General features: G+C 45.3%; 1 protein-coding gene across 1 annotated transcript; it reads left to right on the forward strand.

The window, feature by feature from the left end:
• The first annotated feature begins 29,960 nt into the window (after window positions 1-29,960).
• On the forward strand, window positions 29,961-60,552 carry SHISA8 (shisa family member 8). Its single transcript, XM_053407568.1, has 4 exons — window positions 29,961-31,768; window positions 53,082-53,209; window positions 57,236-57,385; window positions 59,695-60,552. The coding sequence occupies exons 1-4, from the start codon at window positions 31,206-31,208 to the stop codon at window positions 60,066-60,068; spliced, it is 1,215 nt and encodes a 404-aa protein (XP_053263543.1). The 5' UTR covers window positions 29,961-31,205; the 3' UTR covers window positions 60,069-60,552.
• Window positions 60,553-62,129: the final 1,577 nt, after the last annotated feature.

The following is a 62,129-nucleotide window of genomic DNA, read 5'->3' on the forward strand; positions in this document are numbered from 1 at the left end:
CTCTTAATTATACCCACAAGTAGGACATTAAAGAATCATGCTCCTTTGTTGATGTTTGCATCCTGCAGATATTTGTAGACTGTGATATTCCCCTTTAGTTGGCATTACTTATTATCTGTGTAGTTCAGTGTTTTAATCTTGGTTACATAAGCCACTCTCTCGAGCTTCTCTAGGGCAGCAGCAGCAGCTGGAAAGGGACTGAGCGGGGGGGGGGGGAGATGGACAGAGCTCCACAGGCTGCCAGCACCACATGGCAAGACTGAAGAGGGTGTACAAAAATATGTGTGTGCACAAGGGCCTATCATATTCTGCACATATACAAAAGTTTCCTATGCACATGGACTAAATAATAAGCCATACCTAATTGCTACAAGAGCAGCTAACTTTTTAAAAATGCTGCCATTGACATTTATTTTCAGTAGTTCACTGTCTTGAACATCCATCTTCTCTGATGCAGTGATTTTGACAGCTGCATATACTGGCCACATGTTTGCTCATGGTGTGCTAAATTATTTACATTTGAGATCCAGTGAGCAGAGTGTTGGACTATAACCAGTGGAAGGGGAGAGATTAAATCCCAATTTAGGGTGCTGAGCTCCCTGTTCCACCCACCAAAGGTGCAGATTGGCAGAAGTGCTGCCAGTGGCCTTCCTAGCAGCAGTAACTCATCAAAGCCTAGATTGGGGGCCTTCTGGGGGTGGCAAGGGGCTGAGATAGCCTGGGATTTGCTGAATCACTTGACTACATAGGGTATGATCTGAGCTTAGATGCTATGCTTGCCACACACACCACTCACACCTTCAGCGCTGGGTGGTGGAAGCAACAGGACTGGGTGACCTTGGACCCTTGACTATCGTTCCGCCTAGCCTGCCTCATAAGGAGAAAGTGTGGGAAATTGCAGTCAACTATAACTAGCAAGCTTGGGGCTAGTTAATGCATGAAGGGGTTAAGACCACAACATTGTATTCCTAGACTAGACTCAGGTCATGTCGCCTCACCTCCAGCAAAAAAGGGAATAAAGCTTCTTTGTTCACTCTTCCACAATGTGAAGTCAGCCAGGCAACATGTCTGGACTGCTTCAAGCCCAGATTATGTGCTCAGAAGTATTTGTCTGTATTTTGTACCCCCAAGAATTTTCTTCCTGTGTCCTTCTTGCTGCTGCATGGAATAACACATGAATCTGAAGTTCGTAACTTTGAAGTTTGTAAGTAATGCATGTAAACTTACTAAATGGTGTGGTCTGTTCTTTGCAAGAGGCGTAGAAACAGGGAAGCACTGTAAGCAGACCAAATGAGATATTAAAGAGGTCTAACAACCTATATTCCTAGTTCTTCACTGTGCTGCATTATTCTGCTATTTTAATACTATGCTGAGGGCTTTCTCTTGCTGGACTGTGTGTTTAGCCTTGCACTTTGGATCTAGGGATCCAGCCAATTCTTTTCTTAATTACCCCACACATATGATCTGTCTTATTTATTTTTCTCCCCACAGAAAGGGTGTGGAAAAGAACCACAAACACTTCCTTGAGCTCTTTGGAGGAAAGCTGGGATATACATGTAATAAATAAATTACTTCTCTGTTGCAATATTGTTTTAGTATATGTATACAGTACATTCTTACTCCTATATTACCTTGAGCATTTGCAACTTTGATTCTTCAGTCTTTCTTCCAAGTTATCACTTGAATGCAACTGAAATATAGAACTGTGATTCCTGTATTGGGGGAGGTTGGACCCTACAATTCTATAATTCTTTGATACATATACTTGATTAGCTGCATGACCTAGAATTGTACATAGAGTGGGTTATTCTGGCCGAAAGCCCAGCCAAATTTAAGACAATATGCTTATTTTTTGGCATTGACCACACCTGGCAGTGTCCATTGCTGGGAAAGTCTCTTTGAGCCACTCCAGGCTTTACTGCTGATATCATAGTGTCTGACTAATAATGTGCTACCTACTGGAAGGCTGTTAAGACCACATATGCACAGGGTGTCCATGGACTGTAGCTATAGCTACAACAGACCAGTGATTGAGATGTGAATGTCTTCTTCATGGATGCCTGTTCCAGTGTCCTCCTTGCGAAGACCAGGCTACAGCCAAGGACCATACAATCTGGGCTTTAACCATATTCCATCGAACTTGTAAAAAGCATACCCATTTCAGTTCCCCAATATGCCACACTGCATACACCTGGGAGGAAGTCCCATTGAACTCTATAGGACTATTGAATGGACTTTTAGTGAATCACACTTTTAGTGGATTGAGACTGGACTGTTTATCAGCTGGACACACTGACTACAACAATTTAAATGTATGACTGGGGGGGAAGTCTTACAAAATTTTTGAATACGTATAACAGCAACTAAAACAACAGAATTAAAGAGAAAGAATTCTAACTAAAAATAGATCAAAATGTTAATGTTTCTTGGGGCAGAGGAGGAATAGCTATACCACTCCACTGGGATAGAGGCCATTGCTATCAGGAAGAAAAGAAGGCTCTAAATAATTAAACGGTGTCCCTGGGCCTGTGTAGAATGACTGAATATCCGTTCTTCTGTTTTCAATCAGATAAGTAGGAAGATCAAGAAGTATACAGGACAAGAAAAAGAAAAGGAAGCAAGAGACAGGAAGAAGGGGAAGGGTGTGAGCGTGTACACATGGCTGTGTGTTAGCCTGGTGAAACATTAGTGGGTAGTTCCAAGGGAGGGCAGGGAATGCAATAAATGTGGGAAATTATATATATGATTGTAAAAAGTCCTGGGCGGTGCTGGAGATAGATTTCATATTAGGGATGTGGCCTATATTCCCGGGCAGCTTATATTTAGACCAATACAGTACATAGTGCACCTCATGTCATCTGTGTCCTTCATTTACCCAACAGAAGAAATCGAGTTCTGTTTTGCTCAATGTGCACTCTTGATGTATACTTTTGTAGCAATAAGTACTATTAAGTGACATATTGTGTCGATAGCTATTTTTGTTTGCTTTAGGTTTGAACTTGAATCCTTTTGATCAGTTTTAGAGCTTTTTCTGCCTAAAATTATTTTTGATCTCCCAGATTCTAAATTCTATAAAGACATAGGTCCAGGCATATCCTGAACTCAATTTAAGAAACATGCATATGCTCTCCTCCCTCACCCCTCCTTCTACTGTGTACCAACTTCTGCATTTGAATCACATTTTGTTTATATCACAGTTTTCTGTTACACGTGAGCCACAAAACTGTGGTTTAATTAACCATGGCTTACAAATGATGATAGGAAACTAGCCAAGTACATTATGCCTGAGCTGGCTTTATGAGTCTGATGGACTTTAGTCCAGTAGAGAACATGTTCAGAATAGTAATCCTAACCTCACACAGACACTTACTGGTTAATATACTGCGAGCAAAGAATGCACAATAGCAGCTTGAGATGCTGGAACAGAAGAAGACTGCTGCCTCCAATTAGAACTGCAGGGAGACTTTAAAAGGCCTTAATAGATTCCCCCCAAATTGGAATTTGGCTGGAACACTGGTGCTAATGATGTTCTACTTGCAAATAGTGCCATTGGGCTTTTGAGACACCAAACAACTGGGTTCTTGCTTAGAACTGTATTTCACATGTAATGCAATCAGGCTGCATACAGATTACCAGCTTAAAATGAAGCCAGGCCATTCGTTTCCCCAGTTTGGATCAAAACTGGTTTGAGGGGAAATGCGTCAATTCAAGTTGCTGAGTGGCTGGGACAACCCAGTCAGATGGGCGGGATATTATTATTATTATTATTATTATTATTATTATTATTATTATTATCGACATCCCTATCTTCACTAGAAAAATGTTGGAGGGTATGGCTCCTGATTTGAGAATGGATGGGTAGAACTTATGAGTCAACGCCTCCCCTACCTTTCATTTCATTCCATCAATGAAGCCAAGATTGGCCAACCTATGAGGGAAGGTGAGGCGACCACATCAGGTAGCTTGCTTTAGGTGCCAAAATGTATTGGGCTGGCCCTGAACAAAGCGACAAGTAAATTCCTCCTCTTATCTTGCTTGTTGTACATCTCTGCATGCAAAAATAATGAAGGGAGCTAGAGAACCACCTTGCTCCATGGCCTTTTCACTGCTATGCAAGTCCATGGAACTGTGACCATATGAACACGCCAGTCACAAATGTGTTTGGCACAGCCTCTTTTCCTGAAGAGAGGCTGTTCTAGCTGCTGCCGGCCTGCCATAGGGAAGGCAGGCTACCTACTGTTCCAAACCATATGTCCCTCTCCGAACAACCCTATTCAGCAAAACAAGAGGTTGCATAGACATTTCTAATAAGCACACACATTAAGCTTTGCCAATCCCAAAGCCTGAGAATATGTGTGGCCTAGACATTTCCAGGTTAGTAGTAATAAACAAACCCACCACAAATACACCCCTATTGTTAACAAGTGATCCTTATTCACAAGAACAGAGAATCATCCACAGATTTGGGATAAAAGCAGAGTGAGGTGCTCTCAGAGTAATTCATTTTCATTTGAAGTATAAGGCCTCTCTCGCTTTCTCTTACTACCCCAGGGCAGGAGAGAACCTTATTATTTTTAATTACTAATACTGAAAGGGTTAATCTCAATACTATCTGCACCTAAGCTAACTTCTGCTTTTGTGGTTAAGCAGCTAGCAAAAACCGCAATTGCAAGCTGTGAGCTACTTCCTCTTTGCTATTACTTGCGCTCTGCAAACCAGGAGCTGCGCTCTGCACATGCTCTTTGCTGCAGTAACGCAAGAGAGGAACACACAAACAAGGGAAGGAGGGGGGCTTAGCTAGCCAGATAGTTATATACCATATAAGGAAATAAGCTTAACCTTGCTAGCTGATTGGAGAATTTGAAGAGGTGGGAAGAGATGGGCAGACTCTCAGGTATAAAGATGCTTGTTTATTTGTATCTATGGGCCAGTCTTTTGGGAACGATCCCACTGGCCACCTCTGTGCACAGATTTCAATAAAACTTTTTTCTCCAAAGAAGAATCTTTCCTGGTGCTTTTTGCTCTCTCTCTTCGGCCCTGGGGACACAGGCAAACGATTCCCTGGCAAGGATAAGGCTTCAGCCTTCATTTTGGTGCGTTGGCCGGGAATCGCCCCACCCCAGGGGGCCGGGGAGGGCCAGGCCCGACCTCGGTGAACAGCCCCGGACCGGCGTTCGCGGCTCCAAGTGCGCACCCCTGCCTGTTCGTGGGGGGAGCCGGCCACACCGCTCCGGAGTGAGACACCTGGTCGAGGGAGAAAAGAGGACGGCCGAAGGAGGGGTCCGCAGCGGAACAGGTAAGCCCTAAGGGAAAGGGCGTGGTAGGAAGCCTGGACAGCTTCACCTGGCTGTGAGCAGTAGAGTGCCGCCAGAAAAGGGATAAAGGGTCTGGCTGTGAGCAGTAGAGTGCCGCCAGAAAAGGAACAAGGGAACTGGCCGTGGCAATAAGGTGCCGCCCCGCCAGACAGGGACGGGAAAAGGGAAAAGGGGAAACAGAGGTGGCAGTAGAGTGCCGCCAGTAAGGTTGGGGAAAGGGGAAACAGAGGGAAAATTATTTTGGTGTGTTTTGTGTGTTGCATGTTGGAATTATATTGAGGTGTGTTTTGTATGTTGCATGTCAGATACTCCAGTGGCTGAATTGTCAAGTGTGGGCCGGGGCTTAGCGTCCCCTTGGCCGAGCGATTGCAGGGCTGTGCATTTCTTAGCAACGCGAGTTCGCCAAGTCACAGTCTGTAGTGGTTGGTGTGTGAAAGGATCTTAAGCCCGGTTAGGAGCGGAGTATCTGAAAAAAAAAATGGGGTCTGGGGCAAGCTAACGTAGTCCTCTGAAATGCTTTTTAACCAACTGGAAAGCAGCTACGAAGCATGATGATTGGGTTCAAATTGAGAAGAGAGAGGATGAGGACATTATGTGAGGTTGATTGGCCCACCCAAGGAACTAATTGGCCCTCGGAGGGCAGTTTTAATTTGCAACTAATCAACCCACTATATCAAAATATATTGAACGTCCACCCAGACCAGATCCCTTATATTTCTACCTGGAAAATCAATGTAGAAAATAATCCACCGTGGCTGAAAGCCTGCCGAGGCGACGCCCCACAAAATACAATTTGTGCAGTCCAACCGGCAGGGAAGTCAGAAAAGCCCCCGGTGATATCAGAGCCGGAAGGAGAAGAAGGAGAAAAGGGGGAAGTCATTAAACCGCCGCCACCCTATGCTCCACCAGCTGCCCCTCTAGCGAATCCCCCAGGCCCAGGGCCCCAGGACCAGGGAGGAGCCGGCCCTCAGCCTGAACCCTCCAAGGTTGATGAATTAGAGAGCGAAGAGGAAGAGAATGATGAGGAGTTTATGAAGGGACTAATTGAGTTAGCAAAGAAAGGAAAAATGTGGACACAGTATCAGACAATTGAGATTGCAACAGTATGTACAACCCTATGTGAAAGAAGTGGATGTTAGTTCCCATTTGTTAGCAGCAACCAGGGCGTCCCTCCATAAGTCCCATAAGGCACAGAAAAAGGGTGGGACTGCAATGATGCCTCTACGCAGAGTGTATGACCCACCAGCCCCCCCCAGGACAGGGTGGGGAAGCACCACCTTGCACTTATACAGTCCAACATGTGCCTTTTTCAAGTGCTGATGTGTGCAATTGGAGAAATTAGAACCCTACCTTTGAGGAGAACCCAGATGATATTGCCATAAAGGCTGCCTTTGTAGCTCAGGCAGCGTCCGATATTCGCCAAAAGAAAAAATCCAGAAGCCTGAGGGGTTCATCGGCCATGGGCTGGAATAGATGTTGGAAATAGCTCAAACCACTTACAATTAGAGAGATGAGGAGGCCCAGAGAAAAAAAGGAGAAGTATCAAACAAGGAAGTTGATGGCATTACAGGCAGCCACCCCCACCCCTCAGGAAAGAGGAAGTGCCCGGGGAGGAGGGCGAAGCCGTCTGGGGAGGAATCAGTGCGCCATCTGCCGACAGGAAGGGCACTGGAAGAGAGAATGCCCTATTCTATTATTAGGAAGAGATTTGTTGGTAAAGTTGCAAGCCCAAATTACTTTTAAGCCATCGGGAGAAGCCACATTGTCCACTATGTCACTTGGGGAACTGGTTATGGAGGCACCCCTGAGGGAGCACTGGCGCCTCATGATGGTAAAAGAAGAGGAGGGACCCATCCCCACCAGTATTCTGGAACAAGTGAACCCCCCAGGAATGGCAAAGAATATCCCACCAATAATTGTGAAGCCCAAGCCATTTGTCAATCCTGTTGCAGTAAATAAGTATCCCATCCCACGAAGGGCGGCTGAAGGAGTGTGGGTGCATCTAGAGCGACTGCTCCAACATAGGATCTTGAGGCAATGCCAATCATAGTGGAACACCCCTTTGTTACCAGTGAAGAAAGGAAGCAGGCTATTATCCTGATACCAGAGCCAAAGAACTGCAGAGAACTCCGTGGCTTTCTGGGGTCTGCAGGATTTTGTAGGATATGGATATTTAATTACAGCATCATTGCCAAGCCTCTACATGAGTCAACCAGAGGAACTGAGAGAGACCCCTTTGTTTGGGGCACAGAACAACAGCAGGCCTTTAAGAACCTAAAAAGGGCACTACAGCAAGCCCCAGCGCTTGGCATCCCAAACCCTGAGAAACCCTTTACTCTATTCGTGGATGAGGACCAAGGGACGGCGAAAGGGGTTTTGTGCCAAAATTGGGAAGCTGGCAACAGCCAGTGGCATACCTATCTGAGCGCCTGACGCCTACAGAACAAGGCTTACCGCCGTGCATGAGAGCAGTTGTGGCAGTAGCCACCCTACTGAACAAAGCAGACAAATTTACTTTTGGCCAAGACACAGTTTGTGTGACCCCGCATGCAGTCCCAGCTCTGCTTGACATGAAGGGTACCTATTTCCTCTCCCAAGCAAAGATGATGAAGAATATTTTAGCAGGCCTGACCTCAAAGATGAAGCAAACCCCCACTGGCCTTCATGGTTTGTGGATGGAAGCAGCTTTGTTAAGGCTGGACAGCGGAAGGCAGGCTATGCAGTGGTAGCCTTGGAAGACCAAGTGATCGAAGTGCAGCCACTCCCGCCTGGAACGTCGGCCCGGCTGGCATAAATAACAGCGCTCACCAGAGCCCTGACCCTAGCAAAGGGACAGAAGATAAACATTTATACTCTAAGTATGCCTTTCTGACTTTACATGCCCATGGAGCCTTATGGAAGGAAAGAGGTTTGCTTACCTCCAGAGGAAACCAGGTGGCCCACCCACAAGCCTTATTGAACCTTCTGGATGCTGTATGGGAGCCCAAGGCAGTGGCAGTTATCCATTGTTATGGACACAAAACTGGACTAGGAGAAGTGGCCAGAGGAAACCGACTAGCAGACAGGGTGGCCAAGGAAGCAGCCCGGGAACCAGCTCCCGCGTCAGTTATTGGAGCACTGGTCCCTGGAAGGATCTTGAACACCGCTGATAAGCCAATATACACCAAAAGGAGAGGGACACTGCAGATGCTCAGGAGCTGACATTGTCCGAAGAAGGATGGTACCTTACTCATGATGACAGAATATGGATTCCAGAGTCCCTTTCTCGGCAGATTGCTCAGAGATACCATGAGTCCACCCACATGGGACCAGATGCCACAACCAGACAGCTGAAGCAGTGCTTCTACATAGCCCACCTTTATCAACTGGCAGCCCAGATTTCCAGGAAGTGCCCACTATGTCAAAAGAATAATCCCAGAACCGGACCCTTGGCTCCCCCGGGGATTCAGCATAGTGGAACTGCACCCATGGAAGACCTTGTTGTGGACTTCACTGAATTGCCCCGCTATGGACTACCTAGGTCAATAGAATCTGACAATGGACCAGCCTTTGTCCACTCAGTTTTGCAATAACCCCCCATGCTAGTCAAAATGTGCAGTTTGATAATTATGTGCAGTAATTCTCCCGAGATTTTCTCTTTTCTAACAGGTGGACCCAGGCCCACTGCTGTTAAAATTGCTGACCTCACCCCTTGGGTCCACCACACTTAAGTGAAGAAGGCTATTTTAGATTGGACAGTTACACCAAATCCTGATGATCCTCTGAAGCTAACCATCTCCAGAAGAGCGCCAGACGGTTGGACAAGTGGATGGGAGGGACGCCCGCGGGCAGCGTCCCCAACATAGAGACTTTTTTCCCCAGCAAATTTTAAGGCACCGCCAGGACTTTTGATATTGGGGCCAGAACTCTTTGATATAGTCACTCTGTGTGTCAGGCCTCTGCAAGGGTGGATATATATTCCTGTGGGTATATGTTAATATATGTAGAGGGAGAAGCCCCTTTCGGATACAGTGTGTTGGGAAGAAATCATGAGAGTATTAAGCATCCACAAGGACAGGTGGGAAAATTGGTTAAGATAATAGGCTCCTCCTCAGAGAGGTGGGACACAACCTCCCAAGAAGCAAGGCAGCTGATAGAGCACGAGTATCAGTGGGCCCTTCAGCAATAAAATAGATATGTCCTAGATAATATTTCAGCCACCATTGATCACATGGAAACAATGATAGCCAGGAACCCGCTAAAAACTACAGGAGGTGATCTATGGGGTTGGTTATATTTCTGGCTGCCTCATGGCAGTTGGCTCAGGCATATTGTGGTATTATTAGCAGGGCCGCTATTAATCCTTTTGCTTCTTTGCCTCTGTATACCCTGCTTGGTGCAATGCTTACAAGGTGTGATGCAAAAAAAAAAATATATATCATGGCCCTTATTGTTCTCCCCCAGGATTATAAACCCAAGAGACCAGGACGAACCTAGGAGATAGGTTGTCCAAAAGAAGAGGAGGGAATTGAAAGGGTTAATCTCAATACTATCTGCACCTAAGCTAACTTCTGCTTTTGTGGTTAAGCAGCTAGCAAAAACCGCAATTGCAAGCTGTGAGCTACTTCCTCTTTGCTATTACTTGCGCTCTGCAAACCAGGAGCTGCGCTCTGCACATGCTCTTTGCTGCAGTAACGCAAGAGAGGAACACACAAACAAGGGAAGGAGGGGGGCTTAGCTAGCCAGATAGCTATATACCATATAAGGAAATAAGCTTAACCTTGCTAGCTGATTGGAGAATTTGAAGAGGTGGGAAGAGATGGGCAGACTCTCAGGTATAAAGATGCTTGTTTATTTGTATCTATGGGCCAGTCTTTTGGGAACGATCCCACTGGCCACCTCTGTGCACAGATTTCAATAAAACTTTTTTCTCCAAAGAAGAATCTTTCCTGGTGCTTTTTGCTCTCTCTCTTCGGCCCTGGGGACGCAGGCAAACGATTCCCTGGCAAGGATAAGGCTTCAGCCTTCAATACTACCCACTGATTAAAGATTGATTAACTAGCTGCTTTTTAACTAATTAAAAGGTTGATTGGTTTAATCATATTTTCATAATACCAAAAACCTCAATACATTTTACTGATAAGAAAGTAGGCATGAGATAACTTACAGCAAAGTAAACAAAATGTGTTTCTCATTGTTAGAAGGAAAACTCAGTTCTAGTGTTTGGCTTTCGTTCCATTTTATGGTAGCACACCAGAACCAGAACTGAGCAAAATAATAATAAAGTGTGCCTTTAACTTCCAGCCCCTGTTTTTTAAATTTGCCCTGAGTGATTAAAATAGTCCTTCACCAATTAATCCCCCGAGCTGATTAAGCAACCCAGTTAAGCCAATTAAAGCTGACAGCCCTCTTAATTATTGTTTGGACAACTGGATGTTCATTTCATAGGAGCTGCCAATATTTTGCCTTTAATTTCTGTTCCAAAATGGAGCAAATATTAAAATGTCAGACACTCAAATGTCTGGGTAAATGATGCCCAAATGTTCCTTATTTGGGAATGGCAAAATATTCTGACTTAACTGCTAAGAGTTTTGAGGTGTGGGGGTGATGAAGCATGCTATTTTCACTTGTTTAATAGAAAGATTTAACAAACAACACTCTGCAAAAAAGCAAAAATGTGAATGTTAAAATGTCTCTAGAAGGGAAACATTTTTTAAAAAACAACTAATGTTAGAATTAGCAGTCGTGTGATCCTACCAAAATCCTATTGTTGGGCTAAATATCTGATGATGATGAAGAAGATAACAGGTTCACATAGTCATTTTTACCCAAATAAATTGAAGCTTGACAAGTCAGCCTTAAGGGAACTAGAAGAGGAAAACGCACAGATTCCCTTTGCCAATATGCTATGTAAGTAACTCTGGGGCCTGCGGAGCGAAGAAGAGGAACATGCAGAGGAAACTTCAGTCTGCCCAATTTATCTAGCTAACTCCCAAGTTTTTGAGAACAAGATTTGAAAAATGAAGACAATATCACTAAACTGAGAAATCTGAGCTGATCTTGGCATAACATATAGATTAGTAGGAATATTCATCAACCAATATTCTGCATTGCACCATCAGTGCTACACTGCAGCTTTCCTAAGAAGTGTAAGTGAAGAATGACATCTTGAAACTGGCTGGGGAATGTTAGGTCAGCAGAATGTAATGAAACAAGAGCTATTAATCCCCATGCTTCAGGGTATATAGACTGAGTACCAGCTGGAATCAGAGAGAAATGTGCCCCTGTAGTGTAGTATTGTACAGTGAAATGTAGGATGAGAAGCCTTCCATTGAGCCTTCAGGAACAAGCTATGGATAGAGGCAGAATAACAAAACCAATGGGCCATTGATCCACAGAACCACGGCCGGCCTTATATTTTAATGGTCCCACTGGAATCTGGCAAGGGCATGGGGAAGGGCATGTATATCCTTGTGGGGTGGGAGAACATGTAATGAGCTACCAATCACATTTGAAAGATGGTTGCCCAGCATGTTCTTGGCCTAGTAAGAGCATATTTTTAAAAGTGGGCTTTGGAAGTGAATGATCTGCTTGCTTTGTTTGTGGGGAAGGGTGCAAGAACTGCTTTCACACTAGGTTGATTTGAGACTGCCAATCTTTCAATTTCTGTTCCTATGGCATTGTTATGAAATGAATTGCAGTGGGTGATTCTTAGCCTGCGTAAGCAACACTGTTTACTCCAACGCAGTCTCACCGCTGGTACTTGAAGCTGAGGACACATGACGTTACCTGCAATCCATCTGTATCCTGTAGTTTCTTGAGAAATGCTGCTGATTGATTTGTTTTCCCTCAAAACAGTTTCCACCTGATTTGAAAATGTAAGCCATGGTTAAGCTGAGGGGGTGTACATCCGAGACGGTTTTTGCACATGTGCAGGTGACTGTTTAACTGCGTATCAGTTCTTCCTGCTACCTCGTCATCATCCTTGGATTGGTTATTGTAATAGTGTAGTTGTATCCTTATTTCTTCAGCTGTGAGGAGCTTTAGATAGATTTGTGTGGGAAAGCGACACACACACATGCATGACGGTGATAATGATGATGGTGGTGGTATGAAGAAGAAGAAGGAAGAAATTGTTTTATTGGTTTGCCCAGAAAAAGCGACAGGCAGCAAGAAAGCTCTACATGACTTCACTGAGAAGTCAAAATAATGGTGCAAATATATTGGCTGCCTCTTGAAGGGAAAATAAATGCAATAAATGTTTTAACTGAAAGCAAGCAGAATTGTAGAAAACAGCTGAGTAAGACTGATTTCATGCCTGCCACTTACAGCTCTCTTGAGTATTTCTTCTGCTTTTGGTGTACATATGTGAAAAACAGAAATGCAATTTTAAATGTGCTAGTATCAGGTCTTAAAATGATTGATTAGAGCAGTGGTTTTCAACCAGTGTGCCGTGGCACCCTGGGGTGCCTTGAATGATGGTCAGGGGTGCTGCAGGCAAGCCTGGTCTCCATCCCTCTTTCCTTCCCTCCCTCTTCTGATGCCCTCTTGCATCTCTGCCTCCCAAAGGCTTGCACAGCTGTTTGTTACAGCAGCTCTGGCTACAAGCTCTCCATGTGAATGGTGCCTTTGGGACTGGCCAAGGCGTGCTTCCCAGGCCCCTGTGGGGCAGTGTCAAGAGACACCTCTCTTTGGAGGGGGCAACTCAGAGACCAGGGGTGGCAGCAGCAGCTGCCCAGAGGACTCCCAAGGAGAGGGGAGAGGACAGGAGGCTGAGGGAACACTCCACAAGGGAAGGTGTTCAAAAAAGCATGAGAGGCTGCCAGCTCTGCAGGCAAGGGGTGCCATAACTGGGCTCCTGAGCTCCACAGGGGTGGCACAGAAAGAATGTAGTTGGTCAAGGGAACCGTGGGCTCAAAAAGGTTGAAAACACAATTTAACCTCCCAAATGCTCCTTACAGAAATGGCAGGGAAACCTTGTTTTGTTGAAGCTACTGGTTGAAGGAAATTCCTATCAGTTCCATTGGTGTGGAGAAAATGACATTCCTTCACTTTGAGGGGCTTCCAGGAGGAGCTTAATATCATAAACAAACCAGTCACTGAGATATTGTGAATTGGCCAGTGGTGGTTGTGGGTTTGTATGGTTTTTTAAATATTATTGGATTCCTCTGCCCCAGCCCCCCCGCCAAAGGTAAATCTGGATTAATTTGGGAGGTGCACAGAGAGACATTTTGATGAACATTGTGTTGACGGCACACACACACACAAAAATCCTACATGAAGAGCACAACACTCGTTTGGAAGCTCCCACTGTTCTCTGCCTCAGTTGCTGATTCTGATCCAAAGAGGGGAGGAGGGATTTTTACTTTTGTTTCCCTTCAAAAAGATGTATGGTGTGCATTGTCACTGGCAACACTGGTGAAACTGACATTTGTTCCTTCCCTGACTTTATCCTTCTCACCAGAGAGCAAGGTGCGGGAGTGAAGGCAGGTAAGAAATATGCCTGTGAGATACAGTACATCCAAACTGAGTTGCAGGGTAGTATCATCTGAAATATGTACATGGGGGTGAGTGATGTCTTCTCCACCACCTCTTGCAGGTAGTGTAGTGACATCTGAAAATGGAAAAAGCATACTTAGCTTGTGAACAGTAGTACTGCACATTATCTGTAGCAAGGGGAGATTTCCCAGTGGAAGTTAAAAGCCATATGTTCTTCTAGCCTTGGGGTGGGTTCACTAGCCTCTGGTTTGCACCTCTCTACTGAGCCAAACGGGTGGCACCGTGGTCTAAACCACAGAGCCTAGGGCTTGCCAATCAGAAGGTTGGTGGTTCGAATGCCCGTGATGGGGTGAGCTCCTGTTGTCTAGTCCCAGCTCCTGCCCACCTAGCAGTTCAAAAGCACGTCAAAGTGCAAGTAGATAAATAGGTACCGCTCCGGTGGGAAGGTAAACGGCGTTTCCATGCGCTGCTCTGGTTCGACAGATGCGGCTTAGTCATTCTGGCCACATGACCCGGAAGCTGTCTGCGGACAAACGCCGGCTCCCTCGGCCAGTAAAGCGAGAAGCGAGATGAGCGCCGCAACCCCAGAGTCATCCGCGACTGGACCTAACAGTCAGGGGTACCTTTACCTTTACCTTTACCTTTACCTTTTACTGAGCCAAATGCAGAATTCCTCAAACTCTGAATAGGGCCATCATACAGGCTCACAGAAGAGAAGGCATCTTGGGGAGGCCCAGCCAGTGTCCAGCATCAACAGAATGCTGCAGTGAATACCATTCCTCTTCCTCTTCCTCCCCTACTTCTTCCCCTCTCCTGGGACTTGAGGTGAAGCAGTGCATTTCTTCTCTAAACTCTCGTGTTGAATCCTCTTGCTCTACATTATTCAGTGTTTCTTAGCTGCAGTAACCGCTGAGATTCACAGAAGCCTTTTAGCACTTTCTGCAGAAATAGGTGCTTCTGGGGGGAGGGAAGCACTTCCTCTCTACTCTCGCAGGTAGGAAGTGTGTTCAGGTAAGTAAACACTGCCTTAAAACACGGCCATCAGGTGACCAGATGGCTCCTCATGGGGTTCCATGTGCCCCATGGTAAGTTTATTAGCAGCCACCACATGATAGTAAGATCATGTGTATTATGCCTAGAGTCAGACGAAAATCAAGAATTAAAGCCAAAGCATATTGGTATTTTTGCTCTAAGGTCTACTCCCAGGCAGACAGCCTTTAGCAACATAGACTCATCATATAGCTAGATGAGGGAGCTTGGTGCAATCTTTGCCTGGCTGAAGTCTGTTAAATTAATCTGCTGTACTCCACAAAATAAACCCAGTTATACTATAACCATCCTGTGTCTAACATGAATATAAACACATGCAAGTATACGTGTACAGAATACAGAATCACAAAATATCCAGGCTATGACCATTGTATATAAAACAGTAAGTTCTCCAAATAATGTAGATAACAATTGACAAGATCACCATGATTGTATCTTGTTTCATACTTCTTCAGAAACAAATTGGGTCATTATTCATGGATAGCAGACATTAATCCCCTTATTGTCTTTCCCCTCAAATGTCTTTCAAAACTTTTTCTTCCTTTCAGGAACATGTTAATCCTGTAAATTGTGGCTCCACAGCATGCGCCTAGGCATTTGGGTTCTTCAGCCTAAAAGAACTGTGATCCTAAAGTGAAGAGTTTCCAGATCATGAGCAAGGGGAGCATATGTCGAAATGCCAAGACCTACTGAAGCTGATAGGGGCAACAGGGATAACATGGTGCCGAAAGGAAGGGGGGAGGGAATCTAGAAAGACACCAGATTATATCGAGATGTTCCTGTTGGTTCTCATGTAAGTGGTTGCACTTATGCAGCAATGATATCACTTCCCATTGTCACATTTGTATACTGTTGTCGGTTAGTCAAAAGTACATCCCATCTGTTATCTAGCTTTAATCCTAACAACAGCCCTGCAAAGTCAGTGGTCTGTTGCGGGGGATACACCACCACTCAGGGAGAATCACAATGTACACTCAGAATACCTCCACAGACACCAAGGAGTGGATGCAATGAGGCATTCTAATAATAATAATAACTTTTATTTATACCCCGCCCTCCCCGGCCAGAGCCAGGCTCAGGGTGGCTAACACCAGTAAAATTACAGTAAAAACATAATAGGAAGGGGGGGGAACCAATTTAAAATACAGGTAAAAATGCAATTTATTTATTTTTTTAAATTATATTTATTAAATTTTTCAAAAAAATATAAAAGAAAAACAGAAAAGAAAAAAGAGAGAAGAAAAAAAAAGGGGGGGAAAGCAACAGTTGAAAAAGTTTACATTACTTACATTCCATACCCAATTTCCTTGACTTCCCCACACCTGCCCTTCTTGTATTCCAATTCCAATTTTTAGCTCAGCAAATTGTTGTCCCCACACTTTACCTTGTTTCCTCTGATTCATTTTACTTAATCAATTTTAACTTATAAACCTCAATCTTTATATTTCAAAACTTATTCTTAAAATACTTTTCCTAAATTCACCCCATCAATTTAATTAACCCATTTTAACTTAAAAACCTCAGTCTTTATACACCAACACTTATTCTTAACAATCTTTTGCTAAGGTCGGCCCCAAATCCCTTCCCCAAAATCCCCATTTTTATGTTAGTGGCAAAACCAACTTAATTAAAACAAAATATATTTGTACACCCTTTGGATTCCCGAAGCCCTACCACCCCCTTTCCTGGTTTCGATCCCCAACCAAAGTCCATCAGTCCATCTGAAATCAGCCTGGCGACCTTACATCCAAGGCACTTAACTCTCTCTCAATTTCTCTCTGCCGGTTTTTTTGATAGTCCTTTATTTTAAATTCCGAATCTCGAAGAAGCTCTGTTCCAATAAGGTCCATATTTCTTCCAGCCAGACCTCCATATTTAACAATGGAGCCAAGATCTTGTTTCTTACTTCTCATAAGTCCAAATGTCCCAAAGGCTCCAAATTCCACATTAGCCAAATATGTCCAACTTAACAGGCCTCTGGCTCTCCTTAATCGTCTGCAGCATCACAGCGCCTCCTTCTTTCTCATGTTCCTCTTTAAGGTAAAGGTAAAGGTAAAGGTACCCCTGCCCGTACGGGCCAGTCTTGACAGACTCTGGGGTTGTGCGCCCATCTCACTCAAGAGGCCGGGGGCCAGCGCTGTCCGAAGACACTTCCGGGTCACATGGCCAGCGTGACAAAGCTGCATCTGGCGAGCCAGCGCAGCACACGGAACGCCGTTTACCTTCCCGCTGGTAAGCGGTCCCTATTTATCTACTTGCACCCGGGGGTGCTTTCAAACTGCTAGGTTGGCAGGCGCTGGGACCGAGCAGCGGGAGCGCACCCCGTCGTGGGGATTCGAACCGCCGACCTTTCGATCGGCAAGCCCTAGGCGCTGAGGCTTTTACCCACAGCGCCACCCGCGTCCCCTCATTTAAACACCTCCTCAAATGACTCAAATTCCTTCTCCTGTTTGGCTGTAAAGATTTTTGGATCAACAACAACACTTCCCTGTTCATCTGCAGGAACTTGAATCATATCCCTTCCAGGCTCAGCAACTTTATTTACTGTTCCCTTCATTATTGTGACATTCACAGTCAAAACATTTGTCTGCTCCTGCAGTTTTCCCAGGAGAAAGAAGGTCTTTTCCAGTTCAGCCAGTATTTTTCCACTTACAGCCATTTTTGTAATGTCCTGAACCCCCTCTAGAGGGATTCTAGTTACTTAATGTCTTCCAATTGCCACCCAAAAGACAAGTTAACCTTTTCTTCTTTATTTTTAACAATTTGTTACCAAATTGTATCAAATGTAACCAGCAAAGACAGCAGAAACAAAGTTCTCCTTTTTCCCCCAACTTTGACAGCTAATTTGACAGCTGTCAAAATCTTTATACCTCTTCCGCAGGCTCTCTCACCGATCGCTCCCGGGTCTTGGGGGAGGGGTGAATTCCGTTCTCAATGTTAGCTCTTATCCTCCAGCACAGTCACTTAAATTGGCCCAACGTAATGTTAATTGCTTTTTTCCACAAAAAGAAAGGTATTCTCACAACCTTAGTAATAAAATCCTTGCTTTACGATGTTTACAAGGCGGGTAGGCAGACTTCCTTTTAACACCTTGCCCGATCGTGCCGAATTCCCAAAGATAAAATTTCCCTTTTAAGTCCAATTACCGTGTTACTCACGGGTCGTTACTTTTGATCCAAATGTTCAAAGGAAGAAGTTAGCGCTCTCCGTCCATGGCATGCGGCTTCACTCAGCAGGGGAAGCAGTCGAACTCTCAGCACCACGCCGCTCTCCGTCCCCCGTTCCAGAGCCTTTAAAAAGGCTCCTTTGCGGGTCGGGGGGGCGCAAATGGTGCCCGCCGAGTCACCAGGTCCACAGGCTTCAGCACCTGTGGTTTCTAAGGGTCCCCGCGTCGTCGCCGCGGCAGAACCCAACCCCTGTTGAGCCGATTCCCTCTGGAGCTCGGAGGGAATCCGACATTAGACGATGGCGCCAACCCGGAAGTCCTAAAATGCAATTTAAAATGCAGCCTCACTTTAAAAGTAGCCCGTAGATCAAAACCATAAGGGAAGGGAAACATAAGGATCAGACCGAGTCCAAACCAAAGGCCAGGCAGAACAGCTCTTTCTTGCAGGCCCTGCGGAAAGATGTCAAGTCCCGCAGGGCCCTAGTGTCTTGTGACAGAGTGTTCCACCACGTCGGGGCCAGGGCTGAAAAGGCCCTGGCCCTAGTTGAAATCAATCTAACCTCCTTGAGGCTCAAGACCTCCAAAGTGTTGTTATTTGTGGACCTTAAGGTCTTCCGTGGGGCATACCAGGAGAGGCGGTCCCATAGGTACGTGGGTCCTAGGCCTAATGTTCTTCTGCTATTCTATTCTGCTCCTATGAATAGATATCTTAAAACTTTAAAGGTGCACCATTTCCCATCTTTATAAACCTCCCTTATTCACAGACTTGCATGCAGTTGTCCAATCCTCTGCAGGTGTCTCTTCCCCACCCCCACCCCCAATATATTTTTACTTTTATTTTCCAAAAGTGATTTATTTCCCAGAAATTTGAGCAAATACCATTCACCCATTTAGGTAGATGTGACAGGAGCTGCCTTCTGCAAACTTTCACAGGACAAACAAAATCCATTCACCCCTACCTGGGGTTTCGGATATCTTTTTGATCCAAGAAGAGTAACATAAATACACAGGCTCAGAGATGGAACTTATTCTCCACCAGTTCCAATGTGAAATGACTCTACCAGTCTGAAAAATATTTTTAAACCTTGATTTCCACTGCTTAATGGAGAGCAGAGTCCAGCCATTCTTTTCCTTGCTAGCCAGAAAGGGAAAGCCTTTGTGAAACTGGGCAAACATGGAATTGCACAGCTATGCTTCCGGTATAGTGCCTTACAATTTCCATTCCATTTGATTTATTGTGGAGAGTAGCAAGAGCTTGGTAATGACAAGCAGAGTTTTCTTCTGCCTTGCCTTGCTATGCAGATAAGTAGAATTTAAAGAGACGGTGAGTGGCATTTCTCCTTATTGCTTAATTGAAAGTACTGGTTTGCTCAGCTTTTTTTTTTTAAGAATGCAAGCAGAGAAGGAAAGAGTGGAGTAACAGGGACCCCAGGCCAGAAGCTCCCAAATGGCAGGAGGTCCCAATGGGTGTATTACTTCACATGGAACGACCCTCCAGAAACATGCCACGTTTTCTGCAGGGCCGTGGCAGTCCCATAGAGATCAGAGTTGCCAACTGTGTGAGAATTTTTGTACACATATGAGAATACCAGGGCTGTGTATACACCATACATTGAAAGCACATATGCACTCTGCAAGGAATCCTGGGAACTGTAGTTTACTCCTCATGGAGTTACATTTACCAGCACCCTTAACAAGCTACAGTTCCCAGGATTGGGGGGGGGGTAGTGCTTTAAACATGCTCTAAAACAGGCATAGGCAAACTCGGCCCTCCAGATGTTTTTAGACCACAATTCCCATCATCCCTGATCACTGGTCCTGTTAGTTGGGATTATGGGAGTTGTAGTCCCAAAACATCTGGAGGGCCAAGTTTGCCTATGCCTGCTCTAAAAGTATGCTGCAGCCAGGTTCTCCACACAAGGCACAAAATATATATGTACACACATGTATACACACAAAACTTTTCCAAGATTTTCGATTCTGCCAACTACAGAAGGTTGCTTTGCTTTTCCTGATGTGGAAATGTATCATAAAGGTTATGTTCTGGCAACTAACCACCATTGGCTCCAGCTGCTCCCCTGTGAGTTGCCTTTGGATCCTATTCTCTTGCTCCATTGAGTGGATGGTCAGCATTAAATGTCCTATAAATTTGCTGACTGTGGCAAGAGTTCGTGGGATGTGGAAGTGGTGGCACAAAAATAGGGGTTTGATTCCTAAAAGGTAAAGGTAAGGGACCCCTGACCGTTAGGTCCAGTCACGGACAACTCTGGGGTTGCAGCGCTCATCTCGCTTTATTGGCCGAGGGAGCCGGTGTACAACTTCCAGGTCATGTGGCCAGCATGACTAAGCTGCTTCTGGCGAACCAGAGCAGCGCACAGAAACATCGCTTACCTTCCTGCCGGAGTGGTACCTATTTATCTACTTGTACTTTGACATGCTTTTGAACTGCTAGTTTGGCAGGAGCAGGGACTGAGCAACGGGAGCTCACCCCGTCATGGGGATTCGAACCACTGACCTTCCAATTGTCAAGCCCTAGGCTTTGTGATTTAACCCACAGTGCCACCCACGTCCCTTTTCTTTGATTCCTATGCGTATGTTAAATAGACTGCCTGGTGTAACCGTAGGCTTAGAATAGGTGGGAAACATTTTCTCTTTGGGGAAAATGGGCTGATGAATCTGTGCCTTAAATCAACTGATTGGGGGAAGCGACAAATTCCTCCCCTTTTCTAATCTGTGGGAACGACACGCCCTCCCATCAGTTGCAATCTGGCAATATTTGTAATTAAAACCTCTGTTAACTACTTTGCCCTGGAGCACTAAGTGTCTCAGAACACGCTGCATTGTCAGAGGACTTTAAAGACTTCCGAACAGCACCCTGAGCCAGTGATAATGTTTTTAACCAAACCCTAAAGGTGCAAGGTTCAACCAGATCTGGAGGGACTCAGAGCAGAATGAAATGGCAGACATGAGCATCCAGTTCATATGAGGTAATAGAGCAAAACATTGGCCTCTGTTGTGCTGCTTTCGACAGACATTAGAATGTTTTTGATACTATAAAATTATGTCCAGAGTTTATTTGACTCCATGATGCCTTTTGGGGGGGAGGGAATTATCTAGCACCCTAAATGCAAGACTCGGGGTCCATCTACACTTCCCATGTCCCATGGCTAGAAAGGTCCAAGATCTTTTCTGCTTTCTAGCCATGGGTCCAAGAAATTTTTCCTTTGCCCCGCTCCTTTCTCGGGGAAAATCCACTCTTTAATGCTAAATCAGAGCAAGCTGCCGTTTGCTCTGATTGAGTGCTAAAAAGTGCTTTTCCCTGGGGGGAAGCAGTGGGACAGGAGGAAGAGTGGATAGCAAATAGAAGACAAGAATGCACAATCTCTGATACCAGCATATAAAACGATATGGGTAACGTAACCCCCCTTTCCTCTTTATCTATACAGTATGGATCATCTGCCAAAAAAACCCTCCAGAGCTTATTAGTTATTCTTAACATGGATATATTTTACTTAGTCTACAACTTAGAGCCTTGTCTGTATCTGTCTTACGTGACACTTAGAATCATAGAATTGTAGAATTGGAAGGGGACATGAGGGTCATCTAGTCTAACCCCTTGCAAAGCAGGAATCTTTCACACCACATGGGGCTCAAACCCAGGACCCTGAGATTATGAATCTCACGCTCTGCCAACTGAGCTATCCAGCCTCAACTGGATTGTTCACTTTACTTACCTGTTTTATGCCTCTTTCTTGGTACATAATGTAGACTGCATTTCAGTTATGGTATAGTTGCATTTTGTTTTTATTCTGTTGTTATGCCATTTTATGGAAATATATTCTGTGACGGGTGGTCTTCTATTTGTGCCCACAGTATTCTTTTGTAATAAAGCTAGAAAGAAAGGAAGGAAGGAAGGAAGGAAGGAAGGAAGGAAGGAAGGAAGGAAAAGAAAAAATGAATACTGACTTAACTAGCATTCATAAGCAAAAGCTGGATTGCAACAATCCGTTTGCTGGCATTTGAACACCAGGATACTGTTCCAACCAGTGAGAGTGGTGTGAGGAAGAGCCGTGCTTCTGCAACTCACCCTTAGGTGCTGGTGTGCCACTGCAGCATGAGCATAAAGGTCACTGCCCAAAACTGTGAACCCATTTGCATTCATCTGCCTGTGTGTTCAGACCTCACAAATGCCCATCCTTCTCCAGTGACTATAAAAGGGTGTGTGTGTGTGTGTGTGCGTGCGCGCACACACACACACACACACACACACACGGCAGTTTGGTGATCAGTGAATGAGAAGGTAGCCCTCTGGGTTTGCTTCCCCCGCAAAGGGTGTCCTGCTTAACACCAGAATGTCCCTGGTCCTCTCCTGCCTTGTGTATGTGGCACCTTTGAAATATTTAGGATTCTGATTGTGCCATTAAAGATTAAGTCAGTGCACAGCAAGTCACATTCTGCCTTCTGGAATCAGCACAATAAATTCCAACTGTGGAGCTGCAGAGAGATGTATCTGCAGGCAAGATGTGGTCCTACATTTCCAGTGTTAGTTGAGGTGGCTACTGAAGCAGAATTCTGATTTGACACACAGCGATGTAAATCCAGAGCAATTTTTATGATTCCACTGGGGCTGCTTTCTTGTGGCACGGAGGTACTGCAGACTTGAATCTGTTCTCCCAGAAAAGGTGCTTAATTTTGCATTTCAGATCTCTCAGATCTTAATCTTTGTAGTAAAACATAGAATCATCGATTCAATACAGGGCACCCTATTTGTGCCAGATGTACTGACTGCTGCTTGAAAATGTACACAGCCTGGTAATTGTTTGCCCTGGATGGCTGTCACTCTGCTGCTGAGTATTCTATTCATTTTCTATAAAGGACAAAAAGAGCATCTATCCATGTGCTAGTCTTAGAGGATCAGAGAGTAAAATCAAATGTTGAGATATATAGCTAAGCCAGCAGTTCTCAACCTGTGGTTCCCCAGATGTTGGACTACAATTCCCATCACCCCTGAGCTCTGGCCTTGCTAGCTAGGGGTGATGGGAGTTGTGGTTCAACAACATCTGGGGGCCCACAGGTTGAGAAAGGCTGAGCTAAGCAATCAGTGGAAACATGTATCACTCAAGAGAGATACTAGCCAGATTTACACACCTGGATATGCCACCACATGGCTTATCATGACCATGCAGTTGTTCTGGATCCTAGAAAGGAGCTTGCCCAAACTTTGCTGCTCCCCAGGTTTCTTTTGGGCAGTGTAGGGTAGCAGCTTAGGATGGTTTAGTACGGCATCCATCCAAACCCAGGATAGTGGTTAAGGTCTCTTTCTCCTTAATCACAACCTGTAACCTTAGGACAAACATTGACTACAAATTGCAGCTAAGGAGGAGAAACCTTAACCATGATGCTGGGTTCAGAAGACACGAATATGGCAAACCTTGGTTTAGTTGCCGTGCCTCAATGGCCAGAAAAACTCAGCAGCTGCAATCTCCTTCTTGGGAGCCAGCACATCCTTGCTAAGCCATGGTTTAGCTTAGCATGACATGCAAGCAGTTAGAAAGGTCCTTCTGCAATAGATGGAGAGAGTGGACCTCACCATTATCATTAAAAAGGAAATGATAATACATTTTGGATGGGGCTAGCTTTAAATTTAGCTTTCAGAATTTGTCCCCTAAGTATATTCAGCTATAAACTGGTGTGAGATATAGGGGAGTAGGGGCAGGTTAAATTTAAATTAGGGGAAATTGTCTTCTCTTCCTGGTTAGAAATAATGGTGCAGTTCACAAAGTCTTGAGTCTTCCAGCTGTGTCCTATGCTTCTATAATAATACAGCAAGCGAGATTTAATGATTGTATTGTTTAAATTGGACCGCTGGGTTTCACTGTTGTATGTTGCCTAAGGTGACTTTGAACAAAGAGATAACTCATGCATTTTGTTTTTTTAAAAAGGTAGATTAAAATAAAAACAATGTAATGTGAGACACCTACAAGGGAAAGGTGATTTCTGCCATAAGCCATGCACCAGACAGGTGGTTCTTGTACAGCAAACAAGGCACAAGCAAGCAAGGCAAGAATCATGTTCCAATAAAGGACCCCTTCAGTTGATTTGTTTATTCAACATTCATCCTGATTCCCTCACCCCAAGTTTTTGTAGTTGTTAGATAATTTATGGTCTTTAGTTGAGCCTTAATTCTGATTTGTTTATGGAGCTGTCATAAAACAAAATGAGCATTCATCCTGATTTGTTTGCAGGGTATTTACCTGTCTTCGTATTAATTGCCCTTCCATCCCAGATTTCAGGGCATTTCCCATCACTTTCCTAACTGCAAAAAGTCTTTGTTACACCAGGGTGACAGAACACTTTAATCCACTTCAATTGCACAAACCTAAATTTGTGGTGTGTGATTGATTCCCTTCCACAAATAGTGATAGTCTAGGGGTACCCAAAGCAAGTCTGGCAAAACAGAGACCATGAAAGGGCATTTATTGGGGTGGTTACATGCAAAAGGGCATCTCCTGACATCCTTTCAGTTGAGCATTTACCATCATTTACTGGGTGGTTACATGCAATTCTGCTTTCAAGACCATTGCCATCTGTAAAAGTTTCAGGGCAGTGACACTGCTTGGATTGCAATAGGTGCGTGCCCTATCATTTCCTGCTAAAATCCTGCAAACTTTCCATACCACAAATGTTTCACAGGAGGTGTGTTGTTCTGCTTTTGTTGTGCTATAGCACAAGGGTGCCCCTCCAGATGGCATTTGGAGGCATCACAGAACAACTAGTACAGTGGTGCCTCGCAAGACGAAATTAATTCATTCCGCGAGTCTTTTCGTCTTGCGCAGTTTTTCGCTTTGTGAAGCACGGTCAGTCGCAACTGCACCTCTTCTAGGGGTTTTAAGAAAAAGGAAACAAACTTGCAAGACGTTTTCGTCTTGCGAAGCAAGCCCATAGGGAAAATCGTCTTGCGAAGCAACTCAAAAAACGAAAAATTCTTTCGTCTTGCGAGTTTTTCGTCTTCCGAGGCATTCGTCTTGCGAGGTACCACTGTATTACACAATGATGTGTGGACAGTTCAGTATAAACCCATCAATAGTGTACTTTTATTGCATTAACCAATAGGCTGCAGATTATACCCCCCACCGCCAAAAAACAACAACCTTGTCTGGAGGGGCCCTGGCAAAGCAGTAGCATCCTAGATAGCTCCATATGGCACACTCAGGCAGAAACATCCAATAATGTTGCTTCAACAGCAAGCAAAACCAGACTGAGCCTTAAATATAGTTGCAGCACCATCTGGGTGGCTCCATCCATCACCGCCATCCCATAAGCCGAGCCTCTTTGTTTGGAGGACCTGAGCTGCTGTCTCAGTCATTGGCTGCAACATTAGCATGATGGCACTGGGACTTCTGAGCTGGAGTCCCCAGGGTTGAAGGACAGCTACTCAACTTTCTCAGGTCGGAGAAGTTCAAGCCAAATGGACTTCTTTTGTACTGAAGTTTCCAGGGCAGAGGAGAAACCTTTTAGGAGAAATCTCATCTTGCCCTCTGATTCCTGGCCTGGCCACACTGTGTATGGGTGAAACTTGCCAAGCCATGCAAGTAAGAAACTGCCCTCCTACAAGGCTTGTTTTGCTGCAGCTCTAGGGTGGGCTAGTGACCCGTTTACACAGTCAGAACAGAAACAAGGCTTTCCCCAGAACTTTACCACATTAAGCTTTAGGTTGTAAGGAGGAGAATGCACGTTGGCCTGTCTTGCGTACGTACATAATTTCCCTGCACATAAACGAACAGCATACAAGGAGAAGGCGAGGCTGACCCCTTCACCCTGACATGCTAAATTTCTGTTTGCAGGGAGAGCTACCTCAACAACAGGGAAACTTGCAAACACACTCCTGTCACTCTGAAGCCTGGATGTGGGCGATATGTAAGAAAAATCTTACTCCCTGACTCCTTGTATAAACTGAGGGCTCTTCTGGGCATAACTTGTTTTCTTTGTGATAGAAAGGAAAAGCTAGGCTAGGCACAAGCCAGCAATGCCATGGCAATGTCTCCACAGCACTGGTGAGAGCATGAGAACCTCAGGAAGCCTCCCTTCTTGGGACGGGGGTTGCAGGGGGGTTGCGCTGCATTGGGGGAGGGAGAGTGAATTCTGCTCCTGCACACAGCAAACTGCTCTTTGTCTCTTTTGTACTTCACCCTGTTGTGAGCTTGCTGTCTGCTTTTTCTGAATTGGCCTATGATGATGAGTTTTGCCTTAAAATATTGACTTCTTATAATACACTATTTGATAAATGAATGTTAATGTTCCTTTTAACAGCTGCCGACATTCAACTGAATTGGCAATTCACTCGCAGGATTGGGGTTTAGTATAAGCGCTTGGCAGTGTGTGTGTGTGTGTGTGTGTGTGTGTGCACTTTTACTCAGCACTTTTCAATGTCTAAAATATTCTTGGAATGGGAGACAAAGGATGAGGAAGTAAAATCCTCAATGACACATTGGGCAATAGATATTGGGCATAATGTAGAGATGAAAGCATGGGAACGATTGTGGAATATGGATATACAATTTACAGCCTGTTATGGTCTAAGAGAAAATTATATGAAAATGATATATTGATGGTATCTAACACTGAGCAAATTGGCAAAAATGTATAAATCTAAATCAAATAAGTGTTGGAAATGTAAAAAGAAAGATGGTTCTTTTCATCATATGTGGTGGTCTTGTAATAGGGTTAAAGCTTACTGGGAAATGATATACAATGAATTGAAAAGGGTGTGGGTGTGGGTGTAAAAACTGCTGTTTACATTTGGAATTGAGGGTGTAATGAGAGATCTGGTTTTTATTTCTAATTAGCTTAAACTGGGAGGGGGCAGCCTGCCCAGGGTGTTCTAGACTCCAAGAGCTCTCCAGCTCATAGTGGGGGTGGGGCGTATATTATTCCCTGTTTTTGCTCTGCTTGCACACCGGGCAAATATTGCCAAGACACCATTAAGTCTCCAAGGTTATGTCAACCAAAATCTTTTATGTTGCTCTTGGAATTTCTCACTTGTTTGGGGAAGTGGAGACTGTAACAACACAGTCTCTGCTTATATTCCTTCTCTCCTTCTCCCCATCTCATGTAAGAAAAAGAGGGGGTGCTTATTTATTTTGGGGGCTACCAGAAAAGGGGTATCTCAAAGGCATGCTATGTTGTCTTCTGTTGTTGATTTGTGTTCCTCAGCACAGCAGTGGCCCCCTGCCATTAAGTCGATGGTTGAAACGGGGACTCCTTGAGAGGTAGAAAAAGAGGGAGCAGGACCAAGTTCATAGCACTTGAGACACGCTGCACCATGTAACATGTGAGGATTCAATTCTGTTGCTTCCCCACCCTTTTCTGCTCACAAACACGGGCTGAGTGGAGAATTGAGGAGCAGATTTCAAATTCTCCTGCCAGATTATGGATAATTCATCACTTTTTGCTGGGGCTCCTAGGCATTCCTCTCCACATATCTGTGTAATATTCGACTTGGAAAATAGAGCTGAAAGTCAGGGACACAGAGCTATACCAGCAGTCTTTGGAGAAGCCTTCTGGTTGTTCAGTCACCTGAGCTTGTAGCCCCAAGAGCCCATCTCCTCAGCACTATGATACTTCTGTGGCTGCTTCTTAGACCTTCCTCAAATTTTTGCTCCTCCCAAATGTCCAAGGGATAGGAGGTCTCTTGGGATCACCAGGAGATTCCACAACCATTGCAACCACTGAAAGAAGATTCCTTGTTCACCATAACAAACCATGGTTAGGAAGGAGCAAGTAATAGTACAGGTATGTCCTAGTAAGCGAGGAGGAGGAATGGCAAAAGAGGACACCTCTCAGCAAGACATCAGAATCGAAGGCTGGAGAGAACTCTTTAATTTTGGATTCAACAGTCAAATAAGATTTTCCTCGAAAAGGGGGGAAACCATTAGGTTAAGCATGGTGCCATGTAGACAGTCCCCTAAACTTGCACATGTAAAGGCCACAGGCAAATAACTCTTAATAAAATATCTTATCGCTTAGAGGGCGAGTGGAACTGATGAGCAGGCTCTGAAAGGGGTTATCTAGAGGAAGAAGCCACTCTGGAGTTCAGAAGCTGGACAGCTCCCTTGTTAGGAAATCTGCCGCAGTTTTAGATTTGAAATTTTGCTGTCAAATGTGCTTCCCAGGTGCTGAATATTTGTTCACTCGGTGACTTCAGTTTAGGCTAGTCCTTTGATTGTTATTGACTTCTGTTATCCCCTGGGGAGGAAGTTGGATGGTGCCTGCTGCAGTGTCTTGAAGAACGGAAAATATTATCAAACCCTACATTTATGAAATCAGTGAATTTTAATAAGCCGCCTTTGTCGGAAGGGGCCCAAGGCAACTTGCAGTTTTGAACAGTGAAAGCAATCAATGAAAAATATAGAACAGAGGGCAAGCCATGGCTCCTTCATGAGCTAATGGCTTGTGTTTCTTCCTTCCGGGTATGTGGGTATGGGTACACACACACCCCTTCCTTAAGTGTCTTCAGGGGAGATTAGGGAAGTGACTGTCCCAACAGTTTTCTCACCTGATCATGCTCCCTGCCCTGGGTTCCTTCTTTTCGTTAAAAGGTAATGTGATATTACCACTAAAGTGAGTATTTTGCAAGCAGTCAGTCAATCTGGCTTCTCTTCCACGAGAAAGAGGTTGTTTAGGGGGCATTTTCGCAGTTAAGCTTCCCACTGACGAAAAACAAGTGGAATTATTTTTAGCTGCATATTTTAACACTAGCTAAGGGCCTGACAGTGTGATAGGCCAGGAGTGTAATTGAACCTCCCTCCTGATGGTCCTGCATGCCTTTCCTAGAGCCATCACAACATCTTGTGGCAATTAATTGTGTAAGTTAATTATTTGTTGTGCGAATAAGTGTTTTCATCTTGTTTGCCCCAAGCCTTTGTTCCTGGTTCTAACTTGTCCTTCATTTTGTATGCAGGCAAAGCTTCCTTTCTAAAATTAATAGGCAGTCTTGCCAGAATAAGTATGACAGTACAAAGCCCTGGACATTTCTCCTCAGACTTGGTTTATTTTTCTCTCAAGTGTCCTGGAAAAAGTTCTCCGGCTGAAAGAGAATAAGAGTAAGGATTAGCCTGTGCCCTTTCAGAAATACGGTGAGCTTCTCCGTGTATGTTTTTCTAGATTTGGACACCTCGAATCATTCCCTAAAGGCACAGGGGAGCTAGAATTTTCATCTCCCAATCTGAAAGAGTAGCTTTAATGCTGCTTTGAAGTTGGAAAAGTGGCCTAGAAATAATTTAAATTCATAGCTAAACGCTTTGGGGGGGAAAAATCAATAAAAGTAGCTCCTCCTGTCACAACATCAGCCTCTGCCACAGAGCTTTCCTATTTAGTCAACCCAAAAGCTGTACGCATAAACAGGTGGGGACTTGCATAAAGTTCACAAATGGAGAGGGGAGGGTGTGCGTGTCTCTGTGTGCATGTGATAACTTCTCTTTGTCCCTTCCCCTTTCACTCTTTCACATATGTATTCATGCCGCTCATATCCATATACGCCCTTCTCTCGCACACCATTCAGCTCTCATAAACAAGTAGTATTTTGCACCGTCTGCTTACCAACACTTCGTTCTTGTTGCCTACACTCTTTTTCTGCTGAAACCCTTCCCACAAACAGCGCAGTGCCCCATCTGTCTCTAGACTCTGTGGGCTGACCAAATAAACACATGAGTCGTGCAAATGTTCGTAAACATTCCGTGACACTTCAGCCACTGAGCCAATGACTAAGGCTGGGGACTCATTTCAAGAACAGAAGCCAATGTCCTTACAGCCAGTCACTGTAGAGGTTCTGCAGGCTGCAGCTTGTGTTTAGCTTTCTTTTGTCAGATTGGGGGGGGGGCAGAAAATTAGTAACCAGCTATGTTTTCTGCGAGTGTTCATATTCTGTACCTCATTAGTCTCTTTGCCCCCCGCCCAACCATAGCATGTGTCTTTAAAAGATATCCAAAGCTATGTTTGACCTCAAACAGATATCTAGATTGGGGCTGGTAGTAGCTGTAGTTGCTCTTGTTGTTGCTGTTGTTTTTACACAGCAGCAACAGCAACAACAATGCCCTATGACCATCATTTCACAGTCGTGCTCTCAAACATAACATTGCAGTTGTAATATTGCCAGACTGAAGTTATATCTGTCTCTGTGTGTTTGCTAAGAAGCAGCTCTACATCTCCGCAGAGCTGCACATGTGAAAAAGGAGAGCAAAGAATCCAGCGCACATCCAATTTCCTCCTCTTCCTTGCAAGTAGCATGCTTGTTTCCCTCATGCCACTTGTGCAGGCGGCCCTGTGGACACGGTCAATAAGGAGCTGCTGGTGTCCTCTTGCATCCCCTCTGGCCTAATGACAACCTCTGGCAGCGAGCCAGGACTTTGCACAGAGGACACGGAGCGCATTGGAGGAGTTGGCGAAGCTTCTTCTCTGGTCTGCTTTGGAAACTGTCAGGCAATTGTGGATCTGGCTTTAAGAAGAAATAAGGACCCCTCTCACTCCTCCTATGCTCCCTCTCCCTCCCTCCCCTTTTCTTTCTTTCCCTCCTGACAATCCCTCCCTTTCTCAGTGGTGCAAAGGATTTCTTTTTTTTCCAGAAAGCAGTGTCTCTGAGGAAGAGGGAGCGAAAGCGAGAGAGGGACAGGCTGCTTCCAGGATTCTGCTCGAGCCAAGATGGGAATGTAGTCTGTGGTATTTCACAGCGCAGCTTCTCAGACGAAACTAGAAGCGTAGAATATTTGCTACGAAAGAAGAAGAAAGAGAAGGAGAATTGTACATCTCCCCACCTCCTGGGATCGCACAGGAAATTGTGAGGTTGTCTTTTCACTTAGTCAGTGCTGCACATTGTTTTGATATTTCTCCTTAGCCTCATCCCCCTCTCTCCCTCCCTTCTTTTAACTTCCAACTCCCATCTTTATTTCCACCCATCCCACACCCTTCTCTGGGCTAGAGGCTTTTGCTTTGACTGTGGGGTTTGCGCCGGAGAAAACTAGTGAGGAGGGGCTGAAGTATCTCTTCTCCGCTGGAAGTGGTAGACGACGATTTGTGCTGGTTACTTGAGCTTTTAACTGGGAATTTTTGAATTCCCTTCTTTGGATTGTCTGTCTGGACAAAAGAAGATTTTTCTCCTTTGGGGAAGTCAGTCAGAGAATAAGAGAGACGAGACCGTTTCCATGATGAGCTGGGGTGGATTGCAGATGGAACGGGGTTATATTTTTGGATTCTGTTGCTTAGTTCTTTTGGATCCAGGACAGGTTTGGACTGGGAATCCCAGTACCCAGAAACCTGAGCCAGAAGCGCAAATTGAAGTCAACAGCAACGCCAGCTTTGGCCCCACTTTGGAGGACACTGCTGTGGCCACCACTGAGGCCATACTTGGGGGCGATCGGTGCCTTGGTTATTACGATGTCATGGGTCAGTGGGACCCACCCTTTAACTGCAATTCTGGGATCTACAAGTTTTGTTGCGGGACCTGTGGTTATCGCTTTTGTTGCCAGTTCACAACTGGGCGACTGGACCAAAGTGGCTGTACCAATTATGACAGGCCAGAATGGATCAACACAGGCCAACCACCACCTCAGGTGGACGAGACCCCCGAGAACCCCACACGGGACAAGACCAACATGATTGTATACATCATCTGTGGTGTGGTGGCCATCATGGTGCTGGTAGGCATCTTTACAAAGTTGGGACTGGAGAAATCACAGAGCCCTCAGGCAGAGATGACCATGTCCAGGTAAGACACCCCCCCCCCAAAAAAACCCATATCTCTGTCTTTTATCCCTTCTGTGTCTCCTTTTGACTTTTTCTTTGCAGTGAATTTTGATAAACAACATGTCCAACTGCCTCCTGTAGCTCTGTCACCTCCTTTGAGGCTGACACTGAGGTCTACAAAGTCAACTAACATCTTTTCCTCTTCTCATCTCCTCGCTCTGCCCCACACATACAACCTTCTTTGTCTTTAGGTCTAAGTCCTCAGAAGACAAAGAGAGGGAATGATATGGCTCTGGTGAATCATAAAGGAATTGTGTAAATGGGTAGGAATGAGAAGTTCAAGTAGGTGAAGCTTAGCAAAGAATGTTTCTTGAGAGGGGGAACTGTTAATTTTACTTAAGAGGCTGAAACCTAAGGGGCTAATTTCAAAAGAAAATGTAAGTTGTTATAAAATGTGGAGAGTGGGAGGGAGGGAGAGAGATATAATGTGAAGAGAATAATAAGGGTGTTAAGATTAGCCTGGGCAGGCGGGTACACTTCATGCTTGGCTGAAGCAAGGCTGAAAGTAAAGTTGGTGATATCTTCATGTGTTGAGAGAGAAAGAAAGAGAGGGCATAATGGACCTCAGTACCTCAGAATATATTATTTCTTTTCCCCAGCGACCCTGTTTTTAAAGCAAGGCTGTGGAACTTTGTGGAACTTTATATGCAGTTTTCTGTTTGTGTTTGTGCGTGCGTTTGAGGAGGGGGTGATGCACACTGGTGCCTAGCAAGCAGACACATGCTTGCAGCTGCCTCTTGCACCCCTTGCCAGCACAGTGCAGAGGGATTAAAAGGCAAGTGGCGCGTAACACTGTAAAAAGCTAGGATATTCAAAAGCGACACCTCTCCAACTTTGCTGCTGCTCAAGGAAAAGCAGCCCGGAATGCTACTGCTGCTGCTGCGGTATGTGCGATGAAAACAAGTTCAAAGCCATGCGGGGCGGGGGGGGGGGTCGGTGGAGATTGGAAGCGGGTATTGGCGGTTAAGCGTCTCCTGCTGGGACGAACCCTTTGCCTCCTCTCACTTTGCAGCTGCCATCTCTAAAGCAAAGCGACTGAACTCGGCAATTAATTGTAGGTTGTCTGGTGGCGTTTCCTATCTGCATCTCTTGCGCGCGCACACAAGCATTCTCCCATAGTGTGCATTCCATTGTTTTGCTCTCCTTCGCTTCTTTCTCTCGTTGCGCTTCCCTTCCTCCGGTTTCATTCTCTCCCTCTGTTACAAGCCCAGTTGTGAATTGTCCTCTTTTCCGTTCCCCTCAACTTCTGTGCCTCCCCGCTCCCTTGATTTCCCTGTCGGCCCTTTCTGCCAGCCCCCCCCCCTCTCTCCCACCCACCCGTCCCCCAGAAGCAATAGGGGAAGAAGGATTAAGTCTCTTGTCAGAGGCGAAGTTGTTCCTCCCAAGGCTATGTAGCACTTGTAGGTCACGAGTCATGGCTCCTACAACACACATAGCAACATGCGCGGTCGTTTTGTCAGTTGTTGTGGGAAGGGAATGTGGGGGCTCAGGGATGATGACATACAGCGTGGAAGAGCCGGGGAGGGGAGGAAGGGGGCAGGCAAGCAGTGCCACGCTGGGTGCCAGCTCTTTGTAATGCTAGCGCTTGATCTGCTTCTGCGCCAGGACTGCAATCTTTTTACCTGATGTGTAGCAACAGCAAAGAAGACGGGCAGCCAAGGGGGGCTATCTGCCCAGTCAGCGACTCTCTGCTTGTGCTTGGGATCGAGGGAGGTGTCGAGGCAACGGTGTGTCCCCTTCTCATGGGCATAATAAGCATCCCGGACAAATGGCCCTGGAGCATCTCTCTCAGCCCAAATCCACTGATCAGCTGCTCCTCTGACTCCCACTGGGTAGCAAGGAAGGCAAAGTCCAAGGCTGAGCACCGCACCAGAATCAAGGATCTGATGAAGGTCTCCACCTCTGTGTATGGGAGGCTGCCAGAGATGAATGCCCATCCAGTGCAGTGCCACAGAAACGGTCTCAGTTCAGGGGCACCCAACAGCCTGCATGAGGCACGATCACAAAAGTAGCCAAATGGACTTTTCTAATTGCCATGCTGTGAACTATTTCCAGGCAGCTATGTGACTCTGGTGGCAAGATCCCCCACCTGCTGTAGCCCACGGAAAGGATCAAGTTCTAAAATGATGGAGTCAAGGATCCAGGAAGCTGAACTTTGGGTTTCATGCCAGATTTGCAGAGCAGGGTGGGGATACCAAATTCTATCACACAAATGTCATTTCCCCAGGCTTCTCTTTTTCTGGCAGTGCAACATATTGAAGTGTTTCTAATGACACCAGAAGTATGTAAACAACCTAACAGGCCGACGGAATCAGACCCAAGTCTATCTGTTCTGTTTCCAGCAGTGGACAGCCAGACATTTCTGGGAAGCTTACAAGCAACTCCCCAAGGCAATGGCCTGCCCCCTTCTGTCCCTAGATTTTAGTATTGCCTCTGACCATGGAGGTTCCACCATACAATGTCTAACAGCCATAGAGAGATAGTTCCCTCCCTATTAACGTAGGGGTGTCCACATCCTCCTTATCTTTTCCATCACATATCACGTTTGAAACCATGGATGCCTTAACTTGCTATAACTTCAGCAAGACTGAAATTTGGTAATGCCGTCCCAAAGTTCAAGTGTTTCATAGGATGGTTATGTGACACATTTTATAGATCTAAAAAGAAGAAATAGGGGAGAAATTAAATTCTTCCCTGTTCTAACAATTTGACCCTTTAACTAAATATGGTTGTATGTGTGCATGAACACATCCAAATACTTTATGCCCACTTTAAATCATCCCATCAATGCTCTTCTCTATGAAAGCACAGTGACGTGGTTCCAAGTGGCATCATATACATGGCCGATCGGGCATAGCTGTGTTGTGATGCCTGTCAACTGCAATGCCAGCATAATGGCTTGCTTCAATAGGGTCTGGGGTTTTGCTAGCAGTGGTTGGTTCTGTGATGGCCAAAGTGCCTTTATGGTTGTAAGTGTGTTGTCTCCCCTATTCACCTCCCTCTGACCACTGCCATGCTCCTCTCCTATTGCTACGCTGCGCAACAGCTTTGAAACTCACCAACATACCACATCTGGTAATGACGCACATTACTGGCACAATAGCACAAACCCATCTGCTACATGAATAAGCAGCTTTGGGAAATGTGGTTAATAAAGCAGTACTAAGTAAATAAAAGAAAATAAAATTTCATTAAGAAAATAAAATAAAAACAGGATCTGCAATGCAGGGTACAACTGCAGCATCCTTGTGAATTTGGCTGTTTGGCCTCTGCTTAAACATCTTCTGCCCACCACCTCCCAAGGCATTCTGTTCCACTGTCCTCCCTGCAAGGAAGTGTCTTCTAACGTTTAGCCAAAATCTGCTTCCCTGCAAATTTTCACCTATGTTTTCTAGCCTTCCTCTTGCGAGCAACAAATGATTGTTTGGGAGCAAGGGAGAATAGAACTAAAATAGGGCTCATCCAGACTTCCCTTTGCCCCACCACTTTCCCTCAGAGGGAAACCTGATCTTTAGCAATTGAGTTTTCTCCAGATTGGTGTTTGCTAAAGAGAGGGTTTTCCATTGGAAAGGAGTAGAGCAAGGGGAAAGCTGCTTGTCCTTGTGCCTAGAAATCATGGGTCAAGGGGGAAACAGCTGAGACCAAGGCTTTCTAAGCATGGGGCAAGCAGAAGGGTGGACGAGTCTGTAGTGTTAAACTAGAAGGGCCACAATGCAAACTTGTAGCATATACAGTAGACCACCAAAAGCAACTGGTTTTTCATTTTCTTAGGACAAAACAAACACAATGAATTACAATTCACTAGTCCAGCTCCGTTTGGCTATATAGGTTTTTGCGGCGGTGGGCCAATATAGTTATTGCAAACAGGCCTTGACTTCAATAGTTTAAATTAGCATGTGTAACTTAATGTTATATTATAGCTAAAGTCAATTTAGTTCTGCATTGGATGAACAGCCAAACTTGGGAATTAAGAAGAAAAAAGAAATCTTTCTATGCTTGGCAAAATTATTGCATCTTGATGCATTTGTTCCGCTGTGCCCTTGATAGCAAATAAAAAGCATTGATTTTGGATATGGTTCCTCTATTTTGAATGCAGGTAAATATGACTGAAAATTGGGATCTTTGCTGAGCAGCCACTGCTGTGCAAATTTCTGTTTGTTTGGCTGACAAGAGGAACTTTAGATTAAAGGGGCCAGCCAACCTGTGCCCAAGAAGCAATTGCTTTGCTCAAATGTCTCTTGTGTTTTTCCTCTGTTAACTGCACCTCCTTCTCTGCCTCATGGCTAGAACCAGGCTGATCTTCTGACCATGATGTTCTTCCTGGGTGCTTTGGGATGCAACTCATCGTGTCCCTCACTTTTATTAACATGATACTTACTGTATTTTTATTTTAAGCTTATTGTAAGCCAATGTATTTGCAGGGTGGGTTATAAATCTAAGTCATACGTGAATGCATGCATAAGTTCATCAATCACTAATGAGGCAGGTGGCCCTGCAGCTCGCTCTGGAGTGAGGGAAACAGAACAAGGGATGTTTAAATAGGCACTTGTCCTCTAGCCCAAAGGAAACTATGGATGCTACCATCAAGCTGCTTCTGGAATCTACAGAGGTCATTGCAGGAACTGTGAACTGGAACAAAATGTGTTGCCAAAACTAGGGAAGTCATAATCAGAAGAGGAAGAGACAGATTTTGGTATCTATAGAGACAGATGCTAGGGATGAAGTCTGCCTAGAGGTCAGGTGTGCTGGCAGAGGTGGCAGGAGAAAAGAGCACAGAAATAGCACCATCACAGTCAACACAGGTGTCACTGTTTCATCTTGCTTAAGTTAATGCTCTTGTTTTACTATTTCATCAAGTCAAATGTGTGCACGGCAATATTTCCTGGAGCAAGGTGTTAATAATTCCTGCTAGAGAGAGAACGTTTGGAAATCGGTCCTATGCAAACTTCCTAAATATCCAGCCCCAGTTTTGCATCTTTCCTGACCTAATCACTCTATCCTCCATAGTACAGCGATTGTACAGGCAGCACTTTATCACTTGACTAACTTTGCTAGATGGGTAACTGGGCGCAACACTGGTCCTAAAGGATCTACACTGGCTCCCATTGCACTTCTGAGCACAATTCAAAGTGTTGGTGCTGACCTTTAAAGCCCAAAATGGCCTTGGCCCTGTATACCCGAAGGAGTGTCTCTACCCCCCAACATTCAGCCTAGACACTGAGATCCTGGTCCATGGGTCTTCTGGGTCCATGGGTCTCACTGCGAGAAGTGAAGCTACAGGAAACCAGGCAGAGGGCCTTCTTGGAAGTGGCACCCACCCTGTGGAATGCCCTCCCATCAGATGACAAGGAGATGAGTAGCTATACAACTTTTACACCTGAAGGCAGCCCTGGAGAGGCCATAGAGAGGCAACAGGAAGCTCCCTCACAGCTGCTCAGGACAGGCACTGGCTCATCCTCCTCCCCAAGCTTGGCAGCAGCCGCACTGGTGGAAGAAATAAGGACATTCCCCATGCCCTCCAAGTGCACCAATTTTCCAGGGATAGTCACAAAATTACAAAAGCCACCCCAGCTTCTGATTTGATCTCAGACAGTGAACAGCTCTCCAGGGCCTTAAGCAGGCATCTTTTCATCATTTACCATCTGATCCTTTCCTCTGGCGATGCCAAAGACTGAACCTGAGACCTCCTTCATACAAGGCAGGGGAAAGGAGCCTTTTTCACCTTGAGGGACACATTCCCTTCTGGGAAACCTTCTGGGAGCCACAGGCCAAAGTGGGTGGAGCAATGGGTGTAAATTTTACCTTTGTACAGTAGATTAGTTTCTACAGTCACTCACTCACTCACACACACACAAGTCTCTCTATCCTTCCTGCAGACAAACAAGAGGCATTTATGGGCACATTGCAGCCAGGCTAAAACATTCAAGGCTGGTACAAAGCCAGGTGGTGAGGGTGTGGCCTGGTAAGAGGAAGTGTAGCTTGAGGAGAGTTTTGAGGGGCAGATGGAGAAGTCCAGAGGGCCCCAACTTGGCCCATGAGCCTGAGATTCCCTGCCCCAGATAAATTGCTCTGCCCCTGAGTCCTTCCCCAGCAGCTCTCAAAGATATTAATAAGGTTGTTGGAATGGACAGGAAATGTAAAAGCTCTGGAAACTTGGTAACTTATTGCCTCTGTGAGTGTCTGATCAGTGAGGTGCCTGCTCTAGTCTGCAGATTGTCTGCTAGGGAAACAAGTTTGGCAATAAATCCATGTTATATTTGTGGGTGAGTAGGGACTTGAGGGTGAATTGAATGAAATAAAAAAGCTACGAGAAATTGTTTATTAGGGCAAAGAGACTGATCTAGGAAACTGCCGCAAATTACAGCATGGACACCTTAAATTTATGCTTGGGGCTTGGCCTCCACATGCTTGGACACAGTTTATGAAACTGAGTGGTGGATATATTCCCTGGGAATAAAGCCCACTAAACTCGATAGGATTTACTTATGAGTAGACATGGCTAGGATGTACTGTGAGTCACACAGCCAATATATGGCATGAAGAAAAGAAGTGGGGCTTGTGCATATGAATCGGCTCTTATTAGTGCCTAAACCTATATAGTATAAGTGAGCAAACAATTACATGAGACAATATTCATACTAATTTTAAACATGGCGTTTTGGTTTATTTAACTTTGTGAGCTGCTTTGGGCCCATCTTTGATGGAGAAAAGTGGAATAAACTGTTAAAATAATTGAAATGCATTAAAATAAAATAATAAGATGTTGAATTCCACCCACAGCAAACTGAAAAGAGGTCAGCCATGCTCATTCCAGCCTGTTCCCTGGGCCATCAGCAAGAATAATTCTGCATAATTATTGGAAATAACTTAGGGAGAAATCCAAAGGCGTCTACCCTGCCCATCATCCATCAGCAGAATGGGCACAAATGGTGGAACTGATTACTATTCCCCTAATCCCTTGTTTCTCCAAAATCTGCTCTGGCAGACTGGAGATTCCTCCAGATCAGATGGGGGAGGTGGGAGAGGGCTGCAGGGGGAGAAATGGAAAGGGAGGTCCTCTCTGCTTGCACAGCTTGGGGTGTCACCCTATAACACAAAGATGTATATATGTATTGGGCCATTGCAATAACTAATGTATGTAGGAAATACAGACCAAGAATAAAGACTTGTAAAAATTATTCTTTGTTTGATAAGAGTACAATCAGGGGCTATTAGAAATAATTAAATGGGAAGGAAGGGAGTTTTTGGTGGTATCAGACAGGGGCACAAAAAGCAAGAGGAGGAAGTGAAGAAAATGTGAACAAAGGGATTTCTATTTATTTTCTTAAAAAGAGGCAGGCAAAGTACTGGCTCTGGGAAAGCATTTTAAAATAACCCGTTGATTACAGTAATTGCAAAAAGGACCATATGCTGAGGAAACAGGTTGTGTGAATTGGCCCCAGTGGACATGTAACACTTCTCTGGTGCTGTTCGTGCAATTTCTGGTGTTAAGACTAGAAGCGGCACTTCATTAGGAAGTTTATCAATTAACTGAGATCTCAATTTACACTTAAGGCTCAGTGTAGAAATGTTGGCTCGCAAAATGTACATCCTGCCCAAGAAGTCTATATATTGATGTTATGTCAATGACAAAAAGTGCCATTTTGGAATGCCAGTGAGCATGGGCAGAGGTTTACCAGCACCGAATAACTGAAACACACTCTTCTAAATTTAGAACTCCTGAACCAGGTGTAGTGGCGGAGCTTCATGCTCCAGCACCGGGAGGCGGGGAGCAGGTGAGGATGGGGCTGACACTCATCTCGGGGGCGTGGTGCGCTGCCCACAGGGGAGTGGTGCCCAGCGCGGGCAGGGGGCAGCCGCAATGGCACCCTGCCGGAATTGCACTGCTGTAGGCGGTGCACTCCCCCCGCACGCCTCTGCCTCCGCCAGTGGCCAGGTGTGGACAACCTCTGGCCCTCCAGATGTTGCTGAACTACAACTCCCATCATCCCTTGCCATTGACCAGGCTTGTGGGGCTGCCAGGAGTAACAGCTGGAGGGCTGAACATTAACAAATGGGTTGTTTTGTTAAGATTCCTCCTTCAGATATGGAGGAAAGAAACCTTTTAAAACAGGATAGTGTCAGGGAGCAGACATTGTGCCCTCACCTGGAAATGTGCTGGATTCTGGTGCTGAGAGGCAGAAGTGGGGGGTGGCTCATAACAATGTTCTCATAAGGACAGAGAAGCTGTAATGCAGCCAGGATTAAGCCAGATGGTCTCATACTGCATGCCAAGAGCCCCAGCAGCAGAAGGTGGCATGGATAATAACCTGTTCCCAAAAAGATGGCAGGGCTATGAAGTCAACTGTAATATATTTGAACAGTGGGTGACAGCACATTTGTGGTTTGGGCTGGGTGAGGAATAGCAGCTTTTGAGTACTGATTATGAAGACCATGAAGAATAGAGATGGGGAATGGATCCATCTCCTTATTTTGGTCCATGGCCTCATCCGATGCAACCCACTGCTCCCTCCAGGTTCTCCGATGTCCTGGGCCTCTCAGGCTTCCCACAGGCAGACAAGGAAGAGCTATGAGGTAAAACAAGCATAGGCCAAACTGGAGCCGAATCTACAGAGTTTGTGGAAGGAGGAGGAGAAGTGTTGGAAAACATATTCTGGCCAGAGTTGCCTGCCTATTGTAGTTGTGAATTATGGGCAGTGGCGGTTCTGGTGTGTGTGTGTGTGTGTGTGTGTGTGTGTGTGTGTGCGCAGGAGATGACAGCTTCCCCATGGAAGCAGTTTAGAATAACCCGTGACAGTTATATTGGCTTGAATTTGTTATGCGGACAAAATACTATCACTGCAGAGATTCTGATAGTGGATTTCGGGCCGATATATCAGTGCAAATGTCTTGGACTGGAGGAAGGATGAAAGGGTAGAAGTCTACTTGTGTTTTTGTCGGTTTTTTGTGTGTGCACTGAAAAAAATCATGATTCTGAATGTATTTACTTGGAGTTGGAAGCAAGTGTGTCTGATTTGAGTGGAACTTATTAGCACTGAAATAGCTTCGTTGGCAGAGCACAAGACTCTTAATCTCAAGGTTGCGGGTTCAAGCCCCACGTTGGGCAAAAAGATCCCTGCATTGCAGGGTGTTGGATTGAGATAACCCTTGTGGTCCCTTCCAAAACTCTACAATTCTATGAAACACGTTGCATGTTAATACTCTATGTGATTGACTAGCATTTTGATCCTTAACACATTTCTGTGGAGGCACTACCCATAGCAGGTACGTGCATGCTTAAAATGAATGTACAGTGGTACCTCAGGTTAAGAACTTAATTCATTCTGGAGGTCTGTTCTTAACCTGAAACTGTTCTTAACCTGAGGTACCACTTTAGCTAATGGGGCCCCCTGCTGCCACTGCGCCTCTGCCATGTGATTTCTGTTCTCATCCTGAAGCAAAGTTCTTAACCCAAGGTAATATTTCTGGGTTAGCGGAGTCTGTAACCTGAAGTGTCTGTAAACTGAAGTGTCTGTAACCCGAGGTACCACTGTACTCTTATCACCCACAGTGGGAATGAAGATAACAGTGCTACGCTTGAGAAAGGAACCTGCGAGGGAGCACAAAGTGCCCTTCCCCCAGCTCACTAATGAGAGCTAATTTTCATCTTGTCTCCTTTTATCTGTCCTAATGTCTTCCTTGCATGTAAGCTGAACATACAGTTGCCCCAGGGGACAGGCCTGATTGGCTGGTGGAGTGATGTCTATTAGAGAAGAGCTGGCTCTCCTAAGAAGAGGTTTCCAGCCTGTTGGAAGGGCCACAGGTTGGGAGACAAGGTACCACATAAGGGGACACCATAAATATTTAAAGCCCCATGGAGCTGAGGTAGGAGAAAGCAACCCATCAGGCTTGGTGCTGTAAAGATGCAGAAAATAATTGTCTTTCCCCACAGAAAAGAATTCAGCCTTTAAAAGGTATAATTGGGTAAATACATAGGGAAGCAGGTCAGTTTGGTGATCTGATCAGGAGTGCAGGAAATGGTTGTGCTAAAGCAGGACTAGGGACCTGTGGGACTCAAGATGTGGGGCACCCAGCTCCCATTTTAGGCCCTGTTTGTGCAGCCGATGGTGTGGGGAGCTGTAGTCCAGCAACATCTGCAAGGTCATTTGCTCACGCCTGCCCTAAAGAATCCACACGAAGTCTACAAGCAGATCACACTTGCATTAGTCAAAACTGCATATGAATGTGCGTTTATTAGGAGACATTTGCCCTGAAATGTTGGTGAATTTTGATGAGGTAACAAACCCGCAAATCGCTGCAAAGTGCGGAGAACTGAATTTAAGATTGGGAAAATGAGAAACGGAGAGAACCAAAACTGACAGCTCCTTCCATCCCCGGCTGCCGCCGAACTTACTCCTTCTGACTGTGGTGCTGGCTCAAGCCAGAGGGGAGGAAGCGGTTGCCCTTCTACAAACAGAATCAAAGGTGCACTAAACACCAGGAACAAATCCAGAACTGCACACACCCCTCCAAAGGCCAGCAAGGTTATTTTGGCAACCTGAGGCAGAAAGTCTCACAAGTGCATTTCCTGGTAGTAAAGATGGAATAATTAAATAACTGACAATTTGTTGCCTTTTCGTGTCAGCCAAAACATTCTGCCAGAAGTGGCTGCCTCACTCTGGCTAATGACAGGGCTGGCCCTGCTAATCACTCATGGCATCGTTCAGCTGTACAGACAGTGGGCACTTCCACACAGCAGTTTATGGAGGATTCAGGGCTGCTCGCACATGCATGTTTTGTGTGGCATCCGCGTGAGGCCATCCTTGCCATATCCCGCCCCCCGCCCCATTTCATCCAAATTTCTTATTTGTGCACGAAATTCAGCAAGTTTAGAAAAATCCACAGAAACAGCAAGTCTGTGTTCAATAGGGAAATAATGTGTGATGTCATTTTGATGAGGACTTTGTTGTGTGAATGCTATGAAAAACTTGCAGACAAGAGCAACACCAGCAATAAACTGCAATGTGGAAGCATCTGGTGTCAGAGAATAATAGAATTGTAGAGTTGGAAGGCACCCAATGGGTAATCTAGTCCAATCCCCTGCAATGCAGAAATACGGTAACTGTCAATCCTGAATTTTTCTGCATGTTTTCTTTACACCTCTTTCCATCTCACCCTTACTTTATGGTCACTTGCAGACAGCCTGTTTATTGAGCATTCATCCTGATTTGCTTGTGGGAAGGTTATATGACATACATACTGTCATATATGTATATACATATATATACTGTCACATACTGTCTGGTGCACTTCCCCATTGCTTTCCTGACCACAAAAATCTGTGGGGGGTTTTAAACCCTAAAACAGGTTTCGTTGTGCAAGAGTGCCAAATCCAACGTTCATTGTGCAACCTTGGTTGGATCTAGACATGTCAAAGAAGCAATTCAGTTAAACCCATTGTAAACTCATACAGTGAAATCCAGTAGGGAAAGACGGGACTCCACAGCGCCATCTGGTGTCACAGTGTTATATCACATATAAAACACTTTTTCTTTACCAATCTAGCTGAGTCCCTGAATTTGCTGCTTGGTGATTGAATACCACCTCCAAAGTAACCACAGCCTGGAAGCAGCAACCCTCTCCCTCTCCCTCCATCATTCTGTCGTGGGAACCCCAAACATTGCTTCTCTTTCTCACTGGCTCACATCCCAAAAGTAGTTTGTTCGTTGTGACCAGACGAACATGTAGCGAGTAGTCTTGGCAGTTAAAACTGGGATGGAGTGTAAATGTTGGTGGGGCAAACAAGAATTTTGTGACACTTGTTTTAGTAGACACTGATTAGCTAAGTATTATTAGCTCAGGGCTAGAAAAGCAGTGATGTATAAGGATTTTGAAATGTAAAATTATTCAGCCTTGTGGTAGGGCTGATGCCGTAACAAATTAAGATGGTTCTGAAAAGATGTTGACTGGCACCTCGGAATTTGGTGCTGTGGTTTTTCCCCGCCCTCTCCAGTCCTCCACACCACACTCCTACCCGGGCCCAGCATTCAACATACTATCAAAGTCAACAATCCAAATGCCATTGTGTGAGAAACCCCAATATGGGTTGTGTACTAGGTTGTTGCAGCCCTGATTGTGCCCTTCATGGTACCCTTCCCTACCAACAGCCCCTCCACTCCTTTGGCAAGGATTCCTCAGCAGCCTATGACCAGCTTCACCTCTAAACATGAAGTCAGAAGATTCCTGCTCAGGAGAATGCCATCCCCTGCTGTTACTTATTGACTGGTCTTTTCCCTTGCAAAGCCACACTGTGGGCCCTATTTATCCTCGCCCAGTTTCTGTCATTCTTTCCAGCGATACATCTGAGCTGCTTGGACACATGTTGGGCTCCAAATCTACATGGTCTGGACTAGCTGGGATTGCAGCTCCTCACTCTGGCCAGAAATCCAGCATGGAGGCCAAAGTCCCCTCCAGAGCTGATCTAACCCATTGAGCAAAATGAAGCAGATATGCTCTTCAGAATGCCAGTCTGTGTGTGATAATTATTGATTATGCAACTGGTACATAGAATTGCTCTTTTTTCCTTCCAGTTCTCCTTTTGCATCCCGACTCCTAGGGCTCGTCCACACTTTGCTTGTCCTGTGTCTAGAAAGTGGGGGTCCGAGAGGTTTCCTGCTTGCTTCGCTGCTGTTCCTGGGACACTGAAATTACCACTGAATTAGAGCAAATGTCAGTCTGCAGAAACGCAGTTGATGTTTGCTCCAATTCAGCAAGTTTTCCTGGGGGGAAGCAATGGGACAAGCAGATGTGTTGGAGTGCTTTTTTGTGTGTGTAAACAGCAAGCCACCTTAACTGCATTGGCAGAAAGGGAGTATATGGAGGAAAAAATAAATACTTTGAATACTCCTCCACTTTTTGTCAGCAGCCCTTGTGTGTGGTGTAGTAAAACAATATATCTAAAGGAGGGCAGTGCCTGGTATCAGATACGCTTATTTACCAGATGCTGTAGGGGAGGAAAGAGTATGACTGGGAAGCTTTCAAAATGTGCCCTCTCAGTCTCTCACCTACATATTTCTATGTCACCTTCATTCCATGTAGCACATATAGATCAGCTCTCAGCTGAGGTGTAGGAGGTGAGTGAATCCCTCACTGAAACCAAGAAGTTTTCTTTTCAACAGATGGCACAGCAAAGGCAGGTGCCCTGTCTGCATGCCCTCCACTTGCCCTCTAAAGCCCACTTCCTGTCTCCTTCCTCTTCCCTCCTTGCATGTGAAAGGAGAAGCCCCCTCTACTCCTGACGGGTCAGAACAGGGAGGCAAGAACCTTGTGGCACAAATCACTGAGACTAGAGCAGAGGGATTTTTTCCAGCCAGAACTCGCCAGAACTCAGCTCCGGCACCTCCTAGTATGGCAAGGGAAGGAGGGAAGCGAGGGAAGCAGAATTTATATTACAGACACAAACACACACACGCTGTGAAGAGTATGCTTTAGCTGGCCCTTTTGCTTGCATGTACAGTGGTACCTCGGGTTAAGAACTTAACTCGTTCTGGAGGTCCATTCTTAACCTGAAACCGTTCTTAACCTGAGGTACCACTTTAGCTATTGGGGCCTCCCACTGCCACCGTGCCACCGGAGCACGATTTCTGTTCTCATCCTGAAGCAAAGTTCTTAACCCAAGGTACTATTTCTGGGTTAGTGGAATCTGTAACCTGAAGCGTCTGTAACCTGAAGCATCTGTAACCCAAGGTAAAAAGGTAAAGGTAAAGGGACCCCTGACCATTAGGTCCAGTCGTGACCCACTCTGGGGTTGCGGCGCTCATCTCGCTTTATTGGCCGAGGGAGCCGGCGTACAGCTGGTCATGTGGCCAGCATGACTAAGCCGCTTCTGGCGAACCAGAGCAGCACACGGAAACGCTGTTTACCTTCCCGCCTATTTATCTACTTGCACTTTGACGTGCTTTCGAGCTGCTAGGTTGGCAGGAGCAGGGACCGAGCAATGGGAGCTCACCCCGTCGCGGGGATTCGAACTGCTGACCTTCTGATCGGCACTGTACAATTGAAAAATAGGTATATGGACACACATGCACAGAGAGAGGAGTTTTTCTTTCTTTCTTTCTTTCTTTCTTTCTTTCTTTCTTTCTTTCTTTCTTTCTTTCTCTCTCTCTCTCTCTCTTTCCTTGACTTTAAAATTTACTGAGCATTGGCAACACTGGTGTGAAACGCCGGCTTGCCCTGAAACGTAGCAGCAGGGTTACAGGCTATGGGGGGTGGGCTCCCTCTGGCTCTTCAGGTTCCCTTAAGTATAATCCTTCTTGACTAACATCATGGGTCCCTTCTTTCGCCTTTGCTCCTGGGCTTCAGGCTCGTGATTGCGACTGCCAGGCTGCATTTTCTCTGCGGGGCCCTGTACAAGCATTGAGCTGTACACGTCCTGGCTTGCTTTCCCGGGCTTGTAAGCCAGCGCCGGAATGCTCACACCAGCTTCCCCTTGAAGAGATGCTTGAAAGCGTTTGGCCCTTCGCCGGTACTCACTGGCTCATTTATGTTTTTTTCCAGAGCTCCTAACGAGGAGCTTAATCTCTCCACGATGACGAGCCTTTGCTGATGTTGGCTGGAGTGCCTACTTGCGGGTAATAAGCTGGCATCAACTGAGTTTTAGGAAAGCTTCTGTTTCATTTTAGGTCAGTTGGTATCAATATTTCTATCATGTCTAGGGTTGGCATACATCTGGAATTTCCCAGACATACCTGGAATACTACAAAATGTCCAGGAAAATCTGTAGGTATGGCAACCCATGTCGGCATTTTTTGTGATTTTGCCAAAAAGAGCTCAACAACTTTTGTGTCTGGATTTTCACTTTTTGAAATATGGCAACCCTAATCACGTCCTCCTAATGCACGTGTGCCACTAAGGGTGGCTTACAACAATTTGAAATCACAATGCAGTAAGTGGACTGAAGTGCAAAGAATGCAATGAAAGAAAGAACAAATAAAAAAACATAGAATTAAATATCCTTTGAAAAGCAACCAGAAGAGTGAACGGAAGTTTATTTTTGTAAAACTACCTTAACAAGCAAAAATCTTTATCAACGGGCAAAAGACAACTGGGGGGAGGGGGTTGCTCAAGCTGCTTTTAACAGGAAAATATTCCATATAAAAACAAGAGTGTCAATGTGCAAATCTGTCATTCTTGGTTGTAACTGTAGGGTCTGAAAGCTCTTGTTTTACCAGTAGGACTCCTAGACATTATCTTGATGGCTCTGTCAATGTGATGAAGAACTTTTCTCTCATATATATATATATATATATATATATATATATCTCGCTCACACCTTCCTTTGTGGGCACCCTTTGCGGGACCGCGCACAGCACCTTGGGCCACGTGGGACTCACCAGCTGGTTGGGCTGGCCCGCCTCCCTGTGCTAGTCATTGGGCGTTCCCACCAAACCCCAGTTAACCTATCAACACCGTTGGGAGGCGGGGCCAGTTGCATAAATAGGATGAAGAACTTTTCTCTCATATATATATATATAGATAGATAGATAGATAGATAGATAGATAGATAGATAGATAGATAGATAGATATATCCTGCTTAATGCCAGAATAGGCTTCGAAACTATTTACAAGTATAAAAACCAATTACACAAGCATTAAAATATAAACATCTATAATTAAAATGCGCAGTAACACAATCTCATTAAAACTTGAAAATATAAACACTTCTGGAAGTGGAGAGCCTTGCGGGAAGAGGGCATGCTTACCCTTCCCTTTCTCCAGCTAAGAGTGTGCTAATTTGGTCTGTGCAAAGAAAGTCACTGGGAGGGAACTCAGACACAAGTCAGGCTGCAGGTCAGAGAGCAAAAATCAAGCCCTAGAAGCACCTTGGGGTAGGGAATCAGTATCTGCTGAGGTGTCTTGCTGTGAATTTCCACCTATATTCAACCTGTATATATGTGTAAATCGGGGTGGGAAATAGCTCCTTCCCATTTGCCCCCCCTGTGCCCTGCATCCTCCCTCCATCACATCACTCCTCTTGCAATTAGTCTGGGGGGAAGCCTAATTGCAGTGTGATGGTGCTTTGTGGCTGGGGTGTCACAGCTTGGAAAGGGGCGGGGTTAACTCTCCCTGTCCCATGCACTGCAAACACCATCCTGCAAATGTAGGATAACCAGCATGCTTAAGTCTTATTGATGCATGAAGGAGTTAATACCATAGACTAAGCTGTCCTGCCAGGCACTTCCCTTACCTTAGGAGGAAATAGGTAATCAAGTCTATTGTTTCTCCCCCCCCCAGTCTACCTTTGAACTCAATGTGTGAATAAGGTTTGAGCTGGTTGCTCCAGCTCAACTGCATGGCTCTCACCAGCCACTCTTGTGCTCCTGTACCAATAATCTAGGAACTTTACCACTTTGTAACTAAACTAAGTTTTACTAGCTGTGCAAATTTTCTGCTTATGTATGGAAAAGCACATAAACCAAAACTTTGAAGAGTTTTTTAACTTACCAAACGTGTGTGTTTTTCCTGTGCTGGGGTGGAAGAGCGAAATTTTGGAACTCACTTGGAAGGGCATATTTTAAAGGTCTAACATCCTATATTTTCACACTGCATATTTTGTGACTTTAAATCTCTGCTAGGGTTCTCTCACCAAAGAGTTTTTGCCCCAGACTTGGATCCTGGCATACAGGATTTCATATATATAGCCAGCTGCTGTCTCCAGGAACTCCTTCCCCCCTCTGGCATTTATGTTTGAAATCCCCTCCCACTGGCAATGAGGTTTCTGTTGTGTATGACATTTGGGGTTAGAATCATGGAATTGTAGAGTTGGAAGGGTTCGCGAGGGTCATCTAGTCCAACTCCCTGCAATTCAGCAATATTTTTGCCTGACGTGGGGCTCCAACCCACAACCTTGAGATTAAGAGTCTCCTGCTCTACTGACTGAGCTATCGCACAGGGGTTGCAAGATTCCAACCCCAAACTGCATAGATCAATGCACCACAATCCTTTTTAACACTTTGCCATATGATCCTCCATTATATCAATGAAAAGAATAGCTTTGATTATTCCCATAATAAATAATACAACTGTTGTTGCTGCTGCTATTCTACTACAAAGGTACCTTAGTGGTCAGTGTCAGATCTTGTTTCTAAATCTGATGCAGGAAATTAAGGGCTATAGGTATTTACAAAAAATATAGGTTTCTGAGGAACGGGCCACTGTAAGCATCCTTTTATTCCAGAATGAAAAACCCATAGTCCTCCTGAGGTTCTCCTCTCAGCATGTGCTTTAGCCCATCAAGGCACATAAGTGAAGTGTGTTTTAAGCAAAGGCTCAGTGGAACTTGGTAGCAAGAGTTCATGGCTTCTTTAGGAAAGCATATCACACATTGAGACCTAGCATGAGAATGAGAACTATTCTTCAGCCGGAACCAAAGAATACCACAGAAAGGTTATCCATTAACCATCATTTTGTTTGAAACGGCGAGTAAACGAGTCCTTGATTGCCCTAGCTTCACATTTCACAGTAATCTGTGTCAAGAAAAATGCATGCAGTTGCAAACTTCACTTAAGAATCTCCTGCCAGGAATCTGCCGCCACCCAGTTTGCTTCTGTGTCAATTTGCATGTGAAATAAATATTTAATTGCCTCCCCAAGGGGCCCCTGCCTCAGAAGGAGGACCAGGACCTTGGAAGGAGCGCAAATGAAGGCTCTGTACCGATCGGGAAAAGACAGAGACCACACCAAAATTTGGAAAAAGCAAAGCCTGATCTTTATTGAAAGAACAGAAAAAAAACCAACAACACAAAAAAAAAAATTGTTGCAACAGGGTCCCCGCTCACGCAATGACACGGAGTCAGAGACCCTGAACAAAAGGGTCTCTTATACCTTTTGATTTTCATTCAGATCAATAGCAAGGAGGTGGGGGAAAGCGATATGAGGGGTGTGAAGAGTGGATTAACATAAAGTAAGCAGGATGTTGAAAGACTTTCTGGAGGTGTCAATTTGCTGAAGGGCTCAGGTGGTATGTGTCGATCTTCGTGTTATTTAATTTTGGATCTGCTTAAAATGGCTTTTCCTTTATCTACAGGAAAACCTCCACAACTGCTGATAATCAGCATGCAGATGTGAGGTTGGATGTTTGAGAAGATGTTCAGGAAATGACTTAAATGTTAATGTGAAATCCTATTCTGCATTGCTATCAATTCAGGTGTGATAGCCTGATGTTTGCATACTTTTTGGAAAATAGGACTGCTTTATTTTGAGCTCATATCTGTGTGTATTCATGGTATGGTTTGCAGACCCAGTAGGAGGCAGTGTGGTGGATTGAGTTTTGGCAGCCTTTTGGATACAATATTGAGTCAAGTATATACATTTTGAAATATTTAGATTGTTACATTCTTTAAAAACTACATTTTGGATACATTCAGAAAAGTACAGCATAGTACGGCATTTCATTAAAGATACATCCACGAATACATTTTAAAAGGATAGCTTCATGGAGAAAGAGGTACACAGGAATGGCAACAGGCACGTTACGTTAAGATGATGCATTAAAAGGCACACATTATATTACATTCAATGATACGTGAAAAGACACAGTAAGATGGCATATTCCCAACAATGCATTCTTTAAGGCACAGTTTATTATTGTTGTGGGACTTTGGGGTAGGATTATATCATTAGGATCATTTTTCCTTTATTCCCCTCTCTGACCCTGATTCTCTTATGACACATGAAGAAAGAACCATTTGGTATAACGGACTCTGGAGCCGCACTATCGTAAGTGCACATGCCTCGGCCCAGGAGCCCCTGGGAATTGCAGGAAAGGCTCCTAGTGTTTCAAATGCAAATGTGACACAAATTATAGATGTTCCTTACGTGAAGTAATTTGGCACTTCATGCTGAAGTTATAAAAGCAATTGTGAAAAGGTATGAGAATGCAAGAACTGCTGGGTTTGGGCTGTTCTCTAGGGCTTTTGTCTTGTTATTATTTTAAAAGTTATCATGCAAGTTGTCATAATTTTTCTGGGGAGGTTTTTGTGGGGGGTTTTGCAGCTGATTATGTTTTCCTGTTAAGAAAGCAGATGCACTTTTGCATGTATAACAGGCTGCATTCAGGAACACCAGGCCTGGAGTCCAAACTTCTGGAGAACCAGAGTTGTAGCCTCTAGGCCTCTCTTGCTAGCCCTCATGACACTTATAACAGACTACACTCCCTGCCCCTGCCATATCCCCTCTCTCCAGGCCACGGTCCTCTCCTGTCTTGTTGTGCACCCTTCCTCAAGTGCGCCTGTCCATCTGGAGTGTGCTCTTGAACCATCCCCCACAAATGTCCCTGAAAAAACAGGACATCCTGTTTTCCCCCGCAAGAGCACAGCAGCCATTTTGGGCTCTGTGATCTTACACGGGTCATGTGACTCACACGGGAGCATGACCAGTAAGACATGTGCCCTGGTTTTGGGACTCAACATGTTGGAGGGTATGTCATAATGCCTCTTGCTTACCTGGATACAAAGAATTATACCTCTTTCTCTGCCCACATTTGGACCCACCTACTTTTTTCCTCTCAGCCTAGGGTTGCAATACGTCCGGGATCTCCTGGACATATCCAGACTACTGCAGCTCGCACAGTGTCCGTTTGGAAATCGGTAAAAATGTCCGGGGAAATTCGGACATATGGCAGCCCATGTCGGCAGTGCCTGTTAGGTTGTGGGTGAACATATCAGACGACACAGCAATTCTTCAAACAGCTCTTGTTTATTCACAGGCCAGGACAGAACTGAACTGAAGGGTTCAGTCAGCCTGCTTATATAGAGCTCCAGTACAATGTTACTGTAACAACTTTCTAAAACTATCCAATCACTGAACGTCACTTTTGATCCCTTATTTGCATAACTATCTACAGTATCCCCCTGCTGGCCCAGGGTGAGAACTTCAGTACATAACAGTGCCGTTTTGGCTGACTTCACATAAAAATACCTCAAAAACTTCATTTTTACTTTTTTTGCAATTTAGCCCGAAAAGCTCAACAGCTTTGTCCCCTCCTACTCTCACCCTGCCCACCATTGCTGCATGACTCCTGTAAGACTATCCAGGAGGAAATGTGGCCCCCAAATGGAAAAAAGGCTTGCCACCCTTGGCAGCTAAGGCCTCAGGCCCAGTCACTGATATCCCCAATTAAAGTAGTGAGGCTGGAGGAGAGTTGACGCCAGTCACAGTGTCCCATTCTGAAACAGATGGGCCAGTTGCCTGCCTTGGTGCAAGGCAAGTTTTTAATCCACACCCAGAGGATATGTCCACAAAGAGCCTGGCAAGCTCTGGATCAGTTCTCATAAGGAAAGATTATACGTTGTGCAATGGAGAACAACACATAAATTCCCCATAGGTCAGTTATGTGGGAAATGAATACATAAAGAAGAAATACCCTGGAAATCCAGAAAAATGGAAATAATAGCAACAGTGCCATGTTGGCAGCAGCCCAGATGCCAACACAGTTGCCCACACAGTAGCCCACTTATAATATGGCTTAATTGTTTCTCCATTGCTAATAGTTATGCATCTATTGTTGGTTTTGAGTTTCAGTTGTGTTTCAATGGGTTTTTACCTAAAAAGCGGGATAGATGTTTTTACAAATATGAAATTAAATTAAATGAAGGGCAGCTGACAAGAAGCATGATCTAGACAACCAAAACACATCCACATTGTACGTTTTGGTGGACAGCCCCCAAAATTCTGATTCGAAAACAAATGATAAGATATTCTCTTTGCCCTCTTTTTCCCCCTTATAGAACGTGAATAAATTCTTGTTGTCAGTTTGGTTTCCTGTTGGTGCTAGACCAAAGCCCCTTATCAGGTTCAGCAAAGCTGCAAGTCCAACTGAGATTTTTAGAAAATGACGTTGGGGACACCGGAGCTGGTCCCCAACACTGGTGTTCGTGACAAAACTCACAGACTATATGACCATGAAAATTGTTCAGCCCCATTCAAGAAAAACTGAGCTCTATCAGCAGATGAAAGAACAAAGCTGTTTCCCCCTGCAGTTTTAAGCACTGAGAAAAGGAGGCATCCATCAAACAGAAGCCTGTTCCATTTTGAGCAGGGAGAGTTTTGCAACAAATGAACAGCAAGGGCACATACCTTGCTGTGAGTGTCTGGAAAGGCAAGCAGGTGCAAAGGGTAAGCAACGGGTGAACCGAAACGACACATGACAAAAGTGTCAGAATTATACTCACAGTAACAACTGCTTAGGATCTTTACTTATGATGGCGCTGCTTAATTTCCCTCCATACCTTTTCTAGGACGCTCACGGATCTCCTGAAACAGCCAGGAGGACATGGACCATCTGACATCTTGCCAGAGAGCCACATTGGCAGTGTGCAGGTCCAGATTAGTGATGGGTTTTCTCGATCTCCCAGGAATAGCACAGGTAAGATAATCACAAAGTCCTCGGCTGTGTGCATATTAACAGCTTAAAACACAGCTAGACCGTTCTCCTTCTCCCAGCCAAAAATCTAGGAACTGCAATTTGTTAAGGGCACAGTAGAGTGGGGGCAAACTACAGTTCCCATGATTCTTTGGGTGGGGGCATGTGCTTTAAATGTGTGGTATTGTATGCAGCCTGTGTAGGAGAAAACTTTCTTTGTATACAGAATATCCCAGGTTCACAAGTTGCTCATCCAGTGCAGTGTAGTGGTTAAGAGTGGTAGACTCATAATCTGGTGAACCGGGTTCATGTCTCCGCTCCTCCACATGCAGCTGCTGGGTGACCTTGGGCAAGTCATACTTCTCTGAAGTCTCCCAGCCTCACTCACCTCACAGAGTGTTTGTTGTGGGGGTGGAAGGGAAAGGAGATTGTTAGCCGCTTTGAGACTCCTTAGGGTAGTGATAAAGCGGGATATCAAATCCAAACTCCTCCTTCTCCTCCTCCTCCTCCTCTTCTTCTTCTAGAGGGTTTGGTGACAATTCACACAACCAGTTTGGTTTGGGGGGGCATCACCTGGGTGAAACAACCCAAAAGAGGACTTCTACGCACTGGATGTGCAAGGAAACACCTAAGGCTTCTTCCCTTTCAACATGGCAGGGATAGAAACCTAGAGTCCATAGAAACCTAGAGACAGCCCCCCCACCTCACGTCCTTGCATGACCTATATAATACCTATCATCAACCCTCAATATGCCAAGCTGCCCTCAGAAAACCTTTAGTCTAAGCACTACTTGGTATCAGTAAAGGAAGAAAATATATTCTCCCTCTCTTTTTGTTGAATGTTGCATGCCATTCCATATTTATAACCTACCTTTCCTCCCCAAAGGCAGCCCAAGGCGCCTAAGGGGGGACACACACACACAACTGCAATCCATGCATCCACATCAATATCAACTGTACAACAAACTTACCAAGCCCATAAATGCCTACATAATGTATGCAAATGTATACAAACAGTAATCCAGTACTGCTGCCCCATTAAATGTTTCCAGCAGAGCATATGTGTAAGAGGCAGAAACTTGAAGCGTTCCTGCTACGCTGGCTCCATGCTGGGAGTGGCAGTGGGGTGGGGGAGAAGTTGTACCTGTTGGACTTCTACCTGTTCTACTTATTTTTAGAAGCACATAGGAACCCTGGGCAGGGAGGGATGATGATGATGATGACGATGATAGTTTTATTTTTTATACTCCGCCCAACTAGCTGGGTTTCCCCAGCCACAATTGGCGGCTTATAGCATATATCAGAACATACTAAAACATCAAACACGGCTGCCTTCAGACGTCTTCTAAAAGTCAGATAATTGCTTATTTCCTTGACATCTGATGGGAAGGTGTTCCACAGGGCAGGCACCACTACCAAGAAGGTCGTCTGCCTGGCTCCCTGTAATCTCGCTTCTCGCAGTGAGGGAACCAGCAGAAGGACCTCAGTTTCTGGGCAGAGCGATGGGGGAGACGCTCCTTCAGGTCTATGGGGCCGAGGACATTTATGGCTTTAAAGGTCAGCACCAACAGTTTGAATTGTGCTCGGAAACGCACTAGGAGCCAATGAAGACCCTTTAGGACCAGTGTTACATGTTCCCAGCGGCCACTCCCAGTCACCAGTCTAGCTTCCGCATTCTGGATTAGTTGTAGCTTCTGGGTCACCTTCAAAGGTAGCCCCACGTAGAGCGCATTGAGGTAGTCCAAGCAGGTGATAACTAGAGCATGCAGCACTTTGGCGAGACAGTCTCCGGGCAGGTAGGGTCTCATCCTACGTACCAGATGGAGCTGGTAGACAGCGGCCGTGGATACAGAATTGACCTGTGCATCCATGGACAGCTGTGAGTCCAAAATGACTCCCAGGCTGTGTTCCTGGTCCTTCAGGGGCACAGTTGCCCCATTCAGGACCAGGAAGTCCCCCACATCTGCCCACCCCCTGTCCCCCCAAAACAGTACTTCTGTCTTGTCAGGATTCAACCTCAATCTGTTACCCGCCATCCATCCTCCAACCGCCTCCAGACACTCACATAGGACCTTCGCTGACTTCACTGGTTGAGATAGATGATAGTTACTGGCCAGCATAGAAATATTGTTAAATAATAAGAATAAGAATAAGAATAAGAATAAGAATACTAATATTGGAACACATAGCTTTCTGACTTAACTGCTCATGAGCATTTTGTAAAGGGAACAATTGGCAGTAATCCTTTCCCTGTATCTTTTCAGCCTCTGCTGCTCTTGAGTGGGGAGTGGGGGGGGGATACCCCTGCGGAGAAATGCAGCTGGTCATCATGGGGGGAGATGTGTGACCTCTGGCAATGTCAGCCCCCACATTTTGCAAGGTGAACAGTCGCCAGGGTGAAAACCATCTGAGCGCACCAGTGACTAGATGAGGGCAGGATTCCCCCACATGCACACTTCCCCCAAACATTTTACACATAAAATCTCTTCCTTGCTCATTCTTGCAGTGGGGGGAGGGCTGGCAGGCAAGGGGCTATCTCTGCTCCGATTTACATCCAGCTGATGGAGGGGGATGGTTTGCTGCTGCTTCTCTTTGTGTTGTGACTCAGTTCTGCCTGGGGCCGAGAGAGCGCTCTGTCTCCTCCTCTCTTGTTTGCCCATGACACTTGTCCCAGTTTAAATACAGATTTCCTCCCTCCTCTCCCTGCCTCCCTCCCTATCACCTTTGAACATTGGTTAACTGAAGTGAGAACTGACGAGTGTCACTCGCTTGAGGCCCTGAAGAATGAAATCTGAGCGATAACCACATTGGCAGCCATTCAGATCGTTGTCATAATCACCATCGCCTAATACTGCTGGGCCCCCAAATCCTTAATTAAGGCTGGGATCCATTATCCCCCGACATGCTTTGCAAAAGGCACAAACTCTGCCCTAAAGGTTTTGCTGTCACAAGATTAACCGGCAGCAGGTGGTGAGGTGAGAAAAGAATTACAGAACGCAAGCAAATCAATAGGCTATGGAAAGCCTCCTCCTGTGTTCCAAAGGCTGTCTGGTGTATTACTGTTGCACTCATCCCAATCTCTGAGTGGCAAGAGGCTTCAGAGATTCCTGTGCTCACCCAGGGTTCAGTTTCCTTGGATTGGAGGTCAATGGAGACTGTGGCGTCTTTAGCATATATAGTTTTATTTACACATGTATACAACCTAAGCATAAGATGGAGGGGTTCACAGCATTAACCCTTCCAACAGATCTTGCTTCCCCACTAGGTTTCCAGGGAAGTCCCTAGCCTAGGTTGCCACCTTTGGGACAAGTCGGGGGGCGGATTGGGGGGCTAAAAAATACTTTACCTGGTGCAGAATGAAATGACCACAAAGCAATCCCATTGCAATGGGTTGTTCCCAATGCTGGTCATACTCACAGAGTAGACCCAATGACATTTATGGATCTAAGTTAGCGATGCACATTAATTCCAATGACTCACATCCTCCCCACCTGCTGAATTTCTGCCTGTCAGAAGAATGGTAAAGGTAGAAACCCAGCCAAAGAAAGAAAGTGGCAGAGAGAGCAACAAATTCTGTTTCTCTTCCTAACAGAGCTTTGCCTTCAACATCCCTTGCCATATAGCTACTAATGCCAATTTATTCACACAGACATAGTCAGACAACTTCATCCAGCCACTAGGGTTTACATCTTTTCTTGTCACATATTTGAGGCGTTCTAAAAAGAATTCATCTGTTGAATTGTAGAATTGTAGAGTTTGAAGGGACCCTAAGGGTCATCTACTCCAACCTCCTGCGATGCAATTTCTAGGTGGTGACCTGGCATTGGAGGTGGGTTGTAGGTCTTTGTCCTTCTCCATCAACTGCTGTTACCTCCAGATGTCTGTCCACTGTGCCTCACTGTCTCTCTGCCTGGCACGAGGTCCACTTTCTTGGGAAACAGAATTTGCAATTCTACTCGCGCTTGGAGGGCCTAGGACACTGAGCAGCTTGTGCTGAAACCTTACCTTGCCACCTCCTTCTGCTTCCAGACAAGAACCACTTGAACAACGCTGTGGTTAACCCCTCCAGCGTCTCACAGATTGGGCTGTCGCATTCACACAACAACCGGCTGCAAATGGCAAGCACGCTGCCACACCAAGCGCCCGACTATGCCAAGTATGCAACTCTCAAGGCTGTAGGTAGGTATTGCAGCACTGCGTCTCCTGCCGGGCAAAGTAAGGCTGGCATTTGCTGAAGGAAGGCTGTGAGAGCTGGTTGTCCCAGTGTGGTATGATATATCTCCATGTACTCATGCCCATCTGCCCATTGCTGTGTGTGGGATGACATCATCATTGTGTCTTTGTTGACTAGGGGTGGGGAACCTCAGGCCTGGGAGCCAAAACATGGGTCAAGCTTTTCCATCTGGCCATAGTCCAGACCATGCCCTGGTGTTTTTGCCCAGCTGCAATGTGTTCTTGAACTGTTGCAATGTCTCTCGCTTGCCTTGATGGAGAGATGTTTGCATGGGGTGTGCCTAGGAACCTCTGACAGAATGTAGCCTTCTGTGCAGAGGTGAGATGGCCTCTGACATGTATGAAGTGGGGGGAGGGAGGTTGTAAGGTCCACAAGGAATTGGGACCATTGGGCTGGACCAAGTTTTCCCCACCCTGTTGCTGGCCTTCCATTTTGCTGGGTAGTAGCTGGAGAATGGGGAGAAACTGGATTCAGGTCGCATTTAAAGATAAACCTAATTCCACTTTCCAAAACGACACATGAACTGGAATGCTGCCACCTTTTGAAACTCATGCTTTTTCCAATTTTGCAGTGCAGTTTTCCAGCCATGCAATGTGACGAAAGTTCATATACTAGGGGGACATGTGCATAAAAAGCAAGTGTTAGTGGATAAAATTATGCATTATATTATGGGAAATTGTGTTGTGAAAAATGTGTTTAGGCAACATTGCATACAAAAATGTGCATATTAGCAGTTCATATGTAAATGCTGATGCACATTAATGTTAGTTGTTGTTAGTTTTTTTAATATATATATATACACAAACTGATGTGAAAATGTGGAGAAGTGAAATATGAGAAACTGAGAGAAACCAAAATTCACAGATTCGCCCATCACTAGTAGTAAATGCTGGATTTCCCTAATGCCAGAGGAAGATTGAATGAGGTGGGAAAGAAAGGAAAGTGATTGCAGGGGAAGAAAAACATGAGCTAAGACAGAAAAGGGAGCTGTTTTGGAGAGATGAATAAGTCATGAGCTGAGGGCAAACAGAGTGAGTCTCATGGCCCAACTACAGTGGGGGTGTTGAATACAGAGCAGATGACTAAGAGCTGATGACAAAAATAATTTAACGTGGATTAGTTGCCCTTTAACAAATATTAATCACCCCTTTATGCAATTATTATTCCTCACACTTTGGAAGAGTTTTTAAGGCCTTAGGACAGCCTTTGACGGCATGGTGCCCTCCAGGTGTTTTGGTTTACAGCAGCTTCAGTCAGCATAGCTGTGTAATGCTGGGGTGGATGGGAGCTGTGGTTCAAAACATTTGGGGGACACCAGGTTGGCAAAGGCTGGATAAAGGCCTGGGGATGGATCCTACCAACAGGCAACAGCTGGAGAGCCTCCATGGACCAGCCTATGACATAGAGAAGGGGTGACCACCTCAAATCACTCTGAGCCATTTCTTCAGCTTTTAACCTATTCAAGAAGGCCTCATTGTTATGGTAACCACAAACAAAGTTATTTAAAATAAAGGCCTATGCAGAAAGCCAAAGCCTATCTAGCTGTACTCAAAGGTGTTCAAAACAATGATGGCTTTTCCTGCCAATATCAAAATACCTGCATGTTTGCTCTTTGATGTAATTATATATTAGACTTTGTATCATTCTTATCTAAATTGTTGAAATCTACCCTTTTGATGACCATGGTTTGGCTTGCCTGTCATGTTAAGCCAAACCATCGCTTTGCACAAACCTCTGGGCTCTAGGAGAGGAGGTGGTGACTGCTTTGCTCCTCCTTGTTCATTCTGCTGCTGTGCTATGCCATGGGTTGGCTTAGCATATCCTTTGAATCTGGGTTCACGGTTCAGCCGTCTCTAGACTAACCACAATTTGTAACCAAGGTTTGTCCTATGGTTCACAGCTTGTGGCTTGTTCAGCAGAGATAAACTACAAACTTGGATTCAGACAACTTGCCAAGCCAAACCATGGCTTAGCTGAGCACAGCAGAATGACTCTGGGAACCTGCACACTCCTGCAATAATGTGTGGTTTGGCTTAGCCTGACACACAAACCAAGACTGTGTGTGTCTAAAGCTTTTGGCAGACCTGACATTAACCTTCTCCTGCTTATGTACAGATGGAATTAGTTAACATTTAACATCCCTAACCTTCTAGTGATACTCACTAGATGGTTACAGAGCTGTTAGGAGAGCCATCACAACCTTAAGAACGTTTTGCCCTTCGTTTTCTGCTCTGTTCCATATATTCCCTTCCAGAAAGTGCTCCTGAGGAATTCTACAAGCGGTTTCCTGTGGTGGACATGCCGCCATCAGCTACGCTGTCCTTCCCTCCCTTGACGCTACACCAGAAAGACGTTTCTCCCTTTCAGGACGGCTGTGCTCTGATTGGCTTGGCAACACCAGGACAGAAGGCCAAAGTGATGAAAGCCAGTGCCCACACACTGGCAGGCAGCCCGGCCTTCAAACCAGGGTGGGATCCCAACCACCCTGACCTTCGACGGCAGGCCTACACCACCAAGCGCCAGTTCAGCATCGAGAAGCTCCCAGAGGTCTTCAGCCAGACGCCCACCCACTATGCCCAGCAGCAGCGGCCCTTCTCCACCAACAGCAAGACGGAAGTCACTGTCTAGAGCAGACCTCCTCCTCAATCTCCCCTCCCTTTGAAATATTCAAGCAGCCTGTGAGGTGCGGCCTGCCTTGTCAAGCTGGAGCACCTAGTGTTGACTTGGCAGAGCGGCTCCCTCCTCTCGGCTGGCACTGCTAGGTTCTGTCAGAGAGCGAGGGAATTAGGAAGGAAGCTTGGCCACCGGTGCTGAGGGATCATCTGCGGCTCCTAACAGAACTTGCCCATTTGCTGTGGCCCTCTGTTTTCTGCATCCTGACAGAACTCGGCCAGCATGCGTGGTGAAACCGGCATGCATGTCGCTCCACACTTCGATGCACGACTCTTGTTTGTAGCTCACGTCTTCATCACATCGCACATCCCAGAATGGTCAGCATCCACCGGAAACCTGAGGACTCCACTACCGTTCTGCATGGAGATGCATCAAAGGGAAAGTTGGCGGGGTGGTAAATAAAATATATCATTCTTTTCCCTTTGCCAAGAAAGGACAAGACAAACTGCTGCAATAATTAACCAGAACATTGTGTTTGAACATTTGCCCAATATAACATTCCTCTTCTGCCTTTCCCGGTGGTTAGACAAATGCAAAAAATAAAAATAAATGGGAATACAACAATGAAAGCAGTAATAAACTGTTCAAAAAGGGAACTGCCAAGGGCTGGAAGAAATTTTCACACAGTTCCCTTTGTTCTTTGCTTGATTCTTGTCCTTCTCTATCAAACCTTTCGGTTTAAGGCCATTTGTTAATATTTCTTGTCGCATATAAAACCTATATACTGCTGACACTTTTTTTGCCTGCCACTCATCAGAGAGTCACTATCGTGGATCCTTAACAGGGGGTTGAAAAGGGGGGGGCATTGCTTTCTAGGGGATATTTCCCACCAAACTCTGAGAAAGGGTAGGGCTGCCGGTCATGAAGGTACAGGAAGAACCGTCCTGTGAAGAGTGTGCAGGAGTGTGATTATGTGTCAAGGGAGAGTGTGACTTGTGCACCCATGGAGCCTTGTAGAAATGTCAGCCATAGGTTGGAAAATCAGCTTTCTTATTTAAGGTTTGATCTAGCAAACCAAAAAGGAACCAGTGTCACTGGAGTTGGTGGTTCGCCACAATAGCAGGAGATGGCTTTCATTTCACAACACTGAGTAGGAAATATGTGTATAGACTCATAAAATAAGCCAGACTTTCTGATTTGTCATGGTTTACAGTCAGCAAGCAGAATGTTCTCCTTCTCTATCAAACCACTGTTTGCTGTGCCACCATTTCTCCCTCCCTCTTTGCTCCTCTCCAGCGCAAGGGGAACAAACAAGCCAGGAAACCTTGGCTTCCTATTACACCCAAACTAGGGGTTGTGATGTGTTGCTCCCTAATAAGTCATAGCCAGCAAGCCAACAACAAATCACCTGGCAATCATGTCTTGTTGAGGATCTTGTGTTCCAAATTCAGCTCTGCTGACAAGGGCCTGAAGGTCAGCCTTCATATATTGGTGTTAAGTTCATTGTTTTTAAATTGGGCACAGGGTTACTCCTTCATTTATCTCAGGATGTGTACTTAAGCTGTTGGTCCAAGCTCGTTGCCCAAAAAAGCTGCTTCAATTGGTTTGTCTTCAGACCTTTTCTTATATATGGGTTATGAAACTGCCCTAAAATCAGTAAAACGAAGACTGTGGGATTTTGCCTTCTGTGATCTGTGGGCCCCCTCATTCTTATCCTGCTCACCAAGTGCTGTGAATATACAGTATGTCAGGTCATTTTACACAGTTGAATATTTAAATAATTTGCCAGTCACCAATTATAGTAGACTTTTCACTAAGGCCAGACTTAATGTGTTTCCCTCTGAAATGTTCTGAGGTAGATTTGCTGGTGTCCCTTATTTCACATGATTATGTCCTTGTACTAACCAGGAAGAATGCCTGAAGCACATTCTCCTGTCCTGTAGAATATATAAGCAGGTCCAACAATATTTGATTAATCCACTAATGGCAAATCTACCCGGAAAACCTGCCAATTCTATGCCAAGTTCCTACAAGACATTAAAATTCCCAGTGTGACTTTGGCCATTGTCAAATTTA

This window comes from Podarcis raffonei, chromosome 10, assembly GCF_027172205.1.
Source record: "Podarcis raffonei isolate rPodRaf1 chromosome 10, rPodRaf1.pri, whole genome shotgun sequence".
Classification (NCBI taxonomy): domain Eukaryota; kingdom Metazoa; phylum Chordata; class Lepidosauria; order Squamata; family Lacertidae; genus Podarcis; species Podarcis raffonei.

What these genes read in the sequence shown, in the direction of transcription:
- SHISA8 (XM_053407568.1), top strand. Translation starts at nt 31,206, where the DNA reads ATGATGAGCTGGGGTGGATTGCAGATGGAACGGGGTTATATTTTTGGA. An exon ending in ATCTCCCAGGAATAGCACAG is followed by an intron (nt 53,210 to 57,235) that starts GTAAGATAATCA and finishes TTCTGCTTCCAG; the next exon opens with ACAAGAACCACTTGAACAAC. An exon ending in TGCAACTCTCAAGGCTGTAG is followed by an intron (nt 57,386 to 59,694) that starts GTAGGTATTGCA and finishes ATTCCCTTCCAG; the next exon opens with AAAGTGCTCCTGAGGAATTC.